The 72089-nt window shown below is 47.1% G+C and overlaps 1 protein-coding gene and 1 non-coding gene across 2 annotated transcripts; one reads left to right on the top strand and one right to left on the bottom strand.

Moving 5' to 3' along the window:
- Positions 1-38270: 38270 nt before the first annotated feature.
- LOC119443292 (U2 spliceosomal RNA) lies at positions 38271-38457 on the bottom strand. The gene has a single exon (XR_005190237.1). It is a non-coding gene; the product is annotated as a U2 spliceosomal RNA (small nuclear RNA).
- A 3095-nt stretch (positions 38458-41552) lies between these two features.
- LOC119440081 (cytochrome P450 3A6) lies at positions 41553-54241 on the top strand. The gene is made up of 4 exons (XM_037705024.2): positions 41553-41746; positions 46556-46745; positions 49872-50080; positions 53242-54241. Exons 1-4 carry the CDS (start codon positions 41567-41569, stop codon positions 54181-54183), a joined length of 1521 nt encoding a protein of 506 aa, XP_037560952.2. The 5' UTR covers positions 41553-41566; the 3' UTR covers positions 54184-54241.
- The last annotated feature ends 17848 nt before the right edge of the window (positions 54242-72089 follow it).

The raw sequence follows: 72089 nt of genomic DNA, 5'->3' as shown, positions 1-72089 counted from the left end.
TGTGGATGTGAGGCACTATTTTTGACGCTAGGATTCTTGGTAGGAGCCGCAATGAGCAATCCCGCTTGTTACTAGAAGCTTATCACATAAAAAAGAGGGGGGAAGGTTGCATAAGTGAACCTTCTTTAAGTCTCTACGTCCAAGAGTTTAGATACCTCGACGCGCATGCAAATTAGTCAGCCATTTCTTATACTTTGCCTTTATCATGTGTTTTTTTCCTTATGGTGTTTTTTTTTTCATTTTCATGTACGTTACTGCGCATGTGCCTTTTTCATATATATTTCATGACGACATTGTGGAATAAACAGTTGAAAGTAGCGCTTGTCCTGTGTTTCACCTCCATTTTGTGCCTTGTCTCTTGTTTGCGCTCTAAAAAGTTTATCAAGTATGCACCAACTAGGCCCACAGAAAGTTCTTCTAATAACGTGGGCCAGGACCTCTTACTTTGAAATTTCCCACTTAATTTCTACCAATCCGTTCTTGTCGCTAGGCGTCACGTCATTTGTACGTAAGCGGAACCACCAACAGTACACAACGTGACCACCCCTTTTCCGAGTCCCGTTTTTGTGACACACATCCGAACACTTAAAAATATGGTTCTCCTGTTTGAAATTCACGTGCCCTGGTGCAACCGGCCTGACGCTCTGGCATGCACTGCAAACCCATAAATCACTTAGCGAGCCACTAATAACGAACATGCTGGAAAATCTTAATTCTGCTGTCGACATTGCTGCCAAGCGGCACGTTACCAGCGTTGTAACCTCGAGACTGTAAACTGGCCACACCTACATCGCCGGCCCTGTAACGGAGATGCCACAACCTCGTCAGTACCTGCGTTAGCCCACAACGCATCACAAGTTACGATGTCTAGCATATCGGGAGTATATGCCGCTGAGTGACATGCGCGCGATGAGGCGGCTGTTGGACTTTCCATTACATAAGCATGCTATCAGGTTTAAAGTGTTCATATATCTCGGGCACCGCAAAGAAGTGCACCATCCTCAGCGGTTCTTGTCTCGGAGAGCTGCACAGTTCTACGGACACTGTCGACGTGCCTTCGGTCGCGAAAACATGGACAACCTGAAGAGTGTCATGGATGCGGCCCACGGGTGTTACCGCAGTTGAGTTCAATGCAAGGCTGATTAGATCAGCGAAATTTACCCAATTCGTGAACGTAAATGGGACACTCATTCATTCATTCATTCATTCATTGTAAGAAAGAGTTAGGACTCTGGTCCTGTAGTGCTCCGTTGAAAGGGGCTTCAGATACACGCCGCAAATCGGAAAGCTCAAAAACACAGCGGGACCAGGTGTTGTTCCGCTAACGATATAGGCACGTATTTGCTTTTCACTTTTTACTAACTGCTCTTCGTCGATCACATAAGGGGATAAATTCACTTTTGTGTGAGGCAACTTCCACCGCGACGCCTGAGTGCAGCGACAGGCACCCGTCTGAGGTTCATTGGCTTACTCCTTTAATGTGAACCGAAAGTGCTATCCCTGGAAGAAATGGACGTACAATACAGCTGCTGTTCATGTAAATGTTACTGCCAGACCGCATCAACTGCGGAATGGTTATACAAATTTTAAAACTACTCTTGCGTGACATTTTTAATAAAAAAGAAGAGAAATTGCCGCAGTAATGACAGCAACAGCAGCAACAACAACAACAACAAAAAGGAAACGTTTGGCCACAAGTAGCTTAGTGGATAGACCAGCGGCAGAACCTGAGGAAAAGAGAGCGAAATTTCACTTTCGGGGCATAAATATAGAGAGCATGTAGAATACACTGCCTAATAGCAACCACCGGGCAGCCTACACTGTAAAATAATTTACACCCTTAAAAGGGAATCATTGTGTGAATTTGTCCATAACTCACAGCCAAAAATATTCTAGGAGTGTTATTTATAGACATACTTACACACTCGGTCACTCTTGAGGGTGAAAGTCATGTTACATTGGATACACCATAAATACTGTGAATGAAAGAGATTGATCAACGACTGCTCTCGTTCCATAGTATACTGATCTCATATAAAATAAATAAATGAATAAATAAACAAACAAATAAATAAATAAATATTAGGTGGCTCAGCGGAAATGAACCATGTTTACAAAAAGCGAGACTTGTGAGTATGAAACCAACTTTGGTATTATCAAACTGCTCGAAAAGCAGCCAGCAATATTGTGTTCTCGGCGATGCAGTAGTTAGTACCAATTAGGTAGATTTTAACTTAATGTCTTGATGGTCACGCAATGTTTGTAGAGCACATTTATAAACAAGCCTTTCAGGTGTATGGGACACGTTACCGTTGGCGTAGTTCTTTTCTCGTTGATCAAAAGAAAGCCACCATGGTGCGCCAGCGCAAATACGCCGCGATTTTGAATTGTTTCACGGGATTTCTATTAAGCTTCAACAAAATTGCTACGGAACAAGTAGCAATGCTTACAATTGTGCTTAACAAACACTGCCTTGTCATTGCGGCCGTAAAGTTAATAAATAAACAGTTCTATTGTTCCACTCTTCAGTTTGTTCTACGTCTTCGAGGAGTGCAGTCTTTTCTCAGCTGTAACTTCTGCATCACTACGTCGGCGTAGTATGGGCTGTACTTCATGATGTAAGCACTTTCCTGAGGCATCGAGTGGGGCTGACTTCCCTGTCTTTCCTAAAGCCGCTCATGTACGCTCGTGAATCTGCAGAGTAAAGGGGTCTATAAGTACGGTGAGCGCGTTTGACTGACAATGATGAATATGCTCTAAAAGACGAACATTTTCCTCAGATTGACAAACATCTGCATACTTAGGTTCCCCATGAAGCTACCGCTCACTCATCCGCAGTCATTGATGTAGGAAGCATTGTCGCTCTTTCCTCAAGCTCAAGAACGTCAATAAATGTGCTTCTCTCGCAAATTTATTACAGTGTTGCAGGAAAGGCCGCAGAAAATTTTGGGCGATCAATCAGAAGGGCACCACACTATCATATGGTGTCCGGCACGCGAGGGACTCGTAGGGAACGCAAGGGCAGACCGTATTGCTCGTGGATTAAACGTCCGAGCGACGGTAGGGCCAAGCAACGACCTTCCACCGAATTCTCGTGACATCCACTTACAGCAAAGACAGGAGCGGTGACGTTTTGGACATCCTCACCAGAATTCAAACCGCCAGCAGGAGAGGTACTGGCTTCGTATTCAGATGAATACATACCCCAACCTGCACCACGTACACAGAGTACACCAGATGAGGTTCACTGACGAATGCCCCAAAAGGCCTCCGCACATAGACGACCCAATAATACTCAGACATCCACTAATGAGGAATAGGCAGTGGACGGCATGGCTTGCGGACGAGGACCGGGCGAGCCAATTGGCTCTTCTGGACCAAGCTCAGTGAGCCGTTCGTGGGAGTGGGGCCCTGGAATAGGGGTCCCAACCATCGTGCCTTCTTTTATTTATTTTCAATAAACATTGTATTCGTTCACTGACTCACTTCGATGTTGTTCTTAGGTGAGGGATATGCCTATTGCATAGGAGCTCCTCGAAGTCAAGAGCGAAACAAACTGTCGTCGGTGAAAAGTAAATGATAAATATACAATGTCGGAATGACGTAACAGCTTACCGAAGTTCAGGCGTGGTGCAGTACGGCGGTGACCATCGTTGTTGTTGTTGTTCCTCTGCACAAATGGCACATACACACCGTAGGAGATGGGCCAGGAATTTGGAGGTTCGGAGAAAATAGATGAAAATAGTTTAGAAAGAAATACCGGGGCATATCAAAGTGGAACAGTCATATTGCTAAAGTTAATAGAAAAGTATATAAATATTTATTACAATTTACTGTTTAGGGAGGCATGCCTTTTGTGCGGGATCTCTTCTTTCCACCCGGTAATGCGAATGACAAGGAATCTAAGCGAGCAGACCCGCTGAACCAAGCGAAAGGAAATGATACCCGATTAGGAAAAAAACGAGTAAAGATGACTGCAAATTGCATGCAGTGCAATTTGCGTTTGCTCACTTAGCTAAGCAGTTGTGAGCTGGAAGGCGTGCTATATCTGTGACTTCAGGCTCGGACACCTTGCAACATAAATAAAAGAAGAAATGCGTTTCTCTGCAGTTGTGTCCGAACTAAAAAGTTATTGCCAATGACACAGCACACTGTGCTCTATTCTTATAAATTGCCACACTGCAATGAATGCACAACGGTACCACATGGCATGGACATGCGGAAGTGCACCAGAGCTCGCATCCAAAAAACATCCCAGCATATATCCGGCAATCACAGGCCGCGATGTCCAGCTCCCACTCGGTGGCCCAGTTAGAACTGGTCAACCGAGCGAAAATCGCAGCTAATGCCGCTGGTCTCCTCGACTCACGCGACCACCCTCTGCAGGGCACGTGAGCTATTCACGTGCTGTTCTGCATAAAGTTTGTTCTCTCTCTTTCTCTATGACACAAGTGCTCTGACGCAACATCACAACACAATTTTAAGCGAAGCTTCATAGGCTTACTTGTGTCGGGGTCGGTCTACGCGGTGTACGTGGTATCATTATCAGCACTGGCACGAGTGTCGTCGTCTTCTTCCGCAGTTGACTCATTGGCACCGCTCGGTTGTGTCCGAACTAAAAAGTTATTGCCAATGACACAGCACACTGTGCTCTATTCTTATAAATTGCCACATTGCAATGAATGCACAACTGTACCACAAGGCATGGGCATGCGGAAGTGCACCAGAGCTCGCATCCAAAAGACATCCCACCATATATACGGCAATCACAGGCCGCGATGTCCAGCTCCCACTCGATGACCCAGTTCGAACTGGTCGACCGAGCGAAAATCGCAGCTGAGGCCGCTGGTCTCCTCGACTCACGCGACCACCCTTTGCAGGGTACGTGAGCTATTCACGTGCTGTTCTGCATAGAGTTTGTTCTCTCTCTTTCTCTATGACACAAGTGCTCTGACGCAACATCACAACACCCTTTTAAGCGAAGCTTTATAGGCTTACTTGTGTCGGGGTCGGTCTACGCGGTGTACGTGGTATCATTATCAGCACTGGCACAAGTGTCTTTGTCTTCTTCCGCAGTTGACTCATTGGCACCCCTCGGTTGTGTCCGAACTAAAAAGTTATTGCCAATGACACAGCACACTGTGCTCTATTCTTATAAATTGCCACATTGCAATGAATGCACAACTGTACCACAAGGCATGGGCATGCGGAAGTGCACCAGAGCTCGCATCCAAAAGACATCCCACCATATATACGGCAATCACAGTCCGCGATGTCCAGCTCCCACTCGATGACCCAGTTCGAACTGGTCGACCGAGCGAAAATCGCAGCTGAGGCCGCTGGTCTCCTCGACTCACGCGACCACCCTTTGCAGGGTACGTGAGCTATTCACGTGCTGTTCTGCATAGAGTTTGTTCTCTTTCTTTCTCTATGACACAAGTGCTCTGACGCAACATCACAACACCCTTTTAAGCGAAGCTTTATAGGCTTACTTGTGTCGGGGTCGGTCTACGCGGTGTACGTGGTATCATATCAGCACTGGCACGAGTGTCGTCGTCTTCTTCCGCAGTTGAATTATTGGCACCCCTCGGTTGTGTCCGAACTAAAAAGTTATTGCCAATGACACAGCACACTGTGCTCTATTCTTATAAATTGCCACATTGCAATGAATGCACAACTGTACCACAAGGCATGGGCATGCGGAAGTGCACCAGAGCTCGCATCCAAAAGACATCCCACCATATATACGGCAATCACAGGCCGCGATGTCCAGCTCCCACTCGATGACCCAGTTCGAACTGGTCGACCGAGCGAAAATCGCAGCTGAGGCCGCTGGTCTCCTCGACTCACGCGACCACCCTTTGCAGGGCACGTGAGCTATTCACGTGCTGTTCTGCATAAAGTTTGTTCTCTTTCTTTCTCTATGACGCAAGTGGTCTGACGCAACATCACAACACCCTTTTAAGCGAAGCTTTATAGGCTTCCTTGTGTCGGGGTCGGTCTACGCGGTGTACGTGGTATCATTATCAGCACTGGCACGAGTGTCGTCGTCTTCTTCCGCAGTTGAATTATTGGCACCCCTCGGTTGTGTCCGAACTAAAAAGTTATTGCCAATGACACAGCACACTGTGCTCTATTCTTATAAATTGCCACATTGCAATGAATGCACAACTGTACCACAAGGCATGGGCATGCGGAAGTGCACCAGAGCTCGCATCCAAAAGACATCCCACCATATATACGGCAATCACAGGCCGCGATGTCCAGCTCCCACTCGATGACCCAGTTCGAACTGGTCGACCGAGCGAAAATCGCAGCTGAGGCCGCTGGTCTCCTCGACTCACGCGACCACCCTTTGCAGGGTACGTGAGCTATTCACGTGCTGTTCTGCATAGAGTTTGTTCTCTCTCTTTCTCTATGACACAAGTGCTCTGACGCAACATCACAACACCCTTTTAAGCGAAGCTTTATAGGCTTACTTGTGTCGGGGTCGGTCTGCGCGTTGTACGTGGTATCATTATCAGCACTGGCACGAGTGTCGTCGTCTTCTTCCGCAGTTGACTCATTGGCACCCCTCGGTTGTGTCCGAACTAAAAAGTTATTGCCAATGATACAGCACACTGTGCTCTATTCTTATAAATTGCCACACTGCAATGAATGCACAACGGTACCACATGGCATGGGCATGCGAAAGTGCACCAGAGCTCGCATCCAAAAGACATCCCACCATATATACGGCAATCACAGGCCGCGATGTCCAGCTCCCACTCTTTCAATGTGGCCATGATGCACCTGCCGGCCCAGCTGGGTGGTGTCGCCGGCGTACAGCACGCCCTGTACGCCGATGACATCACCCTTTGGGCCACGCAGGGCAGCATAGCGGACATTGAAACCAGCCTGCAAACAGCGGCGACGATAGTAGACTACTATGCTCGACGCTGCGGTCTTCAATGTTCCCCCCAAAAATCAGAATTTGTGCACCTCCGACCGTCGCCGAAGTGCACAACTAAAATCTCTCTGTCTATTGACAGCGGTCCCATACACGAAGCTGAAGAGATCCGGGTACTCGGACTCTACATCCACAAACACAGACGGCCAGATACTACATTGGCCAAACTCCGTAAGGTGGGGGACCAGGTGGGCCGCATGGTCCGCCGGGTTTCCAACAAACGCGGGGGGTTACGATATAAGGATGCCTTGCGGCTGGCAAACGCCTTCGTGACCAGTCGAATTCTCTATTCGACTCCTTACCTTCACCTACGGAAACAAGAGGAGGAGGCCCTTGAGGTCATCCTCCGCAAAATTGTTAAGCGTGCCCTGGACCTCCCCGTCACCACGTCCAACAGCCGTCTTATGGCCCTTGGGGTGGTGAACACTTTCCGGGAGCTCCGGGAAGCGCACCTCACAAACCAATACACACGCCTGTCGCAAACGGAGTCAGGTCGCCGCCTTCTTGCTCGACTCCATATCCAACACACCATTCCCATGGATGATAGGTTTCGCATCCCAGAACTGTGGAGACGCGCCCTCCACGTGCGACCTGTTCCAACTAACATGTCACATGAAGATCATAATGGCCGGCGCCTCGCGCGCGCGGAAGCTCTAGCCCGACATTATGGCAACAAAATAGGTGTCTACTACGTGGACGCCTCCGGTCCTCACCACGGGGGATGGTACACGGCGGCGGTAGTTCACAACAACAACACAGTTAACGGCCTCACCTTTAGAGCCCGCAATGCAACACACGCGGAAGAAGTCGCCATCGCTCTCGCGGCCTCACATTCCGATTCAAAATACATAATCACCGACTCGCGAGGGGCCTGTCGGAACGTCGAACAAGGCTGGACCCCGTCTCTAGCCTATCACATCTACAAAAGTTGCATACGGGATACGGACCCCGCACACCGTTACCTTATATGGTGCCCTGCTCATCAGGGGTTAACAGGAAACGAGGCAGCAGACGCAGCCGTCCGCGCTCTCTCTCACCGGGCTGTTTTCTCCTCCCCACCCGATCAGGAACCCGATTTTAATCCGGCCTATACCTTTAAAGATATTACATTATACTATCAAGATAGTAAACGCCTTTACCCCCGCCCATGTAAAGGCCTTAGGAAGGAGGATGAGCGGCTCTTTCTCCGCCTTCTAACCAATACTTTCCTGTGCCCGGCAGTTCTAAAACATTTTGACCCCTCCTTTAGTGGCAACTGCCCACACTGTGGTGCGGTGTCTTCAGACACCTATCACATGGTGTGGCCCTGCCCCTCCAAGCGGGCCATCCCCCCCATCCCCAACCCAACCCGGGAAGACTGGGAGGCGACCCTGCTCGGCTGCCACGACTTACAGGCCCAACAAGCCTTAGTTGGGCGCGCCCGGGCGGCGGCTACCGCCACTGGGGCCCCGAACTAGGGACCTCCACCCAGTATTTGTAAGGACGAGTCCCTTACGGGCTGGTCCAAGCATACTTCCTGTCCCTCCATAGCGAAATAAATGTTTTCACCACCACCACCACCAGCTCCCACTCAATGGCCCAGTTCGAACTGATCGACCGAGCGAAAATCGCAGTTAAGGCCGCTGCGCTCGTGCTCGTGCTCGGCCCGCACTCGTGCCACAGCTCGCACGCTCGTCGTCGTCTTCTGCCACAGCTGGGGCCGTTGCCGCTCATCATTCCAGCGTTCCCTTCTCTTCTGTCATCGTAATGGGGAGGCCGCGTTTACGGGAGTATGAGCCATTGCTTTAGGGGGCGTGAGCCATTCATTGTCTTACGTGACGGACAGATTTAATTTTGAAGCAATTAAATTTCGAAGAATCGCAAGTGGCAATGGCGGGACAATGATGCTGACCACGTCGCCGAGCAAACTCGAGACATCGAACGCAAGCGACAGTAACGACGAGCAGAAAATCGTACAACGCACAGGAAGGGAAAGTTGTACGAGATGGAAGGAAAGTAGAAAGAAAGGGATAGACAAGTAGTACGAAAGGGAAGGAAAAGTATTAGGAAAGGGAAGGAAAAGTAGTAGGTCAGGTACACAAACAATAAGCTTCGCTTACCCCCATTTTCTCGACAGGGGAAGGGCTGGTGATTTTTTTTCGCTATTGTGCTACTCCACAACCACACTACATTGCCCCCGAGAGAAAGTTGGACTATGACCCTAGTTTCCTAGTTTATAGAATGCCTGAAAACGGCCACTTTTGAAGTAGCGTGAGAAAATGCGCAAATCGGGCTTTATTGTAATTAAACATGAGAAATAGACAGTGGCAGACCGAGGCAGGAAAAACACGACTCGTCGTCTTCTCCCATCCAGCCACTGCTTGCTAAGATATTATGTCAGCCAGGCCTGCAAATGAGGGCCAGTTTTCGCGAAAAACCCCGCACGCTATTATTGTTAGGAAGAGCAACTGCTAGTCAATCCCGACTCTTTAGTGTCGCGAGAGCGGCCACCCAAGAGCAAAGGAATATTACGAAAAAAAATGCTTACGGGAGAACTCATCTCACGATGACTGTGGTTAGTAATACGATTAGCATTTGAGCAATAAGCTGCCTGAGCTGCGAGCCGTATTTCGATGGAGGCGAAATGCAACAACGCCCGTGTGCTTGCGTTGCACTGCACGTTATAGAACCCCTGGTGGTCAAAATTAATCCGGAGCCCTCCACTACGGCGTGCCTCATAATCAGAACAAGTTTTGGCACGTAAACCCCATAAAGAAGAAGTAGCATTCGAGCAATGTAGAGACAGATTGTAGTTATGAAGTCATGTTTAATCAACATTTGTAGTGGTAATCGGGATAATTTTGTTGCTTCGCCTATACGCGACAAACTCCGATATCGTTCCACTTTGCTATGGCACTCGCTTGACAATGTCGTCCGTGAGCATGCCCGCATGATGATAACAGTATGACGCCAACGTAGTGACAGCGATGGAATGGCGAAATCATGACGAGGGTAGAACGACAAAGGCGGTATGATGACAATGAGATGGTCATTCTTAATGATGCGCTGGCATAACGATGACACTGTGCCGACGACGCCATGGCGGTAACAGGATCACGACGATTGTATGACAACTGGATGACGAAGCTAGACTGACGACGTTGGTGCGGCCGCGACGGCATCGCGACGACGGTATGAGAACGCTTGCATAACGACGATCGTATGACGTCAATGCAGTGATGATTAATGAGGCAACTTGCTATTGATTCATGTTGAAAATTTATCGCTAGCAAAAGACGAAGACAAACAAATAGGACACCAGGAGTGAGGCTTTGAATATAAAGAAAAATGGAAATATATGTGCCAGCCAACCCTCCGTAGCGCTACATGAGGAAGAGCTGTCTGCATTTTCGTATCTTGGTTCAGTATAGGATAGATCCTTGTTTTGACGTTCATGCTTCTGGTTGCGTTATCGCTGTAATAAATGTTTATCCGCACGCAGACGCAAGTCTTCCTATATATTTGTTTTAAGTGCGAAGCATTTCTTGGCCATCATTCGCCACGTTTATACTATCTATCTATCTATCTATCTATCTATCTATCTATCTATCTATCTATCTATCTATCTATCTATCTATCTATCTATCTATCTAGCCGCCTACGTCTTGGTGCTCTCCTGGTTGTTTCGTTAACTTGGCATGTACCAAAATTGGCTTTCGTTTGACAAGAATGTATGACGAACATAAATGATAGGTCATGACATGCGTGTCATGTAGGTCATGAAACAGCCGCCTACGTCTTGGTGCTCTCATGGTCGTTAACTTGGTAGGTGCCAAAATTGGCTTTAGTATGAGAAGAGTGTATAACAAACATAAATGATAGGTCATTACATTCGTGTCACGCAGGTCATGAAATAGCCGCCTACGTCTTGGTGCTCTCATGGTCGTTTGTTAACTTGGTAGCTTCCAAAATTGGCTTTAGTATGAGAAGAGTGAATAACGAACACAAATGATAGGTCATGACATGCGTGTCATGCAGGTCATGAAGCAGCCGCCTACGTCATGGTGTTCTCATGGTCGTTTCGTTACCTTGGTAGGTACAAAAATTGGCATAGTATGACAAGAGCGTAAAACGAACATAAATGATAGGTCATGGCATGCGTGTCATGTAGGTCATGAAACAGCCGCCTACGTCATGGTGCTCTCATAGTCGTTTATTTTACTTGGTAGGTACCAAAATTGGCATAGTATTACAGGAGTGTATAACGAACATAAATGATAGGTCATGACATGAATGTCCTGGAATGCGTGTCATGCAGGTCAGGAAACAGCCGCCCAAGTCTTGGTGCTCTCATGGATAGGATAGGAATAAACTTTATTTGTCCAGCGGTTAAGGCTGTTGGTGCCCGGGGCTAGGCTGCCAGGGGTCCATCGCCGGAGAAAAATCTTTCGAGATCCTCGGCAATGGCCCTGGCCCGCTGGACGGCCCACTCCTGGTCCTCGGGTGCCTCGCTGACGAGGGCGGCTTGCCATCTCTCAGCGAGGTGCCCCGCTTCAGAAGGTCCTGCTGTTATCTTCCCCCTTCCTCTTGTTCCTTCTTCTTCAGGGTGTTGACATTCCCAAAGTATATGGGCCATATCAGCCCGTTCGCATGGTCCTTTCGTTAACTCGGTAGGTGCCAAAATTGACATAGTATGACAAGAGTGAATGAAGAACATAAATGATAGGTCACGGCATGAATGTCCTGGCATGCATGTCATGCAGGTCAGGAAAGAGCCACCTACGTCTTGGTGCTCTCATGGTCGTTTCTTTAACTTGGTAGGTACCAAAGTTGGCTTTAGTATGACAAGAGTGTGTAACGAACACAAATGATAGGTTTTAACATGCGTGTAATGTAGGTCATAAAACAGCCGCCTACGTCTTGGTGCTTTCCCGGTCGTTTCGTTAACTTGGTATGTACCAAAACTGGATTTCGTACGACAAGATTATATAAAGAACATAAATGAAAGGTCATTACATGCGTGTGATGTAGGTCATGAAACAGCCGCCTACGTCATGGTGCCCTCATGGTCGTTTCGTTAACTTGGTAGGTATACCAAAATTGGCATAGTATGACAAGAGTGTATGACGAACATAAATGATAGGTCATGGCATGGATGTCCTGGCATGGGTGTCATGCAGGTCATGAAACAGCCGCCTAGGTATTGGTGCTCTCATGGTAGCTTCGTTAACTAGGTAGGCTCCCCACACACTGCTTCGCATAACATCGATTCCCGCAGGGCGTGGGATCTGCCGGCTTTTTTAAAATAAACCTTTCGTTGTCAGTCAGCGCTCGTGACGCGTTCTTCCTTTGTCTTCGTCTTTCAGCAGTGATGACGATGGGATGACAACGCTATGAGGACAATGGTATGAAGACAACGGCACGAGTACGACGGCATGACGAAAGCCAGATGACAAAGCTACTCGTACAGTAACGACGACGCAGCGACCATGACGGCATCAGGATCCCGAGAACATAATGGCCCGAGTTACTAGACATTTTGTGCCAATGGGTCAGCGTAGAAGGCATGACGGCGATGGCGTGACGAGTCAGATCACGAAGGTTGAAGGACGACGATGGAACAAGCTTGATGGCAGCACGACCACGAGCACATACCTAGTGGCCCAAGCTATAGCGTTGCTGGTTTGCAGCTGTGTGTACACCACACTGTGGTACACAGTTATCTGAGTGGAAGTGTGCACCTCAAGAGACAAACGCTGACATGACTTTTAACAGCCAAGTTGTTTAAGCCATCCGTAATTTTGTGGTTCGTGGTTCGTATCAAGAAACTATCAGGAAATAAAAGAAAGTAAGCTTTTTTTCCAAGGCGGGATTCGAGCCCGCGTACCCCTGCTCCCAAGGCGAGCGTCGTAACCACTAGGGTATACAGCGACTTTTTTCCCCTTTATTACATGGGAGCAGAATCTTCAGCAACACAAGAACAAAGGCGCTACAGGTACATATTCAAAAGTCAGGCAAGCACGTGCAAGCGTCCAATAAAGGCATCCAGTCCGGCGCTGTTTCTTGAGCAGCGTAGACACTGCGAACGTACGCAGCAGATTCCCGAAAAAAAGACCGAGTGCTTCGCGGTGGTTCAGCGTGCCTGTCGCACATTCTACTGCGCTAAAGATTATGTAGACCAAGTACTATAAACATGTCATAATGTGGGTCACAGGGGTCGTTAAAAGGTAAGAAAAGAATTGTGTATGGTGTGATGTCTAAATCTTTTTTAAGTGTTCTTTGGAGAATGTCCCAGAAGAACACGGCATCCCTACAATCGACAAAACAGTGATAGATCGTTTCAGCATGTGGACACGGCACGAAACAGCACCTCTTTTTCTAATCAGGATTTGACAGGAAGGGTTGCCGAATGTACGCTAAAGAAAAAAGTTTTGATCCCTGAAGGAGTGATCATTCGAGGGACACGCCTAATTACATCTAAGTAGCAACATTCCAAATAAGGCGCACGATAATGGGGAACAGGAAGCAATGTGTCTATCAGTGCAGAAGAAATTTCTTTACGGGATGCAGTGAAAATATAATCCAACCTAAAGCGAGCTTTAAGAAAGTGAAAGCCTTCAACAACCTCTTTCAAGAAGCCCCAAGGAGCAGGTGGTGAATCTCTGACAGATGATGACACAACTATTTCTGGAAGGTAATTCATTATTCGAAGTTGTAACATCTCTCTTAGAAAAGAATTGTTTACATCACGAAAGAAGAATAACCGGGAGACAAGTTGCCTAACAAAAAGGTGAACTAGGTCAAGACCGCCACTTTCAAGAGGAAGAAAAACGTTATCACGCCGCATGGCCTCAACACGGGAGCTCCATACATAGGTAGCAAACACACGATGGAAAGCTTGGAATCTAAGTCGCGAGCAGTGTAATACCTGCAGGACATACATAAGTCGAGCTGCTAGAAACAGATTTCAAGCTTCAGCTCAGCTAAATATGGACAACTGCCGCCCCTGCTAGTCGTTAACCTTACGTTGTACTTCTGCAACTTCCGCTGACCAGTGTGGATTACTATTGCGATATTGAGAGAGGGGTACACCTAAGTACTTAAAGTCTTGCCTTCACTGAATAGCTGCGAAGTGAGTTGGCATTGTACACCATAGACCGAACCAAAATCCTGAACTCTTCTGAAAGTTCACAGTTGCACCAGAAGCTGAGCAAAACTGCTGCGTTATGGCAAGGGCAGTCTCCACACTTTTCTTGTCAGCGCAAAAGAAGGTTATGGCATCTGCATAGGCAAGTACCCGGACCTCATTGGATAACAATTTGAGCCCGTGAAAGGTATGATCCTTCAAAATTCGTGCACAAAGCGGTTCCAAGTACAAATCAAATAATAGAGGAGGAGACAAGGGACAACCTTGCCTTACGGATGCCCTGAAGTAGGTAGATTCAGATAGACAACCATTAACTATTAGCCTTGTACTATTAGCATAACACATGAAGATGCCTTTAAAAAGATTAGATCCAATGTTTATGTGCTCTAAAACACTAAACAAGAAGCAATGAATAACTTTATCAAATGCTTTTGCCAAATCAACCTGAACCTGACCCGCACTTTCTGTCACACACTTTAGCACAGACCGTGCAACGTGGATATTTGTCTGAATTGATCTTCGCCTAATGTCTCATGTTTGATGGTTTCCCACCAATGATCGAATTACTTCTTGAAGGTGACTAGCTAATATCTTAGAAAATATTTTATAATCCACGTTGCAAAGTGATATCGGGCGATATCCCTCAACATTCTGCAATTTTGTTGCATCACTGCTTTCTGGGATAAGTACTGTGTGCCCTTGATAGAGCGTGGCTTGATAGAGCGCGAACGAAGCTTCTGTTTACATAGATCCCAGCTGGTTAGCTCTGTTTCGTGAGTGTGAAACCAGGTGCGCGCTGTCCCACTGAGGTAGAAACTGACATTGGCCTGGTCCCACCGATTGTTGGTTGCGACGCGTTCGTAATTCCCAAGCCAGTCATCGACGTCGACGTTGTTGCTGCCGCAAAAAGAGCCAGGGTCGCGGGGTTGGATCAAGATCACTGGCTGGGGTGCCGGTGTTGTGGTTGACGCAATATCCCCGCCTGTTGACATGGTGGAACTTGCTTGCCACAACACGTCCGCTGCGGAGTTCAGTCTGAACTAGTTACCAGCGCCACGGGAAACGGTATAAATAAAAATATATTTACAAACTATTTACAGCGAGCTGTAGCACTGTCAAGATGGCAGGAAAGACCATCTTTTCAATCGTCGTCTTCTTCACCCCCGTGGTCAACGTCGTCTTTGTCCCATTGTGCGCAGGCTCGTGACAATATTGAGGATTTGGTAAATAAAGCCCCATAATTTAAATAATGTTCAGCACTTCTGCCACGGTGCGATACGCCGTGTGAGGCAATGACTAGTGCTAACCTACTAGCAGGTTAGGAACAATGGCGCGCAACAACGCATCAAGCGAACACTTCTCGCTGTGTGTTATGTATACTGCTGTGTGCGACCTATACTAAGTAGACAAACAGAAGTGGTGCACGTAAGGCATCGTTTAGCGTGAACTCACCAGCATTGTATTGCACTAAACGCTCAAGAACCTAAACATTCCCCACAAAGATCACCGTCAATTACTGTGAGTCAACCCAAAGAGCACAGGAAGCTTCGCTTACATCGATTCCCACAGGGCGTGGGGTCCGCATAATTTTATTTATTTATTGTTCTACCTTCCACTGACCTATTTCATTCTCCAAAAGCTGAGCCGAACAATGTGGAACCACGGGAAGCTCTCCAAAGTAAGTCCGAACACACATGGAGCGATTTTCTTGCGAAAAACTGGCGAACGGCCGCGCGCGGCGTTCGCGCGGCGGCCGGCGGCTGGTCGCCCGGTGGCCGGCGGCAGCTCGCCGTCGATCAAGGCGGACTAGATATGTTCGCAGGCAGTCAATCGCTCGCCGGACGCGGCGAATGTAGGCTGTCAGCGCGGACCAATCAGGGCGCGCTCACGTCCGACTTCCTGCCACCGTATTTGACTCCGCTATATAGCCAGCCATAGAGCCTAGAGTGCACATGGCGACAAAAGCTGCGGGCATCGCATACAATGATCGACTGATCACAGCCGTCCAGGCGCGACCAATATGGTTCAGTTGCAGATACAAAACTATTTTTTTCACTGCATTTTACTGGGAATGGAATCACGCTGTTTTTAACAACACAGAAATCGTGGCGGCGGCGCCCGCTTGTGTTTCGCCGCATGTGGGTGCAGCATGGCGACGGTACGCTGGCATACCGCCGCGCTGGTGCGGGCCGCACGAAGTTCGCCGTGAAAGTTCGCTCCATATGGGCCCGGCTTTACTTTCTGCGCAGGCATTATAATAACCTGCCCTCACGTGTTAGAACAAGGGTGCATTTATATGTCAACCTAGTGAATGCCTATAACTGTTAAACAAGTAAACACAGGGCGCCACGTCGTGCTAAGCAGTAGAAATTAATATTCCCGCAGCGGGAGGAGTACATACCGGCCATACAGGCCCGTAGCAAGGAGGGAGGGGCCCTAGGGGCCTGCCCCCCCCCCCCCGAAATTTTGATGGAGGGGGGGGGGGGGGGGGTGCTCTCCAGCGGGGCTCCCGCCACCCCGCTGCGCAAACAAACTTGTCAACAGCGGCTCTGCTCATCATGTGCATGAGTGAGCAGATCTTTCCGTGCCCATGTCCTACGGCGCTGCGTACATCGGCCGAAAGGGCCTCCGCGTAAGCGACCCGGAGCATCAGAAAAGAGCAGAGAACGCCGAACCCGACAGTCGGCGCCCGATAAAAAATGCTGCGACTCCAATCCACGCTCTGAAGGTGGTTGGACAGCGAAGCTGTAAACGACACCCACAACGATTACCCATTGTGACGTCACTTTAATTCAGACACGTGGCTCTACAAAGAGTGAAACCAGGGACAAGTGAAATGTACTTGATTGCACCCTTTATTTACAATGACATTATATTCACGCTGTTCTTCTGGCGTCTTTACTTTCCGTGGTCTACCCATTGTAGCCTGGAATGAACTGAATGAGTTGCTAGACCGTGGCGACGTCACTACGTGATTTCTATGCTTCTGGGTACTTTTCCACTGGGAGTAGCTTATGCAACCGTAATCTTCACCGGGAAACACACGCAGGAGAAGGAACGCCGTAAACGACATCCACAGCGATTACCCATTATGACGTCGCTTGAATTCACACACGTGGATCTACAAAGAGTGAAACCAGAGGCACTGGTTTCACGAGGGTTTTGAGTGACGTCAACCCCTTTCGAAGCATCTGCAATCCTAATCTTTGCCGCAACGCGTTGGAAGGTGTTCACATTGTTCACACGCGCCTTATCACCCATCATGTGGTTTTGATGCTTGCTTTGTGGTTTTTCTTTCGAAAACGAGTGCTGAGCTGTATGCTGTATGCCTGATTTCAAAGGAGATAAGCTGTTTGTATTCAATCTTTAGCCTGCCGTTTTTTGCTTACGACGACACGAAAATTTCCTTGGCTGGTAGAGGTATACAGCTTCGCTGTAACAGAGAGGGGTGGCTGCGCTCCCGACTTAGCCGCCACTGTGACCCCCCCCCCCCCTCTTCTAGTATTTAAAAATACACATATTTTACATAAATGAATGTTTGCCGAAAACAATTACTGAAAAATAGGTCCCATCCTCAAATAGTCGAAGGCCTTCAGAAGTGCCCCCCCCCCCCCCTGAGAAAAATTCCTGGCGACGGGCCTGTGCCACAGCCTTCTGTGTTAGTGTTTCGTAGCGTTATCACTCTGAATAATTTATGTACAACTCCTCAAGGAGACTCTACACAAGAGCTTCTGGTGATCGTTCGGCGAGAAAAAAAAAAGTCAACAGAAGCTAGCATGGTACTTTAAATTATTTTCAACCTAAGCTTGAACATGCAACTCGTGCCACCACAGCGACAAACTATAGCGTTCTTACGGCTTTACGTGCTCGTGTTATCCCGCGTTAAAACCGCGAAAGCTTTATTGCCACCCTCACAACGGCACTGACATGCAGGTAACGCCACCCCGTCGACCTTCCGGCGACTGTGTGCCTTGCACATCGCCACTTTTGGTGATGTCTCCGAGTCAAGCGGGAGGTGTATTACTCCGCCGGAAGTACGGAGAACCCGTAAAGGCCCCTCTAAGTGCTCAAGAAATTCGGGCGAAACGCAACCTCTGCTGCCTCTTACCCCCGTATTCTTAAACACGCCTTCACTCAGCGCCTCTCCTCGACTCAGCCAAGTCGAGGCGACGAGCGTTCCTTCACTCAAGGCGCCGTTGCGTTTCATGAACACTACTTCACTTTTCCTCCGCCAAGGAACGCCTTGAAAATGCGCCCTTGACTCGAGTGAAGTGCACCGACCGAGAAAAGCGTCTGATATCGAGGCTATTCTTAAATTCGCTTAGCAAAAGCCCAATTATTTAAGACAGATATGTGTTTCCGTTAATTTGGCTTCGTTATCAAATAACAACACGGCGCAATGCACAAATTTAGCTCGGCAGCGCTGCCACTGTTAGCGTTCAACTGATAGATCAAGCGGGAGCTGTGTTTGAGGTCTGGCAACAATCGCACCCCAGCAGCTGAGCATGGCTGAGAAATAAGAAAGTTTGCGGCCGCACTTGTCTGCTGCTCATTGTTTCCTTGTGCTTAATTTGCGGTTCACGTTGCAGTTGTTGATCGTGGTTATTATGGATGATTTTGTCCGTGTGTGTACTGTGATCGAGCCGGATTGACTTCGAAGGTTGCAACGCATGGAACGGCCGATGGGCAGCTTTGTTTAACTTCAAGACCATGTGCTGCTGAAAGCTTTCTGAAAACAACAGGACCAAAAATAAGGGTGAGTGAACAGTTTCTCTATGGAAGCATATTACGCTGTTGCGGTTCTCGTGAAGTTGCCGCCGCGCTATCAATAAAACGTGGCCGATGTATCCAAGCATGACTGGCTCCAGTTGCTCATGCTGCGGGCATTAGCACCCGAAGCAGACTATTCGAGGCAGCATAAGATTGCGTGAGACGTTCCTTTTTTTTTTTGCATTGGAGCTTGTGGGAGATTCGGCGCGACAATCTGTTATCGGTTCAGTAGTTTAAACATAAATGCACAAGGCACCGCTCCACGACTGTGTCCGATGATCATTCCACTATCGCTTAGGAAATATTTCAGTAGAGAAGAAGCAGTTGTAGTATACATGTGGCAGAATGCATATCGTTGTGTGCGTAGCTCCAGCAGTTTTAAGGAAACAAACGTTTTTCAGTCCTGTACTTTATTTTAGAAGCCGTGGTGGTTAGTCGGTTTGTTCAAATTGTAGCACATATCGTCAGTGAACCAGCACTGGTGCCTGCATTTCCAGTGCTGCTTCACTTCCCATATACGCTCCGCAATTTTTTATTCTTCCGAAAATTCACTTCTCAGTAGTTCATTACCAGCATTAGTGTTTGTTCGTCTTACCTTTTTCAATGTGCTGTGTCGTAGCATCTCCTGCAGGTTCCATAAACTGTGCTTTCAAGTTCACGCAACGTCCACATTTTTTTTTTTAGTTGTGCTATGTCTTTTCGTTTCAGTTGCTTAGCTCCACTGAACTTGGCGTGCGAACGCCCTATGTACATATCATTTTTGGTATTCTGCTGCAGGATGTGGGCCTTGGAAAGACCAGCTGATGGAAAAAAAATCAACGTCTGTGTTGCACGGTAAGGAATGCGACTGACGTTAAAGCATCGATAGATACGGTGTCTGCCTATGGAAATGCACCATCTCGCTTCCCTGAAAGAACTTAGGTGCTGCGGAAGTACTTGACTGATCAGCCCGGCAGTTAGTCTGTGCTTATTTTTCATACTTATCATTAATAATATTGATGTTATGTCTGGCCACATTGACAAAATGGTGAAATGCACGCCGTGTTGTTGAAAACAGCAAACATGAAACAGCTATGCAGTAATGAAATCAAACTCATATTTAATTCCTGTTCAACAGTCATATATTATTGTTTTGAAGAGCATAGTCATGATTATGATGTGCGAAGTCATGAGTTGCCCATAAAGTGTTACGGCTGAGACGTGAGCTTTTTTACTGCCCACAATTTGTAATGCAGCACTTTAGTATTTAGTGGAATGTTGAAGCTACTTTTGCATGAGCAAGTGTGCATCCAGAAATATACCATAATTTTAATGGTTGTTCTTAGCTTTGCGGAACTCATGGTAGTAATGCGCTCTATATTGTATTTTTCAGCAACGCCATTGTGACAGTCTGCATCACCATTTGGCCTGTTGTGGGATCCCACAAGACACGCTCCGTTCCTCGGTCAATTACTGAACTTCTGCAAGCCCCATGGAAGCCAACTGTGATCCGCATCGAATGGAACATATTCATTGTTCCGGACTTCATAATTATTGTTTAAGCTGAAGTTAGAAACGGAGCTGAAACAGTGTATCTTCTGTAAGAATTTACCACTGCATACCGTCCGGTGGCCACACCCGACGGTATGCTACTGTCTAGAACACTGCTAGTCTACTGACTAGAACATGGATGGTGTTTTATTCTAGAATAGCTTTGTTAGTAGTACTACTGCTTGCGTTTGTAGGATCACAGTCCACGCTCTTTTTGCAATCCTATCAGAACACAAAAAGTAGAGGATAAATTTAATTTATTGTTTCAGAGATTGACACTTGGATTGACCAAAAATAATTCAGTGATACAGACTGCTTTATTAAATATGGTTTAAGAAAAGAAACCTGGACGAAAAATACAGACTTAAGCAGCAAGGTGCCTATGAAGGCAGCTGTATGCAAAATGCCTTTAGTGGTGATGTTTGAGCTGTTAGGATGTCAGAAAGGAGATAGTTGTTTTAGCCAAAATAGTGCGACAACGACTACAGTGCAGCAGTACACATTAACTGGAGCTCCTCTTCTCCCCTTGCACACCAGCGCAAGCGCAGCACCATTGAAAAGGCAGTTGCTCTGCGTGGTTGCGTTGGCAGCCTGGTTCCTGCATAAGAGAAGGGGTTGGTTATAAACATACAGTGATGTTAACGCACATAAAAACTAGCTTAGGTACAGTATTCGTTTTCATCAGTTTACTTTTCGAAGTAAATACATTCATTACATATTTTCATTGTGTTCAGGAAGCCGAGTATTTTTTTTTTTACATTGAAAGCTCGGACTGTTTGCATTGAAAGCTCATTCATATTTGCAAAGATACAGTTTTAGGCTGGTTTGGCGTTTCCACAGCCAGACCGACATACACCAATCTAACACTTACATAATGCACTCACTAATAGCTGGAATGTGCACAACAAATATATGTGACATATACCTGCTACCACTTACTAGCGTTTTCTGTATTAGGAGCTGAGTCAACTGCTACAGCTCTTTTTTATTACAATAAAGATAATGTGATGAACAAAAACTATCCTCTGTTTTATTGTTATTCAATGTTTTGTATTGGAATAAAATATTACATTCCCTCTGTATACGTGCAGGTATAATTATGAAAACCATTTCATGGTTGCTCACTTCCTCGTTGGGCTTGGATGTTCATAAGCATAAGCTAATTAAACTAAACATTTTGAAGCAAGGATCACGTAATTATTGCTAACGACTGTAAATAACAGCTACTGTCACACGTCCCACGCAAAAAACAGTATACTTTTTTGGTTTCCCTATAGCAACTAACTGCATGAAATTATAGAGAAACAGAAAAGTGAACGCACCTGGTCGTTTTTAGAGAAGCTCGCCTTGCTGTGGTACGCTACGCCGTCCTTGGAATAGCGTAGTAAGTGATGCACACGAGTACAAACCGCTCAGGCGGAGCGAATTCCGGCGCTCGCGCAGCCAGACCAGCATCCAGCAATCGAGCACACAGGCGAAGATTCCACTAACGGCAGGAATCTTCGCAGTTGTTTTCTTTTCATAGGTTCGAAGTGCGCCGCAGTTATGTATCATGCAGCGTTTCAAATGGTGCTGCTTTGTATGATCCCCCGCGAGAAACACGGCACTGGCGCTGATAGTAGTTTCGGAGCACTCGCACGAAGAATACACGTATGCAGGTCATCAACTGGCTCATGCACGGAATAAGACGACAGGTCACTGCACTAGCTGGCAGTCTTCTTTGACAGGACGGCCGGTCTGTCTCGGTGCCACAGTAGAATTACTCCGTTGCCGAAGCGCTCCAGAGGATTGCACCCGTCCGTAAAACGATGCCCTTGAAGATGCGCAGCATCGTTAACGAAAGAAAAGCTGCGGAGGCAACTGGCGTCCAACTGAAAAAGCCGACGAGGCGAGCGAAAGATCACGACGCAGCCATGTTTGCGCACTAACTTCACTCAAGGAGCGATTAAAGGTATCTGCGGGGCTACATTGAGATTCTCGAGTAAAACGCTCGAGCTTTCCTTCACTCAAGGCGCGTTTCGAGGGGAGGGCGATTTGTGAAATGAAAAGCCGCCCTCAAGGAGCATTTCGAGTGGAGGGTCGAGTCGAGGTGCGTTTGTGAATACGGGGGTCAGTCTTGGTCCTTCTGATCGTTACTGTAGGCTTAACATTCACTGGCTTGCCGTCAGGGGTTCGCGAAAGCAGTGCTGGCGCGGTCAGCGAGGAACGATTGCGGATTCTCGGTAGCTGTACGCTACCCGCAGGCAGAAGGCAACTGAACAACGCGGGTGGCACACACAATAAGGCATCGTTTCAACGAGCCTCTGGAAGTGAGAACACGTGGCCTTCTTCGCACAAGACGTCCGCCCAGTCAGCGCAGCCCTTGAGCCATCGGAAAAGACGGACACCCGAGAAGTGCGGACGCCGTACGTGCAAAAAAGGTTCGCGAGGGTTGAAGCGAGTGTCCAACGGAACCTGCAGGTACATCCGCGGGGAGATGGCATGCTCCAAGCTCAGGACTTCTCAAACAGTGCCACCTTCAACGAAGATGTTCATCAAAGACACTGTTACAAGCGCCAGCTTTTCGACTGCAGTGTTCGATTCCGATGACGTCACTACAGCTGCCACTCACGTAGACTCTGTGCCAAACGGTAGTGGCAATGACTCACTTGCAGTGAACGCCACCCTGCCGAGAGTTCCAGTCTAGCCGTGTAGCGCAGGATGCCACTTTCACGCGGCAGTTGGCAAGTGAAATGGTCGCGGGCTTCCCTGGAAGTCGGTAGACTTTACATATAAAAGTGTATTTAGTGTTGCTGTTTTACGTTTGCTAATTAATTTATTCTTTTATGCATTACTCTTGCGATTACACGGCCTTACAGAAGGGAATGATAATATTGAGAATATTAACGTTCCAGCAGAATAAAGCGATTTTAATCGTTAACAGTGCTGCTCGTATTAAACAGTTATGTAGTTAAGTTATGTAGCTAAAGCTTCGCTACGGAGCCTTGTTTGAAATTTTTTAGATGTCTTCGGAAAATTGCATCCGCTCTACTGCTCAGCTGTGAAAGCCACAGGTAACGGGGCAATTGCCTCGCAGATACAAAGCAATGATAACAGAGTAGAACAGCTCATCAGAGAGGTTATATCCCTAAAGAAAGCAAATGAAGAACTTAAGAATCAGATTCAGGAAATGAGCAAAGGGTTAAGGGCAGAAAGCGGCAATGTGGCAGTAGCTAAGCCGGTGAGTAGAAGTAACAGACAGGAGGAAGAAGGCACACCGGCGCCAAAAAAGAGAGCTGTAGTCCCAGAGGTGGAATCGATGTGCTCGGTTCTGGAGGAGATTAAGAATGCGATTAAAGACCTAAATTACACGGTAGACAGCGTTAACCTTAAGGTGGAGAAAATATGGAAGTGGAAGTTAACAGCCGAGAAGCGGCTGAAAAAATTAGAGGCCCAAGGAGAGGATGAGGAATATATGCCATCGGAAGCCGAAAGCCTTAGAACACTTCCAGGAGTGGTGGGTAGCACAGTCAAGAGAACAGTGACAGGGGGTAGCCAGTCGGGGGGTAACGACAATAATAATGGATAGCAGAAAGCGACTTAGTGTGTGGCAGTGGAATTGCAGAGGATTTCACCAAAAAAGAGCGTCATTAGCACAGATAATCAAAACGGTTGAAAATAGGCCAAAATTGGTAATGCTGCAAGAAACTGTAGCGGAGGAGATCGTGCTGTCTGGCTTTAACTCGACCTGCAAAGGCAAAGACTCGGGCAGGGGAATCGCCACCCTAATTGACAAGAAAATTCTCTACATCGAGCATAATTTAAAATTAGGGGCACACAAAATTGAATATATATTGATAGAAATGGTCCTAAAAAGGCACAGAGGTGAAGCGCAAAGCTTGTTCTGCCTCAACATATATAGCAGTCCCAGCGAGATGAGACAGAGCTTCAAAGCAATTTTTAATTGGCCATGGAGCAGCCAAAAATGCGCCCCTCATAATAGGCGGGGACTTCAACGTCCCACACCAATCTTGGGGTTACCACTGGAGTACAAAGAAAGGGGAAGGAATCTGGCATCTTGCCACGGATTTAGGCCTATCTATTATCCCAGACCCAGCCTTTCCTACTAGGTGTGGCACTTCCACGTGTAGGGACACTACCCCGGACTTAACCTTCACTTCTAACTTACCCACGGCAGACTGGATCAACTCTGGGGCGGATCTGGGGAGCGACCATTACATACTACACATAATGGTGGAAACGACGGGGGTGGAGGTAAAGCATTCCACTTATATAGGCTGGGATCAATTTAGAAAAATCAGGAAGGACAGAGCGAAAAAAGAATGAATGAGGCAAATCACACCACCAGAGTGGGTAGCTCAGCTTAGGGACGACTTGAATGCAGCAACTAAGGCTATAGAAACTGAGGAAGAGGTCACACAAATGGACAGTAGATTGGCGCATTTGATCGAAACTAAGCAATCGATTTTACAAAGATGGAAATCACACCGCTTGAACAGAAGACTTAGGAAGCAAATTTCTCAGTTCAATAGGGATATCGAGGAGCAAGCCCGATATTTACAGAAACAACAGTGGAATGAGGTGTGTAACTCTATAGATGGAAGGATAAAACGTGAAGGCAATTGGAATCTGCTCAGGCATCTGCTCAATGAAAAAGGCACTAAATCGAATAGACGTACGGCAGTGGCGAAGCTGGTACACCAGGAAAGTCAGACTGCAAGCGCAGAGAGCATAATGCAGCGATTGGGAGCTAAATACTTGCCTCTCAGGACAGCGGATCAGGAAGTAAGTTACCCCGATTACTTAGGTGCAGAATGCAACTTTATGGATCAGGAATTCAAGGAAAGTGAGGTACGCACGGCATTGTATGATTTAAATAGTAGGTCAGCATCGGGCCCGGACGACATCTCTAACAGATTGCTTAAGAATTTGGACGAAGACTCCATAAAATATCTGACCACATACATTAATGAATTATGGAAGAATGGGTTATATCCAGAAGAATGGAGGACGGCCTGTACTATCCTAATACCAAAGCCGGGTAAACAACTCAACTTGGATAACCTCAGGCCAATTTTGTTAACATCATGTCTAGGGAAGACAACGGAGCATGTCATATTGAACAGGTTAACGAAATATGTGGAGGACAATGACATCCTACCGTATAATCTGATTGGTTTCAGACCAGGCTTGTCCACACAAGATGCCATTTGTTAATCAAAAATAAATTGCTCTTAGCCAGTCCAAAGCACACTAGAGCTCTCTTGGGGTTGGATTTCGAAAAAAGCTTTTGACAAAATTAAGCATAGAGCAATACTTGAGGTCATTTCTGAACTGGGATTGGGCAGAAAACTACATGAAGTGCTTAAAGCCTTTCTTGGCCATCGCTCAGTGCACCTTAGATTTGGGGACATTAAATCAAAGAAGATGGATCTCGGTGACAGAGGGACGCCACAAGGGTCGGTCTTGTCACCTATGCTTTTTAACCTGGCGATGTCAAAAGTGGCAAAGGGATCAAAAGGGATAGAGGGCATCAAATTTACCATTTATGCAGACGACGTGACAATATGGAACGCTGAAGGAAGTATGGGGCAGGCGGAAAGCAGACTTCAGGAGAGCGTTTATGAGGTGGAGTCCATTTTGGAAGACATGGGACTGAAATGCTCTGCTGAGAAGTCTGAACTCCTAGTACTCAGAAACCGGAAAAGGGGTAGAAAACCGAGGGGATATGTTCCCGAGGAAGAACCCAGGTTAGTACTAACCACGAAGGCAGGCAAAACTATTAAGCAAGTCTACTCCATTAGAGTCTTAGGGTTATTCCTGGAGGCAAACGGGGCAAACGGAAAAAAGAATACAACACATCACAAGCAAGACTGAGGAGGTAATAAGACTGCTAAGGAGAATCACTAACAGACACAGAGGGTTGGGAGAGGAGAGCGCCATGAGACTGGTCCACGCTTTCGCCTTGTGTCACTTCTCATATGTAGCAGGGATGCTCAGATGGACACATACAGAGCTAAAAAAGTTGAACAGATTAATTAAAAGGCTTGTCAAAGCAACAGTGGGATGGCTGGTTAGCACACCGGATGATAAATTAATGAAACTAGGGCTCCAACACAATAGCCGAAATAATTGAAGCTCAGCAAATTGCCCACAGAGAGAGGCTTTCCGAAACAAGGTCAGGTATAGAGCAATACTCGAAGAGGTAAGGTGCTACCCAAGCGAATCCAAAAATTCGGAAGACACAGTAGAACTAAAATATAGCACAAGAGAGATCATCAAGACGACTCCTTTTCCCAGAAATATGCACCCGGTGCACAACCTGTAAAGAAGAAAGGCAAGGGCCAAAGCTCTCCTGCAGGAGATAGAACAGGACAGAGAACATGCGACTTTTGTGGATACCGCATGGGTCCGAGGAAAGAAAGCCTTTACGGCAGTAGTAGTAGAAGCAGATGGACTCACTCGGGATGCTATTACTATCATGACTAAAGAAGCGACAGTGGCGGAACAAGTAGCGATAGCATTGGCTTTAAGGAATAATAAGTGGACGCGAAATTACAGTGACTCTAAGATGGCTATTAGACATTTTACCAAAGGCTTTGTAACCAAAAGGGCTGCCCAGCGGCCAAAGACTTTCTGTCTGACAGAAGAACAATCTTAACAATAGGAGGAGTGGCGTCGGACGAACTAGAAATGGGGAGTAGAGGTACGCCGCAAGGCTCTGTCCTCTCGCCTTTTCTCTTCAATGTCGCCATGATAAGACTCCCAGAAATACTTAATAACATTGAAGATCTAAATCATAACCTATACGCCGATGATATTACGCTATGGATAGCGGGAGGCAGTGATGGTCATATTCAGGACACACTGCAAAAGACGATTGATGCGATAGAAGCATACGTTGGGTCGAGAGGTCTGGGATGCTCCCCGCAGAAATCCGAGCTCCTGCTATACCAGCCAACGTCAAGAGGGAAAAGGAAAACTGAAGTCCCCAATATACAGCTCTTCGCAAACCAAGGACAACCCATACCGCTGGTTACAAGTATAAAGATTCTCGGTATGCGGATTGAGAACAACGGCTACAATATTGAAACCATCAAACAGTTAGAAAGCACTACATATCAGAGAACGCGTCTGATTTCGTGCATAGCAAATAAACACCACGGTATGAAAGAAAATAGCTTGATCAGACTAATTCAAACCTTTGTTCTCAGCCGGATCGTCTACGGAGCGCCATTCTTAGACCTTAAAACTGAAGAAACGAAAAGAATCAACGTCATGATCAAGAAGACCTACAAGCAAGCTCTGGGGATCCCGGTCTCCACTTCGGTTGAATGAACGTTTCGAGGCACTGGGGCTCCATAACACCATAGAAGAATTGATAGAAGCTCACAGAACTGCCCAGATGGAGAGGCTCTCCAAAAGTCAAACCGGAAGACATATTCTGGAATCACTGTGCATCAACCATGAACCCAGAACTGACATCAAAACAGATATACCAGCGGACATTAGGAGACACCTATATATCCCTCTATTACCCAAACACATGCATCCTTCGCACAACGAAGAACGAAGAAATGAAACAACCAAAGCATTAGGAAGAAGGTTTGAAAATTCTAAAGATGTGCTCTATGTAGACGCAGCTGACTACGAACATCAAGATGCCATGGCAGTGGCAGTAGTCAATAATCAAGGACATGCAATTGCGTCAGGCACAGTCCTAACAACAACGCCAGAGGTAGGAGAAGAGGTCGCCATTGCAATAGCAATGACATCTTCTCCCAAATATAAAATTTTAATAACTGATTCCAAGACCGCCATATTAAATTACGCTAAAGGACGCATCTCGCCAAAGGCGCAAGAAATCCTCCAGGCTGGTTTCCACGGAGACCGAGTTAGGGGAATACAAATCATCTGGGCACCAGCCCACTCTTGCCTGCCAGGCAACATGAATGCGCATGACGCGGCTCGAGGTTTCGCAGACCGAGACGACGTCACCAACACCAACACGGACGCATTCGCAATCCGCTGGTCGGGCAGAGATAGGCTGGTTTCCTTTAGAGAAATTATTGATCACTACAGACTAGCCAGGGCTAGATATCGGGCAGCACATTGCTCAATAAACAGGTGGCAATCGGTGGCTTGGCGGCTAATACAAACCAACACATTCCCCAACCCCATTGCCCTCAGTCACTATCACCCAGACGTATACACAGACATATGTAAGCATTGAAACAACCGAGCAGATCTTCAACACATAATCTGGGCATGCCCAAAGAAACAATATCATAACAATAACTTTTCAAAACTACAACACCCAAGTTTAATAATAAGAAATGAGGAGCAATGGGAGACCGTGCTGCTAAGCTCGGACCCGGATGTTCAAGCAAGAGTAGTCCAAATGGCTGAAGACGCCGCCGCGGCTCAGGGGCTGCCGGTCGCCGTGTAAAGGGGGGATGGGGGAGGATTCTAGTCATTACCCCCTCCTCTAACCACATTTTGGGCAAAATAAAGTTATTTCTCTCTCTCCGCTTGCCTGTTGCCTTTCTGAAATTGTATTCTGCTGTGTCCCTTCCACTACTACAGTATGCCTCTGTTGCTTGGGGTACAACGTGAAAATCTAATTCTGACCTCATAGAACGCTTCCAGAATAAATTTATATCTATTTTGAAGCACCACTTCTACCCCTGTGGTGACCATAGTCCAGCCCCCTTTCATATACCTCAACTTATACCTCTAAAATCAATACTTATAAATCAGACCTCTTCTTCCATTATGAGGTGGTCGATGGCATCATACAATGTCCAAAGCTTCTTGATTATGTTCAAATTTACGTTCCGCAAAAGTATATCAAGCAACAATCCACGTTCTCTGTTCTTGTTTCGTTAAAGCCTGTCCTATACAGGCTTGACTGAAAAAAAGAAGTGCCTGCATTGACATATTTCAGAGTTTATTTTCTGTGCTTTGTATACATGTAGATAATCATGCTGTTAACTCTCTCTGACGGTTCCTCGTTTGCTATTTACCTATTTGTTTCTCTATCTCACATTGTTCTGTCTACAACATTTTTCTTCTCGGGACATTTTATCCCGTGTATTACTTTTTAGGTGCACCAGTACGAATGCTCTGTAGCTGTTCCTGGACACTATACTAAACATTCGATTGAATAATAATTATTATTATTGTAGCATAAAATTGTATTTTTAAGTATGTTATAGCACATTATTTCATTGCAGCAGCTTTTGTGCAATATTCTTATACCACATATAAGACAATTTCCTTTAAATTATCAAATAAAAAGGTGCAATAAAACGCTGTGAGCCTAATAATATGTATTGTGCTAGTAATTTCATCTGAGGCGTAATAATTGTGTTCTACCGTGTCCGGTGATATGCAATAAAATAATATCGCAGAGCAATTATTGCGTGCCTCACAGAACAAACTGAATGTCTTTCCCAATCAAAACGTCATAGTAGAATAAAAACACTGAACAAACGTTTTTTAAATTTTTTGTGCGGTGAGTTGAACTTAATAACTTTTGAAGATAGCCTGTTCATATAATATACATCTGATTACTTTTTGATATTATGCAAATCAGCTGCCCCCTACATTTGAATAAGTGCTTAAATAGTACGAATTGGCCAAGGGCAACCAATGAAACCTAATAAAACCCTGCGATTCTCAAGTTTGTAGCACCTGACGCTTTGTCATTTCAATATTGTCGGTAAAGACAGACTTGACATGTTGAAACCAGTTACAATAGAACATGACCTTTACACAGGGAAAACGTTTCTAACAATTCACCAGCCGCTCAATGTGAAGGCCTCCCAATATGGTGTGGATGCTTCAAAACATCATAGAAAAACAACTGCGGTGCTCCGTGGGCAAGAATAGGCAGAAACAAGAATCAGGAGTAAACAAGATACGAATTTGGTGAACTGTTCTAAATAATTTTTGTGCGGGCTACAGGTGCTTCAATTATTGTTTGCTGATTCTCTCAGAATTCACTTTTGGCAGGCGCGACCCGTTGGCTTGTCGGCGCGCGCCAGCGCGTGCCGACGCATGTTTGAGCCTTTAGCGCAGTTTGAGCCTTTAGCGCAGTGACTTCCTCGCCCGTCTTTTCTTCACCCCGACGCGTGGCACTTGGCATACGCACATGACACCAATCCAGTCAACAGAGAGCTCCGCACGGGTCGTAAAACGCTGGCGCATTACGACCGGCGAGGCCGCCGGAAAGCGTGCCCTCACGTAATCGTGTCGTCGACCGACAAGGCGGTTTGCAAAGAAGACACCCTCCGAAGTGACACTACGCAACCCAGACAGCCGGCATAGATAGAGGTTGCGTCATTCGGGGGTTCTTTGTTTTCTACGCGCGACCCGTCGTGCCCATCGGCTGCGACTGACTACTTTGCCCGCACGTAGATTAGACGGAAAATATGCGCTCGCATTCACAAGCAACTCTTGCCCTATAGAACATTTTCTTTGTAAATGGCGCTGTTTGTTCAAAGGAAATCAACGGTTAATCAACGTCTAAGATGTAAAGGCGAAACTCCACGTTGTAGTGGCTTTACACTGTTTACAGGGTCTGTATCTCACATGACCTACCTTTCATTTCATGCATACAGTCCCGAAAAAAATTATAAATGCATGTATTAAAGAAGTTAAAGAACCGGACTTCACAACGAAAATATGAACATTTAAATGTGGCTGTGCGATTACTACGTGAACAAAAACCAAAGTAAGTATAGTATAAGTAGTATTGGGAACACAACAAATGGTACTCAAAAGACACCTTAAGGAAAGCAACTGCCAGGCTTGGAAATAAAACACACTGATAAAAAGCAAAACAATCCAGACTAGGAAGAACGCAATACCAAGAAGCAAACAAATAAACCGCGTGGAATTTGCGAAGTGAAGCGGTTAATTGCCGAACACATTGGACGAGTAACGAATAGTTTATAACCGCTTACCAAATAATTAGTAATTATCTAGTCCCTGTGAAATGCCTCCTCATGCGATAACAACAAGAAAAAAAAATGGATGTTGCCAGATTTAGGCGAAATGTTTGTTATAAAGGAAGAAAGCCTCTATCTGTGAAGAAACATTGAAGTGGTCTTTTTGTTATGCTTTCCCTGAGATATGTTCAGTGAGAGCTACATTCGTTGCGCTTAACATGTTTGTAAGTACAGACCAGTTTTTATGATTTTTACATCCGAAAGAATTGCGGAACATTAACAGCGCGAGAATTCGCTTTTTGCAACTTGTCGATGTCTAGCCTAAACGTCCGCGTCTGTTTCGCAGAAACTGTCATCATCAGCAATGGCTCGAGCGTCATCGTCTTCTTCCACAGCTGGCACGTTGGCGCTCCTCGGTGCAAACGCGCGAACGCGCTCGTGCATGCATTGCTCCGGCGTTCGTCGTCGTCCTCTTCTTCCACAGCTGACTCCTTTGCCGCTCATCATTCCAGCGTATAATTTCACTTCTCTTCTGTCGTTGTAATAGGGAGGCCTCGTTTACGGGGATAGGGGCCATTGCTTAACGGGGTATGAGCCTTTAATTGTCTTACGTGACGGACAGATTTAATTTTGAACCAATTATTTTGAAGAATCGCAAGCGGAAATGGCGGGCGGATGCTGCTAACCACGCCGCCGAGCAAACTCGAGACATTGAACTCAAGCAAGCGTTTGTTGTTCGACAACAATTTGCCCCTCATCAGTAATGGTGACAGTAATAACCATCACCCGTAATGACCGAACCCTTGCAGTATACCACAGCGATCACAAGGCTACTCTGCTCAATTGCAAAAAAAAATGACCGGTGAAGTTTCTGATGCTCAATAAACATGTGTTTTATTGCCAACTTGTCTTCATTGACGTCACCAGTATCCACACAATGCACATCTCGTTAACCACAAGGGCACATTCCAGCAAACACAGTCGATGACAAAGGAGACGGTTAGGTATACCACGGAGTAGAAGGGGCGACGATTTTTTATAAATCTGTTGTCATGTTTTAAATATGGCAAGCCTTCGGCTGTCGATGTAAAAAAAAGTACATTTTTGGTGTATCCTATCCTACACATGAAGCATCATACAGTTATTGCCTCTTCCTCGGTGTAGGACATCAAGCACTTAATTTTTTTACCTGCAAGAAAACAAATTTCCTAGCACGGAGCTGTGTTCTACGCAATATAATATTTTCGAGTGTCGCTCGACCGAACATATAAAAAATACAGGCAAGAAACGTTTGTACGGCTGAGGAAGACATGCAGCCCGAGGCTGCTCAGCGCAGCTCGCAACCGGAGTTACAGCTTCGGACAGTGGACTGGGCCAGAGGGGTCGCCGAAGCACAAATGTGCCCGGCCATGTAGAGCGGCCCGAGGGCCCATCATCGTCCTGCTTAGTTTTCTCTCCCCCCCCCTCACATGATGCTCTCGTGAATCAATAAAGTTTACCCACCCACCCACCGTCAAACTAAATTTAATTGCTGACGCTAGCAGCACGAGTCAACTCTCGCAGGAAGGCGAAGAGTCATTCTAAGTACGTGGAGCTTCGAAATTCCCGTTATTACCTCAAATAAAAAAAAGTTGTCGCAGTTTCACCTGAAAGGCGAAGCATCAATTGCGATAGCAAATTTGTAGAGAGCTATACGGAGTAATGATATTAGCTTTATCAGCTGTATAAACTTGGACATGCAGCAGCACCGGCAACACGCAGAACTGTTGTTGACGCCGTCGGCGTTGCCGGAGCCACTGTTGCCGGAGCCTCTGATTACAGTGTACTAGAAGAGTTGTAGTGCGCTCACAACGTGACAGAGCTTGACGCACTTCGTGTCGCCGCCGACAGGTGGCGCGGTTCGCAGCGTCACCTGAAACTTTCCTACGCGTCGCGGTAGAACAGCTTTCGGGTGTGGCTGTTTTCACCGCATAAAAGTAAAATTCAGCGCGCGAAAGTTCCTTTGATGCACGTTCGCAGTTTGCAGTGAAATAAATTACTATTGTTGCGGCTGATCTACAGAGGGTTGGCGTTGTTTTGAGCCGGATGCACGGATGAACTAGCCTTGCTATTCATGCTGTTCTGTTAAAGGCTTGATACGGCCGCTGGAGTCACGGTAGCAAGGGGCACTCGAGTTTTTTCTGCAGCTGATCGATAAAATGGTGAGTGTGGTTCCGCCACAACGACCGCACATTGGCGTTTCCAGCACCACCACGCCGAATTTAACCACCACTTCGTTTTTTTTTTTCGCAGGTAAGGCGTGCAGTGCCTTAGACATTTTCACGTTGCCCCATCTATTCACGAAATATTTAGGTATCACTGCTGCACAAGTTAAGCTGGTTAGCTGGTTATTTATGTATTACATCTTTCGTAACGTTAATGCGACATGAAACTGAATGGATAAAAATACCATGTACACCCGTGAGCAAAAGTATACGGGCCACAAGGTCGCTGAAACAACTCAATTTCGTCGTAATTAACATGCATAAATTGAAATTGACGAGTACACTGGAAAGCTTGCAATGCCAAGATTGGACTGCAGTCCTAAATTTCAAGTTGCATTAGCAGGTAGTTGAAACAAACGGCTTTATCGCGCTATCCCTGGTCCGTATACTTTTTCCCACGGGTGTACATTTATGCAATACCAATGTTTATTTACAACGAAATAAAGAATGATCCCGGAAGCGCCGGGGGCAGCCGGTGAAAACTCCGAATAGCTACTGTCTTGTGCGCTTCGGCTTTTCTTCGCGGGTGCTTCGACCCTTTCACATCTTTTCGTTTTGTTCCTGGGCTTAGGTGTCGTCTTCATCAGGTACTGTGGTAAATTCGGAAGAATCGTGGGAACAGCGTTTTCTGATAGCAGTGGCAATTGTCACGAGGAATGCACACCTCTTTGCATTCTATAAGGTGCACAAGTCCCTAATTATGAATCGCGGTTCGAAGTATAACTCGCAGACCGCGCAAGATTCCTCCAGTGTCTTATCTGCACGGTTGAGGTTCCTCTCCCATTCCTTTCGCCATTCTTCATCACGTGGAACGCTGAGCAAAGACGCCTTTGGTGCATCTTTCACGCGACTGTAGTCAGTTCTGCACTCGGGTGCAAAACAGTAATTTCGACGGCGGCTAGCCATTCTCACTCACTCGGAGTGCCCATTGAGTAATGCGTCAAGCACAGAGCAAGCACAGAGGATACTGCTGAAAACGCCGGCGGGATTTGCAGTCGAGAGCCGACAACGTCGATATTAAGTGGTTAGTTTTCAGTAAGGAAAGGTTGGCGCTATCTTTTGCAGCCCTTGAGGGAGAACGGTCAACGTCGCGATCCAACAGAACGCACTCCATACCAAGCGAGGGAAGTTTTCAGGAGAAACTGGCGGCAGCGCCTCTGGCGGGCGCCGGAGCAGTCGACGCTGAGTGCGCCACGGCGTCGTGGCGCAGGGATACGGCAGTGAGCACACTGCCCCTATTCTAGTACACTGTACTCTGATATAAATAGGCACTTGGTGCCGCAGCTAAACGTCGCCTCCCTTCCCCTCCCCCCTCCCCCATGGCCTTTCGCGCGTAGGAAGAGGCGCGTTTGCTCTACATATATGGTGATTGTAAAGGAGGAAAGAGACGCCTACTTCTGCAGCCCTTAAGGGAGCACGGCGCAGAACGCGCGTTTGTTCGCCGTGCGTTCACTCCCCGTGAAAGCGCGCGCCCCTCGCGCCCTTTCACTCGCACATACAGCGTTCGGCGCACGGCGAGAATTTCATCTCCATTGACGTCATACGGAACCTCACGGCGACGGCGACGCCGACGGCAGAAATCTGCTTTTGAGTGTCCATATAATTGCTATCGCAATAAAATGTCGCAGTTTCGCCCGAAAGGCGAAGCATCAATTGCGATAGCAAATTCGTAGAGAGCTATACGGAGTAAGGATAGTGGTTTTATCAGCTGTATAAACTTGGAAATGCAGCAGCACCAGCAACGCGCAGAACTGTTGTCGATGCCGTCGGTGTTTTGCCCGCGTTTGCACCGAACGCGCGCGGCGTTGGTGACTGTTGCCGGTGCCTCTGGGGGCAGCTCAGAGGTTTTCGACCAGATCAGAATGGGACGCTCGTCGAGCCGCGTCGGAAATCTTACCCACCTTCTCGCCTCGCAACATTTTTATATAAATACGCATTTGGTGCCGCAGTTAAACGTCGCCTCCCTTCCCTCCCTACCGTCCCCCCACGGCCTTTCGTGTGATAGAAGAAGTCGCGTTTGCTCTATTTATGGTGTTTGTAAAGGAGGAAAGAGACGCTTGATTCTGCAGCCCTTTAGGGAGCACGGCGCAGAACGCGCGTTTGCTCTCCGACGTGCGTTCGCTCCCCGTGAAAGCACGCGTCCCTCGCGCCCTTGCACTCGCACATACAGCGTCCGGAGCGCGGAGTCTATCCCCTCTCTCTCCCACTTTCCCCTCCCTGTTGGCGCTGAGCCGTGCTCCCTCAAGGGCTGCAGAAGATAGCGTCAACCTTTCCCTTTCCACACGAACCACTTGCACGCACACACAGACGATTTGATCGCCGTTGACGTTATACGGAACCTCAAGGCGACGACGACGCCGACGGCAGAAATCCGCTTTGGAGTGTCCATATAATTGCTATCGCAATAAAATTCACAAAGAACTATAGGGAACACAATGGAAGTAGCATTTCAGGAGGGAACTCACGAGCCTGACTGCATTCTGTTTCGTCGAAAAAAATCGCAGGAGTTTTCTTCACAATAAAGTGGAGACCGGCAGGGCATGAGACTACATGCGTTGGAGCTAGGGACGCCACATAACAGCGCTTGCATGTAGGCTTCCTAGTTGGAGCACATGAGGTAGGGTGGCAGTGTAAATCGTGATGGTAGACCATGTGCTCAACCGCAAATAACTTTGCAGCTTTCCTGCTTCCCCTTTATTGTCATCGAGGATACTGTTTGTTGCCAAATAGCCCAGGTTTTTACACATTCTTCATCCGGATAGTCGTCTGTTTTTTTTTTTTTTCGGAATTTTACTGGAATGCAAGGAGGGGAAGACACGAATGACCTAGTGGAAGCCTTCTTAGATCAAAACAGCCAGATGAATTTGTCAGAATACTGTAGCTTAGACTCCTTGTAATGTTCCTTCAGTCTAAGAACAAATATAGTTTGGTGCAGACATTTTTTATAGTGTAGGCCTCTCTAGTTAGCTATGTGATAATATTTTATTGATTAGCTATCACCGTCTATGACATGTAATTGCTGTACGATACTAGAGCAACTAATGATTTCACCCCTTTACACTCATCAGATCGTGTCTTTCTGCATAACAAGCATGGACTCAGGAAGGAAATTTTCTGTGAGTGGCCACTCTTTACATCAACTGATCTGCATTTATTATGAATGTTAACAAACCCAGTGCCCCTTTTTCTCTACAGTGAAAGTGCAAGATCATGTTGCTATCAGCAACATGATCTTTAAACTATCTACGCCAGGAATGGATTCTGTAGCACATGACTCCATAATCTCCCCCCAAAAAACGGCAGCCGTCCACAGTTATAAGAAAAAAAAATGGCTCTTCCGTTTGTTTCAGCTGGTCATCTAGCACTTGTTATTGGTGTTTGTTGCAAAACGTACTTCACCGACTTTGAACTTACCTAGAAACTCATCAGTTTTGGCGGTAAGCATGATAACTACAAATATTTCTCTCACATTAGACAGTCTTAGCAGAGCGTTGCTTACGCTCCGCTCCGCTAACAGTTCACGCACACCACTGGCTGCATCAACTGCGTTGATTTCGCTTGTTTGACAAGCGTGTCTTTCGGAGACGCCGGTCACGCGTGCTCAGCGTGGCTGTAAAACGACAAAGCAACCAGTACACGCACCCTAACGCTTCGCTCACACAGCTTGGTAGCGGAGCGTGGGCAGCGTTCTTCGTTACGCTGCCGATGTGAGCGTTGTGCGCACGCGTATTATCGTTCCCGCTAGCGTTCGGCTGAGCGGTTGTGCGCAAATCGGTAGGATACGACGGTCTGAGCGGAGTGGAGCGTGGACACTCAGTTAAAACTGCGATTTTTCCCCAACTCGCGCTTTTGCATTTTGGATGTTGCAGGTCCAACTGGCCCAATCTATGACGCGGGCACCACCATAATATCATCAAGGGAATATTTATGCCATCCCCAATGTACACTTTAGTGCCCTTAAGCTGGCCAGTCTAGCTTTAGTTTGTCCTCGAGTTGAAGTAGCGTCTTGAATCTGGTGCCCGCGTCTTCACTATACATTTTTCCCCTGGGCGTGTCATCAGACTTTGTCCAACTACGTGTCCCGTAGAAAGGTGAGGAACAGTCGTAGCACTCTCTTTCTGATTACTGCGGACCCTTCGGGGAACACTACATGCTCAACCGAAACAATTGCCGGCTAAGTATGCCAGGATAACCACGTCGGCTGCTACACTGGTGCCACCACCAGAACCACCACCACGTATTCATTATTTAATAAATCTGATAGAAGCTTTGCGTATTTGAGACAGTCAATGTATTTCCCAAAATGATGCTGTAAATTATTGCTAATATTACTAACAATACTAATTACTAACATTTTACTAAACAGTTCACCAGATAAAGGTGGATATGCACTTTCCTGGTTCATTTTCCTTAGCATCTCTGTTCAATTATTTGTACAGTGCCGTCTGTCCTTTAATGATTTACCCTTTATTATTTAAGGTAATATTTATTCCTCATTCTCATATGCGACGTATTTTGCGTTTACATACAAGGCTGGGAATACTCCTTTTTCATGAAAGGGTATGCATTAATATATTCAACTAGGTTAAAATAGTGTTGCCCTTTTGTAATGATTGTAATTTTTACAGTGAAGCTGTGTATGGCTAGTTTCCAGCGGATCGACGTCCGTGGACCAAGAACCGTGGGCTAACCCCGAAGATTGTCCAATACCGGGCCGACCCACGTGGAGGTGAAGCAGGCTTCAAGCACTCCGCGAGCTTGGAAAAACAAATTTAATATCTTGAGTCTAACTACAACCCGCATCAGATATTAAGCTGATAAGAACAGATGTTACACTTGGACATATTTATATAATTAATCAATATTGCAATTTCCCTTTAAATTTTTCGTCGATTGGCCTTCTTTCTCAATGTGTCAAACGGGGGCCTCGTAAGATCTTTTAAAAGTAATAAATGAATAAACAGAATGCCACATTGTCCTCAATTAAATGCTTGTAATGTACACTATGTCAACCACGGTGCACAATTGCAGCCATCGGCCTGTTCATCGAAGTGCAAAACCGTGCGGCGCAGGAATAATTGGTTCATTTAAGCGTATTTTGTATAGAAAAATTTATAATGAACATGATGTTCTCAAACTGCAGGCCGGCCTAGAACGTATTTGCGAATGGTGCGCTAAGTGGAAAATGAATTTGAATAAGGGTAAGTGCGTTCATGTGGGATTTACTAAATGACAAAAATGTAATCTATGCCGGCTACTATCTAATGAATAATATTTTAAGTAAGAAATTCACGACTAAATATTTGGGCGTGATGCTGTCGTGCAACTGCTCTTGGCGGGCACATGTGGACTATGTGGTTGGGAAAGCGGCAGTTGCTTTGAATGACATTCAAAGAAATTTAAAATCTGCAAATTCTAACTTTAGAAGCATGGCGTACCTAACTTGTATACGTCCTATTTTGCAATATGCTTGTAACCCGTCGTGGTTGCTCAGTGGCTATGGTGTTGGGTTGCCGAGCACGAGGTCGTGGGATCGAATCGCGGCCACGGCAGCCGCATTTCGATGGGGGCGAAATGCGAAAACACCCGTGTACTTAGATTTAGGTGCAGGTTACAGAACTCCAGGTGGTACAAATTTCCCGAGTCCCCCATCACGGGCGTGCCTCATAATCAGATGGTGGTTTGGCACGTAAAAACCCATAATTTAATTTAATATACTTGTACCCTTTCGGACCCGTCACAGATATGTCTTATAAATAAACTAGAAAAAATACAAAACACAGCAGCTAGGTTCGTGTCGGGTTGGTACGGGAGGAAGTACAGTTGCACATCAACGAAAAAAGAGTCAATTGGGAATCCCTGTCGTCTCGCCGAAAGAAACTTTGGCTAAAGCTTCTGTATGAAATCTATCATAACAAAACTAGAATTTATAGGAAAATTTACTTAAAACCGCCAAACTATGCATCTGCACGCACTGATCAACAGTGCAAAACTAGAAAATACCCGGCTTAGGACATGCCTGTATGCCAATTCTTTTTTGTTAAAACTATCGCTCAGTGGAATCGGCTGTCATGTAGACAGGTGTGCAGTGTGAATCAAGATGTATTTTGTAACGCTTTTGGGCTAAGCGGTGATATGCCTGAATAAAGAATAAAGAAAGAAAGGAAACGAGGACGGAGAAAGAGCACGTGAGGTGTCTGTCTCAGGTCGTGTTTTATTGCGCTGTTTCCGCGCTTCATGAAAGGTTCTAAGCTGGGCTAGTTGGTCTGCGTACAACATGCCGAACAGCACAGACGACGGACAATTAATCGTCCTGTTCGCTCACTTGTCCCATTGTCTGCTCTGTTGGACATGCTTTATTTACTCCATATTTTGCCCAGACCTTTTGGGCGCACTCAGAAATAGTACTGTGAACAAGTGATGCGCTGACTGAGGCCCGGTATGAAGTCTTTATTTTTTATTATTGCGTTAAAACAATGCACGATCAACTTTCGGAGTGCTTTTTATTCGCTGTCTACGCTGTCAGAATCACTAGCACGGTACAAAGCTTTAGTGGTAGCAAGCAATATGAATTTCACATCCTGTGTAAGATTCCTCACCCATTCACAGTATCTGCAGTGCATATACGCACTGTAATTTACACCTATTACGTTACCTAAGCAATTCTTGTTTTTTTTTTCTGCAAAATCGCGCAGAATGTTAACACTCGACGAAGACAAAAAACATAAGTAAGCGAATTTTATGGAAATATCAGGGGCTCGCTGAGAGAGTGAATGCCAAGCAAAATTCCTTAATATCAGTGTCAGCTATTTAACGTACTTTATGTTATGACAATTCAGTCAACTAATGCCAGCAAGAAAAGTAAATGGCAAATGCACAGAAACAGGATTTATCTCGTGTGCAGCTGTCCAAGATACGATAAACTCAAACCGCCAACCTCACTGCAATCTGTGGATATGTGGTCGCGACTATTGACTCCCCGCTGGATTTCACGTAACAGAACAGACTATACATGCACATATAGCATAGTTCACTATTCTCACTAATCATAAGAATGAATTTTACAAATATATTTCCCTTTTGTAGGGCGTCCCGTCCATCGCAACTCATTCGTTTACAGTTTTACGGCTTTGAGCAGCAGTTGTTCTGCCCTCTCCGAACCCGCATGCAAAGTGTAAGACAGCGACCCGACGAAGTTTCCTTCCGGTTCCGCGCCCCTATAGATATACCAGATAGTATTGAAACGGCGGGGCGCCCCAATTTATACCCGCGTATCGGACGGTCTCTTTGCGAATTCGGTGAGCGCTTTCAATTTCTCCCTCCGCCTCACGTGCCTCTGAGCGTTGTTCCCATCTAGTCGGCAGAGGCGGGTTGCGAGCCGACTCCGTACTTCGACAGTCCGAGAAGGTATCGGTGTGGCGCCGTGCAACGAAGACAGGCCGGTGAGCAGTCAGCCTCGAGCGCGGAAACATCGGGACAGCCACTGTGAGTGAGTTTGTCTACGGTGATAGTCAGCTAAGGCACCGACCTTAGGCTTTTCTAGCACTGCGCACACTACCACAACCTAAAGTGACGTCGTAGAAGCACAGTGAACTGAATAAAGTAGTGGTTTCGCCATTTCATCCATTTAGCATTTTGCAAGTGTATTATTCGATTATGCTGGTGAAGAAGCTTTACTTGACAATCTAATGCAGGTGGAGATAAATTCATTGCTTAATTAAATGGTGCGGAAAGTATTTTGCCAGATGCTTGGTTAATTTCGGCACTCGGTCTTGCGAGGCAGGAATTTTCAGGTGACGAACGCCAACCGTTGGAAAAGAAAAAGGCGTAAAGGCGCAAGACCACTCACGCACTGGCAACACCAAACTGAAGAAACACCATGTCTTTTAAATTGCCTTCTTTGTGTTTGTTTTGTAAATGCAACAATCTCACTTCTTGTACCATTGTACACAGCAGAGTCTGAATATCTACAATGATGGTGACATGGGAGTTGGTAAACACCGCCTTGGTCGCGCTGGTGGTGATGGTAGCCACGTCCTGGGTCATTTCGCGCCGCCGGCAGCACAGCCTCTTCTCTGGACTGGGATACCCGGGCCCTCCGCCGGATCTCGTGTGGGGCAGCTGGAAGCAACTGCAGAAGGACAGGATACCGGTGCGTGCACTCGAAGAAACGTTATTCCCGTCACCTCGGGATAGAGTGCTTGATTACGGAGCACCTCACGTGACGGTTCCTGTCTCATCTTAGCCCGAGCGTAATGCAATTAATACCGCGGCTTGTGCTTGACTGACGGCACTGTTCGAGAAAAAAACATCCAGATGACTCGTGGACGCCCTTTAGCGCCGTGAAAGCTGCTCTCCTCAGCATTTCAGTTTTTGAGGGTAAAATTCACCGTAATGCATTACTCATTGGGAAATTAAAGAACGTCAGGTTTCTTGGCTATGTAGAAGTGGTTTTAACCTCTTCCACCTAAGGACTTAAGCATTCCTATAACGACCAATCGCATCTGCGTTCAATTTATATAATCTTTCTTCTTCTTCTTCTTTCTGGGGTTTTACGTGCCAAAACCAGTTCTGATTATGAGGCACGCCGTAGTGGAGGGCTCCGGATTAATTTTGACCACCTGGGTTCTTTAACGTGCACTACAACGCAAGCACACGCGCGTTTTTGCATTTCGCCTCCATCGAAATGCAGCCGCCGCGGCCGGGATTCGATCCCGCGATCTCGTGCTCAGCAGCGCAACGCCTTAGCTGACTGAGCCACCCCGGCGGGTAATTTATATAATCAACAATTAATATCTACAGTTCATTGTTAAATGTACGCCACTGTCTTAAAAGAAATTCAGATGAGATTGTTTACCGGCTATACTTGTGTACATTGAAGAAAGTTTGAGCACTCTTTGTGAAACACCCGGTATAAATGAAGGATGGAATAGCGTCAGCAACATTTTGAGACGCAGTCATCAGGCAAAATGGGCATAACTCGATTTGCTATTAGCGGCTGTGTTGTATTTATGCGAAGAACTTAACATATTCGTAGTTAAATAATGACTGCGAAGTAATTCTGTATTTTTTTCTAAGCTAGAGAGGTCGTGTATTGAATTGCAAACATATTTTAGTTTAACATAATTTACAAATCATCAGGGAGAATATTTCTCCAACTATCTTCGTCATTCTTTATTGCGGCGCGCCTGTCAGCAAGAACACCCTCGAAAAGTGTGAAATTTTACATACTAATTTCTTTCAAGAGGCTGTATATAGTGGCTATACGCTCATGGCTCACATAAAAGTGCTAAATGACATTAAATGTTGCATCTGAGAGCCAGCTGCGACATAATGAGCTGTCAGATTCCGGTTCACACATCACGATCAATCGGTGCTTTAAATGAAATTCAGCGTTCTTTTCACATGGCCCACAAGTTTTATGCGCAAACATCCTTATCCTTCTTTTAAGGCGACAGCGTTAAGGGCCCCGTGTCGCAGCAAATCCAGTGTTGGCGTCGGCGGCCGGCGTCGGCGAACCGTGGGCGAAAATTTTCGTACACATTTAGGTACATGTATATGCCACGCCCTGCTATAGGACATGTGGTAAATGCGGGTTATACTGCCACACCATTCTATCACTGAAGTTGCTCATAATCATCATCATCAGCCTGTATTTTATGTCCACTGCAGGACGAAGGCCTCTCTCTGCGATTTCCAATTACCTATGTCTTGCGCTAGCTGATTCCAACTAGCGCCTGCAAATTTCCTAACTTCATCATCCCATCTGGTTTTCTGCCGACCGCGACTGCGCTTCCCTTCTCTTGGTATCCATTCTGTAACTCTGATGGTCCACCGGTTATCCATCCTACGCATTACATGGCCTGCCCAGCTCCATTTCTTCCGCTTAATGTCAACTAGAATATCGGCTATCCCAGTTTGTTCTCTGTTCCACACCGCTCTTTTCCTGTCGCTTAACGTTAGTCCTAACATTTTTCGTTACATTGCTCTTTGTGCAGTCCTTAACTTGTTCTCAAGCTTCTTTGTTAACCTCCAAGTTTCTGCCCCATATGTTAACACCGGTAGAATGCAATGATTGTACACTTTTCTTTTCAACGACAGTGGTAACCACCCAGTCAGGATTTGGCAATGCCTGCCGTATGCACTCCAACCCAATTTTATTCTTCTGTGAATTTCTTTCTCATGATCAGGGTCCCCTGTGAGTAATTGACCTAGATAAACGTACTCCTTTACAGACTCTAGAGACTGACTGGCGATCCTGAATTCTCTTTCCCTTGCCAGGCTATTGAACATTATCTTTGTCTTCTGCATATTCATCTTCAATCCAATTCTTACACTTTCTCGGTTAAGGTCCTCAATAATTTGCTGTAATTCGTCTATATTGTTGCTGAATAGGACAATGTCATCTGCAAACCGAAGGTTGCTGAGATATTCGCCATTGATCCTCACTCCTAAGCCTTCCCAGTCTAAGAGCTCGAATACTTCTAAGCATGCAGTGAATAGCATCGGAGAAATTGTGTCTCCTTGCCTGACCCCTTTCTTGATGGGTAACTTTCTACTTTTCCTGTGGAGAACCAAGGTAGCTGTGGAATCCTTGTAGATGTTTGTAAGATATTCACGTATGCCTCCTGTACCCCTTGATTACGCAATGCCTCTATGACTGCTGGTATCTCTAGTGAATCAAATGCCTTTTCATAATCTATGAAAGCGATATAGAGAGGTTGATTGTACTGCGCAGATTTCTCGATTACCTGGTTATTGACATGGATATGATCCATCGTAGAATATCCCTTCCTGAAGCCAGCCTGTTCTCCTGGTTGGCTGAAGTCAAGTGTTGCCCTCATTCTATTGGAAATGATCTTGGTGAATGTTTTATACAATACTGTAGGCAAGCTAATGAACCTATAATTCTTCAATTCTTTAACATGTCCCTTTTTATGAATTAGTATGATGTTGGCGTTCTTCCAGCTCTGTGGTACACTTGAAGTTGTGAGGCATTGCGTATAAAGGGCCGCAATCTTTTCAAGCATGGTATCTCCTCCATCTTTGGTTAAATCTTATGTTATTCCATCTTCTCCTGCAGCTTTTCCCCTGGTTATGTCTTTCAAGGCCCTTCTAACTCATACCTTGTCTTAAATTCTGGGCAAAGTTATGCCACGGAATTTCAAGATTGACAGCCCACAAACAAATGTCAGCTAACAAAACACCGACAGCGAATGCTATTTATGTTAAATCTTCTCAGAATGAAATACTAAAAGCACGAAACTATAACAGAAACCGGAAAATTTCGTAATTTCCTTGGCGCGGCTGTCATTTTCTGAGGGGCTGAGGGCTGAGGGAAGAATGTAGCGCAGCGCTATTGGGTGAGCGTCGTATTCTCGGCCCCTCAGAAAATGTCGCGTTTATGTGCTAGAGTAATGAATGTAATTGACAGGGCATCTAAACACAGCCCTTTTGTCTGCAAGATTGAGCATAAGCAAGGGTCAACCATTGTCCCCTGTGCCTGCGCAGTTGTGTATGAATTTCCTTTTTCTTGTGGGTGTGTATACATCGGCCAGACGGCTAGGTGTATTAACGTTCGGCTGAAAGAACATAAAACAAACAGCACTTCAGATGGTTATTGCCACGTGGCTAAGCATTGTAATGATTGTAAAAAACTAAACAAGGAAACTTGCCTCCCACTTCTTAAACAAACTAGAATTTTGTACCGTCATAGGGACCGTAGTACTTGGGAACAGTTTGAGGCATTTAAGATTAAAACTACACGTGGGTGTGTAAGCGAACCTTCGGTGTCACTAGCTGATTGCGAGATGGCGTTTTTAGATGCTACTGTGTGACGTCAACGTATCCATGGTTGGATTGCCAATCAGATGTGTTCATTTTTCTCAATATTTATGTCATTTTCACCCATTAAACATACAGTTGCGAGTCTGCGCACGTCTTGTCTGCCTCGTCCTTGTCAGTGTGTGTTAGCGCAGTTAAAAAATTATACCATGCAGAGAAAGGCAGTCAGTTATAGGAAAGATAATACCGGGCTGCTCACTCCGACAGTACTGATGACGACTGAGTGTGAACCTATGTGAGGAGTAAGTACTTCCAACGTACGGTGTATCTTCAGCTGTTGACTATCTATGAAAAATCGAAACTATGAATACTTGTCAACTACATTCAAAAGTCGCACAATAGAAATTGAAGTCACTGTTAGTACTAGACACTTGTACTTCACAGACATACAAAATTCCGCTTCCAATTAAGAAAGCGGTCATCTGTGGTTGTCTTTTGAGCTTCATTGCGTTCGCACTGCTTTATTGCGTGACAAGTTGCCATGCGTATGTACCTTGTTGGGTGATCTCCGTTCAGTCAAGTTTTCAGGTACAGGCTAATGAGGTGCGTAGTCTCCGAAACAAGAACACTAGAAGCTATCAGCACGATCCGTGACACGCCTTTTGTAAGTTTTCCTGCAACGTTTGTGACAAATTGAGATGTGTGTAAATCGTTCATGCATACTTCGTTCCATAGTTCATATAATAAGTTTTAACAAAATGACCAGGATTATAAATGTATTCGTCAGGAAGAAAATACGCCTGGCTTCGACACTTTTTCCCAAACAGTGCCTTTATTCAGGGTAAAAGAGCTTAAAGCATTTGATGCCTTTTTGTTGGTTATAGAAATTAAAATCCCTTTGCGGCTACTAGCGGCCCGTTTATACGATGCGCTCACCAACTCCTTGACACGCACCGTACAGGCTTCAGCACATCGTGATGATGTGAGGAGAAATTAAGGTATCGGTGGCAGACGTGCGCATTGTTCTTCGGCATTGCGATCACTGTATACCCCTGTCTTCTGGTTATATTTTTCGGCAGTAAAGTAATGCAATATACTGGACATTTTCTTGTAAGTGACGCTGCCATATTTTTTTTTCATCTATGTTCATCCGTTGGCTTCATTGCCTCTCCTGCAGGTGATGGGAGAATGGATACGCAAATATGGCAAGATCTTTGGGTTCTACCTCGCTGAGAAGCCCTACATGGTCATCACAGACGTCGATGTTATCAAGGAAATATACATCAAGGACAGCCGAATATTCCAAGATAGACCATTGTATGCCCTCGACAAGGAACCCATGACGAGCTCTGTCTTTTTTGTCACAGGTAGGTGCACGATCGGGCCCTGTGCGGTTAACACTTCCGCAGCCGCATGGCGCAGGTATATATGATGAAAATTAAGAATTTATTTCTTGCGTTCTGTAACGAACCGGATCACGCGCGCTTGCAGTGCACTTGTGCTGCGGCACCATCACGCACTGTATTTAAGCAAATGTACCAAATTACACGTACAGATAACGTGATTACATAGTCCTATAGACTGCATGATAAGGGCTGTGTTCTAATACTCGCCTAAGACGGCAAAGTAGACGGCTAAGTGAACAGCGGCCATGTTAAGTCTCGTTACAATTCTCACAAAGGCGTCAAAGTTGACAGCTTCGCGAAGACAGCATCGAAGTCAGAAACGATGTAGGCTACTTTCCTGTCCAAACGAGATGCCGGCTGAGCAGGATGCTTGGAAGGCCGACAGGAAGGTTGTCTCCGCAAAAGAAAACGTAGACGTGCTTTCCTACGCCCTTAATGTAAGTCACATCGTGTTTTTCATAGGTTCGCTGGCGCAAGGACTTAAAATACAGAAATAATGCGTGCTTTTCAAAACTTTTTCTTCTCGCTGCGAGGTGGCGTGTCGTATCAGACGCCTCTTTGACACGTCATCCAGACGGTTCGAAACGCATTCCATTACATGGCCTCGAAGCTGTCTTGGCGGTCTCCTTAGCTGTGTACGTAGACAATCTCCGATGCTGGCGAGAGTTGGAACACACCCAAGGTATAATGTTAACACTCGGCACCGTACATAAATTTACAGGCGTGGCAGCCGTAGTTAGTTATCTCAGCACGTGCAGAGTGCGTCCACAGTTTCCCAGCGGCGTAATGATGCTGGTAGCCCTCGCCACATTACCGTTGTTGTTGCCCCCCCCCCCCCCAAAAAAAAAAGTCGCAGTTTCGCCCTAAAGGCGAGGCATCAATTGCGATAGCAAATTAGTAAAGAGCTATACGGAGATTAGTTGTATCAGCTGTATAAACTTGGACACATCCGCTTACTAACTGAATTAACAAGCATGGTGTCAGCGCGCACAAGCGAACATGAATAGATCACACTCGATGACCGCACGCAACCGCTGTCAAAACGCTGGGGTGAGCAAGCGCGCCAGAAGCAGTGAGCAAAGCTTCGTGCGGTCTATCGCTTCAATGGAAACTGAGCGGCGAAAGCACAGCGCATACAAAGGTAAGAGCCGTGTTGCAGATCGTTTTCAAGATACGGTGCGCGTGACTGCCCGCAGCCGCGCAAACTAGAAGTACGCAGTTGCGGGTAAAGTAGAAGCCACACCCCCTCCCTCCCGCGCTGCTTTCCCGCTTTCCTTCTTTCGCGTGCGAGATTCCAGTTCCCTCTGCGCCTGGTGGCAAGATACTCATTTGGTGCCGCAGCAAAACGTCGCCCATCCCCCCACGGCCTTTCATGCAACAGAAGACATCGCGTTTGCTCTCCACCGTGCGTTCTCTCCGCGTGAAAGCGCACGCCCCTCGCGTGCTTTCAAGCGCACATACAGCATACCGCGCACGGCGCCGATTTTATCGCCCTTGGACTTCATACGGAACCTCACGGCGATGGCGACGATGGTGACGCCGATGGCAGAAATCCGCTTGGAGTGTCCGCCTAATTGCTATCGCAAAAAAAGCTCGAGCATAATGCCAAGGAGCATTGTATTTCACTACATTCGTTTTTCAGCGGAATTTAGCAGGAAATGTATTGGAATTCTCGCTCTTAGTGCAGAGTTTAGGCTGATGTCCTTATCAAAAGCTAATCCCGTTGGTCAAAGTAAAAACAACAAGATAAATTAAAGAAAGACTGCTAACCGTCAACGTTATGGTTAGAATCTCGTGATGAAGCTTATGAGTTTACGTTATGATCATCATTAAACATTCTCACATTGCGAAGAGCAACAAGCAACGCATAAAGCGAAACAGAGGCCGAAGTCACAAATCTCTTTTTGTTCTTTGGAAATGTTTCTCATTGACCGGCGTGTTTTTACAAAATGGTCTAGCGTAGGAAATGGTTTATTGATATGGGCCCAGCACGTTTTCAGAAATCACTTTCAGCCAATCACATGCACAGCTTACGAACGAAATGCTTGATGCATTCGGCCCCTAGTCTGCAGCAACAACAAAAAAAAAAAGCTTTCCTGTGCTCTTTTTTTGTGAGAAAAAATTTGTGGGTTTTACGTGCCAAAACCACGATATGATTATGAGGCAAGCCGTAGTGGGGTACTCGGGAAATTTGGACCACCTAAGGTTCTTTAACCGAAATCTAAATACACGGATACTTCGCATTTTGTCCCGATCGGCTCTTTTTTGTGGCTCCGGAAAGCGGTGTTTCTGCGGAAATACACAGCAAGACTGCATAAAAAGCAGCAACAAAATAATATAAGATAACGTTTCCGTTTTGATAAGAAAACGGAAGAATATAATAATATTATATTGGTGCTCTATTATTGAGGGGCTGCCTAGGCGCAGTCTCACCACACATAACTTAGTATTTTGCTTTCATATATAGTCGGAAAGTGACAGATGATGCTACGTGCGCACAGTCGCTATTGGCTCCCGACGATTTATGAATCGTTTTAACACTGCAAAAAGTGTACAAATGAGCGGGTATACACATTTTCCATCTACCTGACCGATACGATATCAAGGAACATAATTCGCTGCTCTTGCAAATAACGCAGCAATTTTAGGTAACTATTCGCCACTGATGACAGCGACCAGAATCCTCTTTGAAAACACGTTGCGCCTTTTCGTTTTGCATATCTTTAATAAATATGATACAACAACAAAGCACCTAGTTTCTCTATTATGCTGAAAATGCAGCGAAGACTACGGCTCACATGTGATAATCAGCAGGGAGGACCCGAATTAAGGGCTCGTCCACCGCCAGTCGATAATATTCCCATTCAAAGAATCGTTTCATAGAAGGATCACACATAGACGGTTGGCATACATTGAGGCAGTTCTTCTTTCTCTCAGCTACACAGCCGCTTCTCGTTCATATACTAGTTGGCTGACGGCAATTGTGCTCGACAACAAGTTCGCGCCCGGACACCCGAAAAAGCTGTCAATAAGATAGCGCGCAATGTTAAAACTAGTTTTTCTTTTTTTGCGTGCATCTTTCTGCAGGTGCCGAGTGGAGAAAGGTGCGCTCTATCATGAATCTCGGTTTCACAGCCGCAAAAGTGAAACTTTACTCCCGCATCGTGAACAAGTGCGCAGACGTGTTCGTCGACCTGCTCGGAGAACTCTGTTCTAAATCAAAGGTCGCTGAGATGTATGGGCTCACGCAGAGTTTGGCGCTTGACATCATCACGAAGGCAGCATTAGCCTGGGAGGTAAGAACGGATGACGCTGTTGCAGACCGATTCCCAAGGAGACTGTCTCAAACTGCTTGTTGCCTTCTTATCAACGAAAAGAAGGGGAACCGAGAGGCTCAAATATTGTTAGCCACAAACACACGGGGCCAAATAAACGTGAATTGCATGAAAGCACAGAGGAAGTTGTATGTGGTTTCAATTTGTACTTTTGATGTTGATCCGTAAGACACGGCGAGGAGTGAGCCTTGTTTTTGAAGTACAATAATTTTTTCTCGAGTCATTTTGCTTGGGGTGAGGGTTATTCTCATAAAGAAAAAATAAATCCGTGTCATCATTAGTTAAAATTCGTGACCCTTTCTCTTTTAAAATACATTGAATAGGGCCATGTAGCATTGCAGTCCCGCCTTACGGTTTCTGTTTAAGAGTATATTATTGTGCTGTGTTGTTTTGTAATGGTATCTTTCTTTATCATTTTCCTTTTATCTTTTCAGTGTGTTTCTGTTCTAGCCTTTACACCTTTGAGTTTTATCCTTTTTTTCCCACCATTCCTTCAGATGTACTCGCGTGTAAGTGAGAGTGATAAATAAATAAATAAATAAATAAATAAATAAATAAATAAATAAATAATAAATAAATAAATAATAAATAAATAAATAAATAAATAAATAAATAAATAAATAAACTGCCCGCGTCCGAATTGCATTTCAGGCGCGGGTACCAGCGGACACTTGCCAGAATCAACAGCTATAGCATTAAAAAAAAGGAAACGCGACCACTTTCCCCTTGCGAACGTGACTTGCTAAAAGAGTATGGGCACGATATTTTCAACTGTTCATCTTTGCGTTAAATAAATTTACTAATACTAATAGTTACTAACCTTACCAATAATACAATAGGAACCCACAGTGTGCTTTAAATATCCAGTTTCGGATTTGTTGCCCATAACGGGTGCAGAAGGGGATCACGTGGGAGCAGGCCATCACGACGGTTTGACGCTCACTCCCGCTCTTTAAGTCACTACGGTACAGCGGGCCTCACAACTAGTACTAGCGTAGGAGGTGACCGAGCGCTAAAATGCCTTGCCGTCCTCTCCCACGTAAGCACCTTCTGCATCATGACGTCAGGACACAGTCATCTCCTGGGAATAGAAATCGATACTGGCTGTAGAAAGCTGTTATGTTTAACTGTTGAGGGCGCAGTAACAGTCAGTAGTATTTTTTACTGTTTTTAGAGGTCTAAGGCATTCATGAAACTAAACAGAAAACAAGGAGTCGGAGATATCATGTCAGTACTTCCTTAAGGTACACTAAAGTCAAACACTTATTTTAGCCTTATGTTGTATTTCTCGATACTATACACTTGCTAATTACACAGTATTGGGTTCGTTATTAGAAGAGTTGGCAAAGTCAGTTATATTCTTTGATTTTAGAGTCAAGGCACCAGTGCCGGTACGTCAGAGTGACGACACAAATATTGAGCCTATCCTATTAGGGACGGTGAAGAAAACAATCGCAAAACTGTGAATAATGAAATGGACTTTTTTAGGCGAACCTGTGCCCACAAAAGCAAGTTGCACTGGAAGCCCAACGATAGGCCGAACACATGCAGTCGGCGATCGTCGAAATCTGATCATCGTCGAAACGCGTCGGCTTTTATACCTGAGTCATCGAAGGTTCCAGAGTAATCCCTGGTGCCCGCGTGTCTTCTTGAAAGTACTAGACAATTCGCGTCACTCATGCAATAAGATTACATAAGCGTCGGTGACAACAGACAATGGATAGAAGCATCGATAACGTTCGAGAAACTTCCGATACATGCAGCCGCGTCCTGCGCCTAGCGATAACGTTTAACATTTGTTAGCCGGTCAAAAGCGGCCACCGGTGAGAGATAAACAAGTACACGTGTCAATATTTCTCAGATTTTACTGCGACATTGATGGAGTAAAAGCGCGAAACTTACGAAGTGTAGCCCCTGCTCATTTTAGAATACAATGTAGTTCATCTTTAGCCATGAGAAGTTAACTATGCGCGAACAGAAGCTATCAAAATATGTGACGTCATGGCGGGCTGGTGCAGTAACTTCAAGGTGGCGTCGCCACCGAAGCTTTGTTCTTGCCTAGTTTCTTGCTTACCGAAACTCTTTTCACATAAAGAGCTGCATCATTTTGGTATCAGAGAAGCGCGTAACCTACTATTAAAGCTCAACGGAATTTTCTTCTTAGTGTGCATCTAAAGACCAACTGCAACAAAATTTTGGACCATGTAAATATCCCCTTTTCAAGTGGTGAAGAGATAGAGCAGCCTCTGGGCAAAACTTTCCGATTGAAATACGAGCAGGTGGGTCACGAAAATCTAGCAAAATGAGACGCTTTGAATACCAAACCTAAAAAAAAAATAAAAACGTTACGACCCATTACCGGAAGTGACGCACGATCTATACCAAATCACCAGCACGGACACTCGCACGACCTTTGATATTAGGCGCTGCCTGCGGTGCGCTGAAAATATCGGAGCGGACGTTCTGGGATTTGCGTCACATCCGCTAACAAACGCGTACACGCGTCGCTTTTTAGATGCTGTCTAAATCATTTTAATGAGGAAATTAGGCAATTACCATCCCCGCATCTATGCCAACATCGCTTCAACAGTATGCGCTACTCATTTACAACCCATTCAGCCAAAGAGAAATATCGTCCCAGTCGGACTTTCAGTTAGGGTCATCCTGCCATAACAGTGGTGATTTAATATACATGGTATATATTTCTCAAAGCAGCGGTGACACCATGGTTTACGACACCGACACACGCTCATGCTAATAGTCCTTTCGTAGCTAGTTCTTTGTCATCACCACCGACGCTAGGCAATCGAGACAACGCCTAAAATAATTTTTGTTTGTGAACACCTTTTGCATTCGCACCTTATTGTACTCAGTTGTGCGAGAAGTGTACGGAAAACATGACAGCGTGTAATAGGGAGCTACCCAAACAAACAAACAGAAATGACCTCCTGTCTCGTTCTCTGCTTTCGTGTTATAAAAATATCGCAGCTCGCAACACGAGCTGCAATATTTTTTTTTCACATGCCAGTAGCCAAACCAAGAAACAGCACTTTCCCAAAAGTTACACTTACTATATAATATTTTGGATGTGAAATATGACGGGTAACTGGTGAATCTTTCAGATTGACTGCCAGCGAGACAGCAAGGACCCTTTCCTCACGTGGATGCGCAAGGTATTCGAACAGGCGGACAAAACTGCTCTCGAGAGCTCATTCGCATTTCCCGCTCTGCGCCCGCTCTTTCTCCTGTTCTACCCACTGTCGTCCTTCGCTCGCTGCATGAAGAAAATGATGGACGACGTAGACAAAATCACCGAGCAGCGCCGTGCGGGAAAAAGGCCCCGCAGCGATGACATGATACAGATGATACTGGACGCACAGGACAACGCAAAGAACGGCAGTCACGCCACCGGCCAGAAGGTTAAAACTCTGGAAGACCGCCACGTCAGTTCCAACGCCGTTGTCCTTCTTATAGCTGGCTTCGATACCACCGCGTCGGCGCTCGCCTTCCTAATGCACCTGATAGCCAAGCACCCCGAAGAACAAACGAAGATCTTGAACGAACTCGACGAACGCTTTCCGGGTGTACAAGAACTATCGTTCGAGCAGCTACATGAGTTGGAGAGACTGGACATGGTGGTCAACGAAGCCCTACGCCTATACCCTCCTGTTCCACTCATGGTGGCGCGACGTTGCATTCAAGACACGACGGTTCTCGGGCACTTCATTCCTGCCGGCGTGAACATCATCGCGCCTGCGTGGTACGTCCATCGCGACCCGGAGCTGTGGAAGGATCCAGAGAAATTTAGGCCGGACCGATTCTCGGAGGAAGAGTCGAAGAAGCGCCACAGCGCCGCCTACTTTCCTTTCGGCTTAGGTCAGAGGACCTGTCTCGGCAAACGAGTCGGACTGCTGACCATGAAGACTACCTTGATAAAGACTCTGAGAGACTACAAGCTTGAAATCTGCGAAAAATCGCAAGATCCCTTGCTCATGACTGTTCCGAGCCTGGTGGGTAACCCGATGGGCGGCGTGCATCTGAAGCTTACTCCACGGCATGCTTGAGCCGTGATCAACGCAGTTGAAATCTCTCATATCCAATGCCTGCGGTAAGTCTGAAAAAAAAGAAAGAGAAAACATTGTAAAACATCCTTTGTCTGCGTACTTGTCTGTTCTCACTCGCTGTGGGCAGATCAAGGGCGATGAGCTTGCTGATTCACCTTTATTAGGAGCGAGCACGTGCTCGATCACCAACTGTACATCCGTAATTTCCAATCGTTTCCATCGTCATTTTCTCGGGGAAGCTAAGGAACACGAGCGAATATGAATGTAGCCGTGCGAAAAAGTAGCACTGCGAGAAAGCTAACTGCCAAGTGAGTTTTGGCAAATTGCGTTGGAGTATTTAGATTGCAGTTAACGCTCGCATCTTTACTTTTTTTTCATAGTTCTTACGGTTATGTAGCTTATGAAGTGAGAGTCCTGTCTGGTACATTTGGATAATGTTTCGCTATTCTTTCGAGAGGAATCTCTACTACGGTTTGTAATCTTTCAAATACTTCAGTAATGTTAATAGTTTCTTCAGATTTAGAAAACACTTTATGAAAGTCGTTATCAACGAGAGTTGAACTGTTTGGAAAAACAATGATATAAACCCACTGTTGAGAATGCGCCAATAAACGTGTTGAATTGTAGAAAAAATATTAATAAAAATGCGATAAAAGCTAATGATAAATCATATCAAACATTGCGTGTTACGGTAGTTAGCCGTGTACTAACAATGAGAAATGAAAACTAAAGAAAAGATAAACGGTAGAACTGATTTTGAATCCATCCGATATCTGAAAGAAATACTTACGAAGTATTAATTAATCATGCAGATATAATATAGAATGATTAAAATAGGAAACGGGTAGTAAGGAAATAGTTTTGTTCCACAGAGGCAAGCATACACGGCTGGGTAAGTAAGAAAGTAACACTTTCTTTCATCACCACATGTTTTTTATAATATTGCCACAATTTTAATTTCTGTTTAATTTTGCTTATCGGCAAGAACTGCGGCAATTTTGCCGTCGCTGCTATGTTTAGTCTTTAGGTGCAGAATCTCAGCGAAATAGACGGAAAAGAATCGAAGGCAGCCATATGTATCAAGGCTGGCAACAACAGACATAAACCGATGGCTACTAGGAATCTGTATTAAGGTTTCTGCAAAGGTCACGTCTTTCTGCCAAGAGGCACAGGAGTGAAGAGAATAAAATTATGGGGTTTCACGTCCTGTAACCGCACATTTGTTTATGGGAGACGCCATAGTGGAAGGCTCCGTATTCATTTTGCCCACCAGGTGTTCTTTAACGTTGATCCAATGCACGGTGCACGAGCGCGCTTCCATTCTGGCCGCGTCAGAATGCGGCCGCCACGTTGGGAACCGAACCCGCGACCTGATTCTCAGCAGCACAACACCGGTAGCCACTGATGAACCGTGGTGGGCGTGTACCAGGGTGCTTGCAAAAGTAGGCTCTTTCATGTCTAGCCTGAAGGCGACAGACTAGAGTGCCCGACTTTAGATATGGGGCCCCTGCCTTAGTGCATGTGAAAGTACGATTAAGACTCGTGTCTTCTCTCTCTTTCTTTCACTCCCCCACCCCCCTCCCCACGTTCAGGGTAGCAAGTTAGACAAAGTCTGGTTAACCTCTCTGTATTTCCTTCCTCCCTTCTCTCTCTTTTGATGCCTAGGCTCGTTGAACCAGCACGGCGCTACAAGAGATTCGTGCTGCTGTAGCAGGGCGATTGTTGAGCTTTAAAGGATAGCCGCATTACATCTGAAACTGTTTCACAATTTTCTATACCCGTGGGTCTCCAAACTTTTTGGCGAGACTGACGGATAAGAGACTATGCGACGGTGTTGACGGGCGGACAATAAATAAATAAATAAATAAATAAATAAATAAATAAATAAATAAATGTTACTGAAAATATAATAAACTGATCTAACGATAGTGGGCGCTGACTAAAACCTTTATTTCAATTATTCAACTTCTTAATTAAAAAAATAATTTCTTGTTTTAATTACTTGTGATGGGTGTCCAGCAAAGGAGCGAAATTATTATTTTCAGATTAGAATTACGCTTGCACCGCCAAGTGCCCGTGGGTGCATCGATTTGAAATATTAGATATTCGTGGTTGCAAACAAGCTTGTTTACATTGCCAGGTAGCACAAGTTTTTTTTTTTTTTTTTTTGCTAGTTCGCACACATTCTGTCGCCACGAAGCAGCTATCTGCAGGTCGTTGCAGGTCAGGGAAACGTCGCCATTCTTTACAAAGGGGTCTTTATTTTGCTGGTTTGTATTTACCGCAATTCCGGCATCTCCATGACTCCGTGTCATTTGTACTTTGTACTGTGGGCACAGAAGACTCGGAACAAGCAATCATTTATTCGTCGGGTAACTAAGCTGATGTTGTGGCCATGATGTCGAGATTTTCTTCTTTTTGGGGACGCGAAGCACACCGTCCACAACATGGCTCCCCCCCTTACCGATGAAGGCATTGCCGTCGAGCGGTTTGTCTGCTTGAGATGGCGTTGCCAGCGTCCATGTGAGCTGGCTTCGAACGGTCTATAGATACCATCTCTTCGCGTCCGTTAACAAGGAGAGTGAAGTACTTAGGATCGCGCTTGAGGACTTTAAAAGGACCGTCGTAATTAAGGTGCTTGTAGTGGAGTGCGAGTGGCGTCGTGGCGCATGAAGACATGGCTGGTATCAAGTAATGATGGGCTCATATAAACGGTCTTGCAATCCTGACGAAGCGGCGGTGGTACGACAGTAGCTATAGTAGTTCGCAGGCGGTCGGCGTAAGGTGTAGCTCAGCTGATGTCGGTTCCGAGGCAAAGAACTCGCCCGATACGCGAAGTGTCGTGCCGAAAACCAGCTCTGCGGATGAACACTGTGTGTCTTCTTTCACCATGGTGCGAAGACCTAGTAGAACCAGAAGCAGGCGCTCTGTCTATGGAATTGTTGAGTCCTGCACACGCAGTGATCCCTTCAGTTGACGGTGGAAGCGTTCCACCATGCCGTTGGAACTGGGGTGGTAAGCCGTAGTTGGTATGTGTGTTACACTAAAAGGCGGGAGAGAGCCCGAAAGAGGGACGATTCGAATTGTCTCCCTCGGTCGGTCTTTATGGTGTGTGGCACGCTATAACGAGCGATCCTGGTGTGCATAAGAGCCTGTGCAACAGATTCTGCAGCGATGTTGCTTAGCGGCGTTGCTTCCTGCCAGCGGGTAAATCTGTCGATACAAGTAAGTATGTAACGTTGGTTCGCAGACGGTGGTAGCAGACCCACAATATCGACGTGAACATGGCCAAAACGAATGTCTGGTGGTGGAAAATGACCCGGCGCGCTCATGGGGTGTCTGTTGACCTTGGCACGCTGGCATTGGATACATGACCGCGCCCAGCAACGGCCATCAGCATTCATACGGGGTCAAAGGAAGCGGGAGGTGACAAGACGTTGCGTAGCTCACACTGCTGGGTGCGATAAGGAGTGTAGAGCGTCGAAGACGTGTCGTCGGAATTCTTGTGGGACATACGGTCGTGGCCGACCTGTAGACACCTCGCAAATGACGGTATAGTGGCAGCTACGTAGCAAGACACTTCGAAGCGCAGGGAGTTGTTCGCAGTTCGGAGTGTCGGAAGTTCGGGGTCTGTGCGCTGAGCAGTAGTTAGGCGCATGAAGTCGATGCTGGAACGAGCGACTTGAGTTGCGTTGATGTGAATCCGTGACAGGGCGTCAGCAACGGGATTGTTGGTACAAGTGATATGTCGAATGTCGGTAGTGAACTTGGCAATATAGGTAAGCTGGCGAATTTCACGTGGCGTGTGTGAGGAACTGTTGGAAGTAATAGCATAATCAGTGGCTTGTCGTCGGTGAGAATAACGAACCGGCGACTTTCGAGGTTATGACGGAAGTGGCGGACTGCGAGCTAGAGTGCCAGGAGTTTGCGCCCGAAAGTGCTGTATCAAGTTTCTTGCACTGTCACCTTCCTCGCGAAGAAATGTATGGGCTGCCAAGCATTCTCAACCAGCTGTTGAAGAACCGCGCCAACAGCTATGTCGGACGCGTCCACCATAACGGAAATTGGTGCATCTGGCTTCGGGTGCGCTAGAAGAGTGGCGGAAGCGAAAGAATTTTTGGCAGTGGCAAAAGCACTTTCGGCAGCACTCGTTCATAGTAGAGGCGTGTTTGCTTGGGGTTTTTTTGAGAGCAGACTGTGCAGCGGCTGCAAGATGGATGCACAACGAGGAATGAAACGACGGTAGTAATTGATGAGGCCCAGAAATTGCCGCAATTTCTTTGTGGTCGACGGTTGCGGGCAATCTTTAATGGCTTGAACGCGGAGTGAGACGGGCTGGATGCCACGTTTATCAACTCGATGCCCGAGTAAATCGAGGGAATCGATGCCAAACTAGGCTCTTCGAGACGTTGATAACGAGGCCGTATTGACGGAGACGTTCGAAGACCTTACGGAGGTCCGATTCATGTTCCGAAGCAGGTCGGCTGAAAACGAGAATGTCGCCTAAATAGACGAAACAACAAGTCACCCCACGTAGCACTTGTTCAACGAACCGCTGAAATGTTTGAGCAGCATTTCAGAGACCGAAGGGCATGCGGACGTATTCAAACATGTCGAATGGTGTGATGATTGCGGTTTTAGGAATGTCGGAAGGCTCCACAGGAATCTGATGGTAAGCTTTAACTAGATCCACTTTGCTGAATAGGCAGCAACCGTGAAGCGAAGTGGTGAAGTCGTGAATGTGACGAATAGGATACCGGTCGGGAATCGTCACTTTGTTTACCGCGCGGTAATCGCCGCATGGTCTCCAATCACCTGTCTTCTTTGGAGCCATGTGTAAAGCGGACGCCCAAGGGCTAGCAGAAGGCCGAACGAAACCCAACTCGAGCATGTGATCGAATTCCTGTTTTGCAGTTTTCAGGCGGTCAGGTGTTAATCGGCGGGGTCGGGCATATACTGGTGGTCCTTCGGTGACAATGTGGTGCGTGACCTTGTGCAGGATTGAGCAATCAGGCGAGGGGGGGTCGAAATAACTTTGGAAATTCTTGTAGGATGGCAGACCAAGGTGTCGATACCTGGGTGTGCGCTTGCAGGAGACGCAAGGGCGGTGCAGTTGTGGTGATGCCTTGTACCGACAGGTTTGTTGTGGAGTCCAGCAGGCGGCATAGGCGTAGGTCGACAACCAAGTTGAACTTCCACAAAAAATCGGCAACGTCGATGATGGGGCCGTGGACGTCCGCGACGGTGAATAGCCATCGAAAGGGACGCTGCAGTCCGAGATGAAGAGTCACTGATTTCTGGCCATACGTTCTAATATTAGAACCGTTGACCGCAGTGAGAAAGAACGTGTCGTGGCGATGTCGTCTTCGGTCGTCAAAGGTAGGCGGAAGCACACAAATTTCTGCGCCAGTGTCTACAAGGTAGCGAACTTTCGTTACGCGGTCGGTGACATAGAAAAGAGGGCTTGACGTAGGGCCGGAAGCACATGCCCTCATCAGTGACTGGCCCAACCGTTTCCCGAAAAGTTACACGGTGGACGGCACTGACGTGAACGATTGCCGTATCGGGCGTGGTACCAACAAATAGCGGAAGAGGAATAGCGGGAGTTGCTTTGGTTGGGCATGCGATGACGGCACTGATCTCTACCCTTAAAGAAACGCAAGGTAGCTAGCTCAGTACTTAGTTGATGCACTTGCGAAGCGAGCTGTGTGTTTGAGGCGCTGAGTTCGTCAAAGCGCTGCTCTAACTGTAACGGACTCAAGACTGGCGTCTGACAACAGTCGATGGCAGATACGAAAGAATGGGAAGTATCCATGATTTGGTCTGCCGTTGTTGCTAAGTCTTCAGTGGATGTTGCCGGTCCTGCGTCGTAGGAACTCCCGTTTCAGGATGTCGTAGGGGTTGTCGGGTGAGGGAGGGAGCAAAACGTCGCGAATCAAAGCTGTGGTGGTCGAGCTGAGCGCACTCACGACGTAGTCGTACTTGGCCGTCTGCGATGCGATGCCGTGACGGCGGAACTGCGCTTCGATGTGGAGAAACCGGAGCTCACTATCTGCGGACCAGAACTCGGGAAGCTTGAGTGTGGCGACCGAAGGTGTGGCATTGTCTTGGGAGTTCGATTCCATGGCGTCGAAGAGAAGCGGCAGGACGCATAGTTGCGATGCGGGAAGCGTCCGAGGTCACCAACTTGTGTGAACAGACGACTTGGAACAAGCAAACATTTATTCGTCGGGCAACTAAGCTGATGTTGTTGTTGTTGCGTCAAAACAACTGCGGCCATAGAGTTTCTCACTATAACACCTAGAGGGTAAACTGGCGCCACCGTCTAGGCGAGTTTCTTAAAGGGCTGCCATGCCCTCATGGGAATGACGGGATATGTGTCTGCGAGGCTTGTGTTGGCTGGAGTTGTACAAGGCTTCGTCTAAAACGTGGATATGGCTACACAAATAACACGTCCTTAAAATAAAATCTACATAAAAGGCTTTCGTTCACCCATATTACATCTCTCAATAAAGTTTACTCACATACAATGCAGCATCAAGCGAAGAAAAGCAAGAACAGATGACAAGTTGTTCCAAAGCGAGCGAGAATCTTGTCGTCTGCCCTCCAACTTTAGCGGCCAGCAGATATTTTTACGTTTCATAGAATTGTGCATCCAATAGTATGTCCTCAAAATTAAACAAAGCATGTTCTTTGTGTAATAATAAAGCTAAAGTAGTGTTTTAAGTCCTGTTTTATCAGGAAAAGAATCATTGTGACAGACGGAACGGTGCTAGCCAGGCGCATCTTCAAGGCGTTCTGGCTCTCCAAGAACGATGCCAATCCGAATCCACAATATACCGGCATTCCCTTGCATACCACGGCGCGGCAGCGCCACATTTCCCTCTAGGTTTTATGACTCTGACTGCGGCCATGATGTCGAGCTTTTCTTCTTTTGCGGACGCGAAGCACACTGCCCACTACAGTACTTTGTTGACTTTTGTACATAATGTTTAACTTTCAGTAGTGAACATCGTAGGCCAGTTGACAGAGTATTGCCAAGAATAAATTAGCGTTATGCACAGGACACTGCTCGCGTTTTCTCGTCTTGCTCTCGGTCCCACGTAGTGCGTCATGTTATTCTTGCCAATGTTGACATTTTAAAAGCTGCCAGAAAAGACGACTAGTGTGTGCTGGAGTGTGCGCTTATTTTAACATTTAAAAGAAACCGCTAATTTGAATTAAGCAACCGCCATGCAGAATTAAGTGCTATATTTTGCGGTATGCTATTTAAGGTGAATATTTATTACCGTATTGGATGTCTTACTCCTTGAGAAGACGAGTTACTTAAAGATATGCCTTCAGGCGCACACAACCATTTTCGAATGACATGCTAAGCTGATTTTCTTACGCGGTGGAACCCAATAACCTGGCTGAAAAGTTAACCCTCATAGCAAAATGGCTAGACCTCTGTCGTCCACTTTACGCATGCTTCAGACTAAGTCATATGCCAACCTGGCGGTTTTTCATTCGATCACTCCAGAGGCTTTTAGCTCTACTTGCCCCGACTGTGCGGCTGTTAGCAATCTAGAATACATGCTCTGGCGATGCCCCTCGTAACAGGGACCCAATCATATCACGGAAGAAGAATGGAGCTCTGCCATTCAGAGCTCAGAACTTTCACGCCAAACTTTGGCTTTCCAGAGAGCTCACGATGCGGCGGTTAGACTCGGCCTCCCCGCCCCTACGTGGGAGCGGCCCGCAGCTCTGCCCTAGGTCAGGTCTTCTCAGGACCTAGTAATAAAGTTTTCTGTCTGTCTGTCTGGATTGACCCACTAATAAGTTATTCGATAGGTAACCAACCAAATTGTCAAGCCCTAAAAAAAGTAAGCCTTTCATCGCAGGTGTTTAAGTTAGGTAACCCACCAATCTAAATGGATACGCATGCAACATATGCAGAAGCAGCTGCATGAAAAGAAGACGAAATTTAGCCCGAGAAGCGAAGCATTGATAGCGTTAGGAAATATTAGCCAACTACACGAATGAGGTTCGTGGTCTTATCGGCATTATAAATGGGGTATTAAACATTCGCTTACTAATTAAATTAACGAGCATGATGCACGCACGCACCGTCAGACACAGTCATACATGGAACACAAGAAAGCTCGCACAACCAAATATGAACAGATTTCACTCGATGACCGCGAACACTCGCTCTCGCAGTGCTGGTGGGTTGAACAGCATAGAGGGAAGCTTTGTGCTATCTCTCACTTTGACAGGTCTTCGGAAGTTTGGCGTCTCCGGAAGTTGAACGTACAAGGTGCGCGGGAGGACAACGCATACGAAGCCGCCACATATCTCGGCTCGCCCAGATTTTGAACCCGCCAGAGATTACTTCGAAGATTGGGCACGCGTGCTGCGCATGCGCTCAACCTGTGCCGTGCATACAGAAGAAGAATTATGGGGTTTTACGTGTCAAAACCACGACCTGATTATGAGGCACGCCGTAGTGGGGAACTCCGGAAATTTGGACCACCTGAGGTTCTTTAACGTGCACATAAATCTGAGTACACGGGTGTTTTCGCATTTCGCCCCCATCGAAATGCGGCCGCCGTGGCCGGGATTCGATCCCGCGACCTCGTGCTCAGCAGCCCAAGACCATAGCCACTGAGCAACCACGGCGGGTCCCGTGCATACAGCCATTCTCAACCACAGCTGCACTAGAGCAGAAAGCGCGCGCACTGCTGAAATGCTTTTATTTTGACTTTGCATTGTGCTTCTCAAACATCTGCAGGTTAGGCCTGCAGCCTTTTATGTACATGTGCACGAGGTGTGCCTCTGCATGTAGCAATTCGCACAAATCTAATGCAAGTGGTACGCTAAGTCGACGCAAACGGCCAATTTCCAGAGCAGTTCGTAACTGGACAGTAGTGGCTCGCGGCGATCTTTTTGTGGAATGAACTTTTGTAGTGTCATCTCTCCCAAGTATACCATATCTATAGCTGTCAGTGCTTTGTGCTAAAGTCCAAACGGCTCTTCTTTAAAGCGAAGCTTCCCTTCTGAACCCTCCTACATTTTCCTAGCCGTGGCTGCTGCTGTCTTGCCGAATAGCCTATACGTTACTAAAATCAAATTACGTGCGCTATGGCATATGATCGAACCTAGCTCGGTCCCTCAGCACGACAGCCCGATGATCTAACCATTAGGCAACACTCAGACGCATTCTTCTATCATGCCAACGCCCACTAGCTCTTTGAGATGGACGCAGCGTCTGTGAGTTTGCGTACAGCACGGGTACGTGAGAGCAGATGCACACGCACACCAGCTTTCTTTACCCCAAAGACACACGAATGAAATGGGCAAATTGAGAGCGTTCGATTAGCCACTTCACAAAGCTTCGCTTCATATAGATTCCAAAATGTTCATTGTATCTAAATTAATATATTTTTTTCTTTTTCAGTTGTTGACGTATAAGTTCAAGACGGAAAATTGTTCTAAAGCCGGATCCGAAATAAACAGTTGGAAGTGAGCGTCTGTGTGCGTCGTCTGTTTTCCGATGTGTTCCGTCAATATGCAATGCACCAAGTCAGTTCTTGTACAACGTATAGGAATTTTCGCCGTTGGTATGTTGCACTCCATATGCATAAAGTTCAATTCAACTAGAAGGTAAATGAAATGTATTCTGTGATTGTCATAGGTTCAGAAGCCACTCCGTGATTGACGTCATAACGATAAGGGCGTCTTCCGGCAGGTTGCTTGCAGCACTGGTTGCGCTCTGAAGGTCAGGAGAGTAAGAAGCGCTCATGGTATCAAATTCTGGACCTTCGAAACACCACCATATTTACCGGGTCCCAGTACGTCGCAAGATGGCAGGTTTGATGATGCAAGCAATAGCTTTGAAAACTATCGAATTGCGCGCACACAGATAAGAAGAATGGCGCGTGATTTTTTATCTAGCATCTTTGTATACATCTCATTATTCTTCCCTTTCCCCTCAAAATCTACCTTGTACCGCTGCCTATGACTGTAAGAGATCAGGGCGTATTGATCTCTTCCATGCTTTTTTTTACCCCCAATACTCTAAACGTCTCTTACTTATCTCGACTGCTGATAATTTGATGCTTCCGTCCACTTTAAACCCAAGCGCACTTTTTGGTGGAGTTGCACGAAACCCAGCGGCAGGCGCGGATGGGTTTCACAGATCATCACAGCAGCGCCCGGAAAGTTGGAAGAGGGAAAGAAAGCTTCGCTTTAAAATTCTGTACGTGACCTACGACCACTCTACCATATTGTTTTACCACGGGAAGGTTGAATATATTGACACGTGTACTTGCTTATATTTCACCGGTGACCGCTTTTCACTGGCTCACAATGTAAAACGTTATCGCTCGGCGTAGGACGCGCCTGCATGTATCGATAACATTCGTTGTCGATACTTCATTCCGTTGTCTGTTGTCACCGACCCGAATTATGTAATACTTTTTTGAAGACACGCGGGCACCAGAGATTACTCTGGAGCCTTAGATGACTGGTGTATAAAAGCCGACGCGCTTGAGCCGCAGATCAGATTTCAACGATCGGCGACAGGGTTCGCCGCTATTGTTGTGCTTCGAGCGTCACTTGATTTGTGTGCACAAGTTCGCCCAATGCAAAGTTAGTTTAGTCATTCACAGTTTTGATACTGTGTTGTTGCGGGGTAGTGAGGGTCAATAACAGAGAAGCAAAACTGTGAATGATGAAACTAACCCCCTCGTACGGGTAGACGACTCATTAGACTGACTCTTCAATGCTAGGTACTTTTCGACGATGTATATCAAGAATAGTTATTGGCAAATTGAAGGTGATGAAAGAGATCGAGAGAAGACCGCGTTTATCACGCCAGACGGCCTCTTCGAATTCTAGGTGATGCCTTTCGGACTTTGCGCCTGCAACGTTACAGCTCGTCATGGTCACAATCTTGGCAGGACTGAAGTGGCAGACTTGTCTCGTCTACTTTGATGACGTTGTCGTCTTTGCCGTGAACTTCAAAGAACACCTGAGGTGGCTTCAGACAGTACTAGAGGCGATCAAGTCATCTGGACTCACCCTGAAGCCGGAAAAATGTCGTTTTGCTTACGAAGAACTTTTTCGCTTACGTCCCGACCAACAGAAGACAGCTGCCATCGCGATGTTCCCGCGGCCCATCGACAAAAAGCCAGTACGCGGATTCCTTGGCCTGTGTGCCTCTTACAGGCGCTTTGTAAGAGGTTTTTAAAGCATTGTGGAACCAATAACTCATCTCACGAAAGCCAACGGCGACTTTACATGCGAAACACGAAAATATGATGTATTTGAGGAGCTGAAACGACGGCTGCAGTCACCGCTGGTGCTTTCATACTTCGACGAAGACGAAGAGACGGAAATTCACACCGATGCAAGTAGCGTTGACCTCGGTGCCGTGCTAGTTCAAAGGAAGGACGGAGTTGAAAGCGCAATAACTTACGGTAGCCAGTCACTGTCAAAAACGGAAACTAATTATTCTACAAAGGAGAAACATTGCCTTGCGATCATTTGGGCTACGGCAAAATTTCGGCCTTATAAATACGGCAGGCACTTCACAGTGGTAAGCGACCACCACGCTTTGTGTTGGCTGGCAAATTTAGAGGACCTTTCAGGTCGCCCAGCGCAATGGAGTCTCAGACTCCAGGAATTTGACATCACCGTTTTAAGTCCGGGAGGAAGCATTCCGACGGTAACTGCCTGTCGCGCGCCCCTCTTGACTCGCCACCGCAAGGTGAACTGTGCGACAATGCCTTCTAAGAACAATAACTGAGGACGAGTACGCCGAATATCAAGGAGCAGACGCGGAGCTACGAAGCATTGTGGATTACTTAGAAGGCAAGACAGGCGTTGTCCCTAGAGTATTCGGCGTGAACTGTCTTCGTTTCGCTTGTGCAACTACGTCCTCGTAAATAAGAACTTCTCCCCAGTTTGCGCAAACTACCTTCTCGTTATACCAGCAGCACTCCGACCATAAGTCTCGCACGCCCTGCACGATGATCAAACAACAGGGCACTTTGCGTTTTCCGTACACTCGCAAGAATACAAGAGAAGTATTATTGGTCGCGCTTCACCGCTGACGTCGCCCGCTACGTCAAGGCATGCCGTGACTACCAGCTACGCAAAACACAACAGACAGGGCCAGCGGGTTCACTACAGCCAATCGAGCCTCCCTGCCGACCTTTTCAGCAGATTGTGTCGTGTTTGATAAATCAGCAGTTCGCGATGTACACGTGCCTTACCGTGTCATCACTGTGCGCCCTCTGTGCGCAGTGTAGTGTTGCCCTTCTCCTCTTTCCCTTTCTTCTGGAATGTACAAAAGGCAGCGCTGAATGAACTCTGACGTTCTTTCTTGCGTTGAACTCGTCTAGTGTGTTGAACTCGTCTAGTATGTTTCACTGAAAGCCACCACAACGAAACAGATAGGGATGGGTTTGTAGGGAGCCTTTCCCACGTCAACATCTGGAAACAAGGGGATCGTCGTGGCCACCGACTACCTTAACCACTACACCAAAACAAAAGCCCTGCCCAAAGGCAGTGCAGCGGAAGTAGCCAAATTTTTCGTCGAGAGCATTCTGCTGCAACATCGTGCCCCAGAAGTACTCATCACCGACAGAGGAATGGTCTTCGCTGCAAGAGCTCACCCAAGCCATTTTGCAATACAGCCAGACAAGCCAAAGGAGGGCAACTGCCTACCATCCACAGACGAATGGTCTTATGGAGTCGTTGAGCAAGTCCCTCGCCGACATGCTTGCAATGTACGTCGACGTCGAGCACAAGACGTGGAATGGCGTCCTACCGTACATAATCTTCGCTTACAAAACGGTGGTGCAAGAGACAACGCAGATCAAGCCGTTCAAGCTGGTTTACGACAGGAACGCTACGACGACTTTCAACGCCATGCTGCCGCACGTCACCGACGAAGAGAATCTTGACGTCGCCGCCTATCTCCAGCGCACCGAAGAAGCTGGACAGCTCGCCTGCCTGCGCATCAAGAACCAGCACAAGACCGACAGCCGACAATACAATCTTCGATGACGCTACGCCGAGTACTAGCCCGGCGACCGTGTTTGGGTCTGGACTCCGATACGCCGACGAGGACTTATTGAAAAACTGGCACGACGCTATTTCGGACCCTACAAGATCATCCGACGTATTGGCGAACTGGACTACGAGGTTGTGAAAGACGGCATTTCGCAATTACAGCGGCGCCGCGCACAACCTCAAGTGGTCCACATGGTGTGTCTTTAGCCTTTTTTTACGCCCGCTGACGAACGTTGTTTCGGTGTTTCTTTACTACGGGTATTTGTTTTTCTCTTTTCTGTTAAGGAAAAGCCGCCAGCGGGCCACGGAGTGCGGAACCGCTCCACATGGGCGGCTGCTTTCACGCTATTTTCCGTGGTCCAAGGCTAGGAAAGTTCTTGGTTTTTGTGCTCGCCGATTCAGCAAGTCACAAGGAACAGATTGACATTTCCCACTTAGCAGTGAGTGGTCATCTCTTACCGCAATCGAACTGTTAACATCTCGAAGCTGCAACCCTCCGTGCTAGGTCTAGGTCTAGGCCTATCGTACCATCGAGATCGAAGTCTGGCACGAGATCCCGAACGCGCTCCGTCCAGCGAGTCAACTAAGCTGCTGCAGCGCGGGGTTACTCCCACCACACGAGCACTTCGGATTTGTCAACTGCAGACACCGCGGCGCTCAGGGCTCTGGTGAACATGGTTCGAAACCAGCAGAAGGCGCTGCAAAGCCTTCGCGACCAGATCCAAAGCCAAGGTGCCGTCATCGACAAGCTCACACAACTATGCCAAGAATGCAAAGAAATTATACACAAGCAGAATGTCAACATCCAGAAGCTCACTCCATTATGTCAAGAACAGCTACTAGCTAAACAACAAGCCAAGAACCTCACGAAACAACAAGTTGAATCTGGCGTGGAGGCGAAGATTGTCCGCGTCATCGAAACGAAACTCGAGGCTCTTATTGAATCGAAGCGCACGGCGATAGTTGAGTCCAAGCTGGAAGAAATCGTGCAGACAAAATCGCAGCCAATCAATACCTAAATCGGCAACAAGTTGACGGCACTCAGCCGCACCATGGACACACATACAGCCCAAATCAATGAGATCAAATCCCAACTGACTAACTTCATAACCCATGCCAAGAGCAACTACATGAGCCACGCGGAACAAGAGGAAGGGCACGGAAGGAAGAAACCACGGCCACACAGCAAGACGCCATCCCGCTCGAGCTCTCGTGAATGGGAGCACGTTAACGCACCCGGGACTCCTGTTGATGGCAACGCCTAACTGCAAAGAGCCCATTTCGCAATCGACTGCCCGCATCTGGAACTGAAGCTGTACATCCTACAGACCCCACTTGGCCATTCTACAAAAATATCTAACGACAAATCAACCAGACATCATCGCCCTCCAAGAAACCAACACCAAAAATGTTAGGCTTCCAGTATACAACACCGTCACCACTACCACAAGAACCGCCATACTTCTCAAGAAGACAATTACGGCCCAAGAACACAGGATAGAAGACACCACGATTGAAAACACTATCGTGGAAATCATACCCGAGCGCAAGTCGCACCAAAGCCTTTACGTGGCTAGCGTATACGGCCCACCGCGAGACGAGCTCGCGGACTACGATGATTTCATCCGCGAACTCCGAAAACGCACAAGAGGCCACCGACTCGTAGTCGTAGCGGACATAAACGCCCCGCACACCGCCTGAGGCTACGCCACCACCACGAAGAAAGGCTCGAGAGTCCACGACGCCGCTCAGCAACACGGCCTCACGTTGTGGAACGATTCGCTCCAGCCTACGCGAGTGGGAAACAGCATCTCAAGAGACACCAACCCCGACTTCACCTTTATGCGGGACCTGAATAACGCGATCTGGACCTGTCTCCCCGACACTCTTGGTAGGGACCACCACATCATTCAACTCGACATCGAGCCCGCACGTCGACCGGCCAGGACTGGCACGGCAAGAGTAACGGAATGAAATGCCTTCAGAAACGAGCTCGACGATGAAACCACCTTATTGGATATTGTCGCCTGGCTCAAACAAATCCTGGATACTGCCGAACGATTCACAAAAATCCTCCAACATGATGACGATAACCCCGCCATAGACACCCACCTACTGCACCTCTGGGAGGCCAGAAGGGCCCTACTCAAGAGATGGAAGAGGCAGAAACTGAACACGCCACTCCGGAATAGAATTGCCCTATTGACAGAACAGTCACAAGAATATGCTGAACAGCTAGCGAGACACAACTGGCGCGCCTTCTGCGATAAGCGTCCGGGCACGCTCAGTACCAAGAAAACGTGGCACCTGCTACGCGCTCTCCTCGACGAAGGTCCCACGAAGACGCAGCAACGGCAACACATCCGTCGAATAGCACACAACTACGGCGGCTGGGAGGAAGGCCTACTCCGTGAACTATGCAACAAGCTCCGCGGTCCCGCCCAACCAGCGACAACCCACCACCACTCAAAGAATATGAAGGCAGATCCAACGCCGACTTGGACCGGCCCTTCACACCAGCAGAGCTCCAAGCAACCATCTCCAAGCTCACGAGAAGCACGAGCCCAGGCAAGGACAGAATAGTCAACAAGCACCTACGACAGCTGCCCCACCAGGCCTTGACGGCTCTCCTCCGGTATTAAAACGAGTGCTGGGACAAATGAGAGCTGCCGGCCGCGTGGAAGCCCTCGGAAGTGCTCATGATATCAAAGCCCAACAAGGCCACAGCCCTCGAGCACCTCAGACCAATCTCTCTCACTTCGTGCGTTGGTAAGCTGTTTGAGCATATGGTCCACGACCAGCTCACATCGCACCTCGAAGACAATAGCCACTATCCAGACACCATGTTCGGCTTCCGCCAGCTTCTTTCTACGCAAGACGTCTCTCTTCTCCTCAAGGATGACCTCATTGACCACCTCAGCAAGGACAAGTGGTGCGTCCTTGCCATCGACGTGAAGGGCACATAATGTAAGCCACAAAGCAATACTAGAAAACCTCGAGGAGACGGGCTGCGGTTCCAAGACTTACGTCTATGTCCGTAACTTCCTCACCGGCCGGATGGCCACGGTGGGGATCTCCAACCTACGCAGTAGAGAATTCAAGCTGCTGAACAGGGGAACGCCGCAAGGCTTCGTCGTGTCGCGCGTCCTATTCAACGTGGCACTCCTCAATCTCTCCCGGCTTCTCGAAAACATCCCAGGCCTGCGTCACACATTCTTCGCGGACGATGTCACGCTCTGGACGCGAGGCATGAGCACCGGAGAAAAAGAACGTTGCCTCCAAGAAGCGGTTGATGTCATCGAGCACTACCTTGAAAGCGGCGGCCTCCCCTGCGCACCTGAGAAATCAGAGCTAGTCGTACTCAAGGCACGCACGAGGGGAAGACGTCCCACCTGCGAAGCGCCAGACCCGTGTGTGAAGCTCAACGGGATCCAACTACCGAAGGTCGCCACGCTTCGAGTACTCGGCTTACACCTGCACCGAGACGGACCAGGTGTCGCCACGCTCTCACGGCTCCAACGCGCAATCTCCCAACTCACACTCCTCGTCCAATCGACACAGTGGCCCCAAGGAGCAAGACACCCTGAGAGTCATTCAAGCTCTACTGATCAGCAGAATAACGTACGCAAACCCGCACCTCGCTCTCAAGAACTGTGAAGTCGACAAGCTCAATGTCATCATCCGCAAAGCTATGAAGCTTGCCATGGGTCTACCACCCATGGCATTCACCTCCCGAGTTCTCAAAATGGGTGCTCATAGCACCTGGCAAGAGCTGGTGGAAGCCCAAAAGACCAACCAACACGAGAGGCTGAAGCTCACGCAGACGGGCAGATGGGTCCTTGTGCGCCTCGGCTACAGAAAACGCTACATCTCCGACGCGGACCGCAAGGACAAGATACCGCCATACATAAAAGAATCCCTGAGCATCGACACACTACCGCGCAACACGCATCCCGAGCATCCTCGGGGCCGCCGGCTCACTCGAGTCGACGCCATCCGAAGACGGCACAAGCACGATCCAGATGTTCGCTATGTAGATCCGCCGAAACCGGGCAAAACCGCCTAGGCCCTGAGGGTGATCGACTCGAGAGGCAAAGAACTGGCGTCCGCCACCGTCAGGGTGTGAAACTCGGAGACCGCGGAACAAGCGTCGATCGCCCTCACCACCACCACGAGCACGAATACGGTCGCAGTCTTCACGGACTCCCAACCCGCAGTACACAACTGCACGAGGGGCTGAATCTCCGTCAAAGCAGTCAAAATTCTGAAGAACAGAAGCACTCCGCTCCCTCACACCTGCGTCACGTGGGTACCAGGGCACGAGGGGCTCGAGGGAAACGAAGCGGCACACGGTGTGGTCCGCGATCAAGTCAACCGGGCCTCTCTTGCCGCCTCGCGAGACCCCCGACCGCCTGGTGACGCAGCGGGAGCGGAGACAATACCCCCCACGTATAACGCCATCCTCCAACACTACCGACTGGGACGCAGGGTGTACCCGCCGCCTCACCCACAACTGACAAAAGAGGAAAGCACCGCATTCGGAAGACTGCAGAGCAACACCCACACCCATGGCAACCTCATGCATCGCATCCACCCGACACTACACACTTACAACTGCCTCATTTGCGTCGTGCCAGACACTCATGGCTCATTTACTACTCGAGTGCCCGCGGTGCCCCGTCGACGTTACCACGCCTACAACGACCGTGAACTTCCTCGCTGAGACGTGGGAGGCCAAGATCTCCACCTCGGCTCTGGACGACCAACGACGTGTTGACGCCAGAGCCCAGGATGCTATCGCGGCCAGAGGATTCCTGGAATGACGGACCCTCCAACCTACAGTG

Source organism: Dermacentor silvarum, chromosome 2, assembly GCF_013339745.2.
Source record: "Dermacentor silvarum isolate Dsil-2018 chromosome 2, BIME_Dsil_1.4, whole genome shotgun sequence".
Classification (NCBI taxonomy): domain Eukaryota; kingdom Metazoa; phylum Arthropoda; class Arachnida; order Ixodida; family Ixodidae; genus Dermacentor; species Dermacentor silvarum.
This window is presented reverse-complemented; position numbering and strand designations above follow the sequence as displayed.

Bases quoted from the DNA above. Each gene is read 5' to 3' on its own strand.
- LOC119440081 (XM_037705024.2), top strand. From the start codon at position 41,567: ATGATGGTGACATGGGAGTTGGTAAACACCGCCTTGGTCGCGCTGGTG. The intron at 41,747-46,555 runs GTGCGTGCACTC...CCTCTCCTGCAG, and splicing joins TGCAGAAGGACAGGATACCG to GTGATGGGAGAATGGATACG. The intron at 46,746-49,871 runs GTAGGTGCACGA...ATCTTTCTGCAG, and splicing joins CTCTGTCTTTTTTGTCACAG to GTGCCGAGTGGAGAAAGGTG.